At 47.6% G+C, this 71,652-nt stretch overlaps 2 protein-coding genes across 9 annotated transcripts in view; one reads left to right on the top strand and one right to left on the bottom strand.

Moving 5' to 3' along the window:
• Positions 1–19,816, top strand: part of ATP2B3 (ATPase plasma membrane Ca2+ transporting 3) — a gene marked incomplete at both ends in the record, with an annotated part of 51,895 nt that extends 32,079 nt beyond the window's left edge. For 4 of the 7 annotated variants that reach the window (XM_080718486.1, XM_080718484.1, XM_080718483.1 and 1 more), the window contains 3 exons: positions 135–242; positions 3,638–3,820; positions 19,496–19,816. In XM_080718486.1, coding sequence (XP_080574612.1) covers positions 135–242; positions 3,638–3,820; positions 19,496–19,816 — 612 coding nt within the window. Of the gene's footprint in view, positions 1–134; positions 243–3,637; positions 3,821–8,628; positions 8,743–19,495 lie in introns of all 7 variants that reach the window. The other 3 variants (XM_080718481.1, XM_080718480.1, XM_080718485.1) reach the window with 3 other exon arrangements.
• Positions 19,817–28,462: 8,646 nt separating this feature from the next.
• On the bottom strand, positions 28,463–39,006 carry CCNQ (cyclin Q; the record flags this gene model as incomplete). Of its 2 annotated transcripts, none has more annotated exons than XM_080719628.1 (5): positions 28,463–28,552; positions 32,314–32,541; positions 34,271–34,403; positions 36,217–36,400; positions 38,889–39,006. In XM_080719628.1, 5 exons carry the CDS (start codon positions 39,004–39,006, stop codon positions 28,463–28,465), a joined length of 753 nt encoding a protein of 250 aa, XP_080575754.1. The 2 variants fall into 2 exon arrangements, with proteins under 2 accessions (XP_080575754.1, XP_080575755.1); XM_080719629.1 differs by having other exon boundaries at positions 28,463–28,492.
• Between the last annotated feature and the right edge of the window lie 32,646 nt (positions 39,007–71,652).

Below are 71,652 nucleotides of genomic sequence, written 5' to 3'. Positions count from 1 at the left end.
CAGGGGGCAGCCTGTCTGCCTAGGGAGCCAGCAGCCTCTGACTCCTACCAAGATTACCCAGCTCTCACAAGGGCTAGGCTAGAGCTGGGCCAGTGGTCCACGCTAGACCCATTCTCTCCTGTCCCCTTCTGCAGATCGTCATCGTCCAGTTCGGTGGGAAGCCCTTCAGCTGTTCCCCGCTGTCCACGGAACAGTGGCTCTGGTGCCTGTTTGTTGGTGTTGGGGAACTGGTCTGGGGACAGGTGAGTATCTTCCTGGTCAGCTTTCTTACCCTTCCAGTCAGCTCTGCTGATGGTACCAGTGATGGGCAAGATGCTAGGAGTCCTGGCTAGTCCAGAGCCCTGCTGCACCAGCTCCCTGCTCCAAAGCCTCAGAACCCATGCCTGGGAAGTGTGTGTTCTGTTTAGGTGTGTGACCCTTTACAGAAGGGCTCTGGCCTGTGACATACCATAACCCAGGGCCAGGCCATGAAAAACAGAAGTATCAGAGAGAATGCAAAATACCAGGGCTGGGATATCACAGGGCCCAGGAAACCACCCATTGCTTGCTTTCCATGATAGCAGCCAAAGATCCCCCTCTAAACTTGAATGGCTTGGGGACTGGGGTGTAGCTAGGTGGTAGAATACTTGCCTAGCATGCATGAGGTCCAATGTTCCACCCCCAGCATTGAACAAACAAACAAACAAACAAAGTGGCTTGGAAAATGACCACATATTTGAAATTAAACAACCCCCTACTAAATAATTGGTGGGTCAAAGTGAAGGTCAAGAAGTATGATGATTGATGGCAAGTGAAAGAATCATACATCCAGACATGTAGGTTACAACTGAAATTACAATCTGAGGGAATGTGTAGCACCCAGTGCTTAGATCAGGAAGCAACAGCCTGGGTAGCTGAAAATGTTCAGAACCCAGGCATGCAACCAGCCGCAACGGCCGTGGGCACATAAAAGACCTCAGAAAGCATTTCTCCAGTCAGGTACAGTGGCACACACTTGGAATCCCAGTGCTTGGGAGGCTAAGACAGGAGGATCATAGGCTCAAAGACAGCCTCAGCAACTTAGCGAGACCCTGTTTCAAAGCAAAAATAAAAAGGACTGAGAGTGTAGCCCAGAGGTAGAATGCCCCTGGGTTCCATCCCTAGAAGGAAGGAAGGAAGGAAGGAAGGAAGGAAGGAAGGAAGGAAAGAAGGAAGGAAAAAAGAAAAGAAAGCATGTCTGCAGAGTGTGGGAGCACTGGCATAGAAGCTGAGTCCAGAATCCACTCCTCTCTGTGTCAATCATCTCAGGCTGCCATAGCAAAACACCATGGACTGGCAGAAAAAACTACACATGTTAATTTTCTCATAGCTCTTAGAGCTGGAAGTTCAAAATCAAGTTTCCAGACAGCTCTGTTTCTGGTGAGGATCCCCTTCTTAGCTCATAGCTAGCCACCTTCTCACCGTGTGCTTGTGGGGTCAAGAGATAAAGAGCTGGAAGCCGGGCGTGATGGCGCACGCTTGTAATCCCAGCATTCGGGAGGTTGAGACTGGATGATCGTGGTTCACGGACAGCCTCAGCTACTTAGTGAGGCCCTCTGCAATTCAGTGAGACCCTGTTTCAAAATAAAGAATAAAAATATGGCAGGGAGTGTAGCTCGGAGGTCAAATACCCCTGGGTTCCATCCCCAGAACCGGGGAGAGAGAGAGAGAGAGAGAGAGAGAGAGAGAGAGAGAGAGAGAGAGAGAGAGATGGATGAAGCTTTTGTGTCATAAGGGCACAAATCTAGTGAAATTGGAGCCCCACCCCAATGAGCACATGTAACTTTATCTCCTTCCTCTAAGTGCCCCACACTGGGGGGTTAGGAGTTCAACAAAGGAACTTGGGAGAACACAATTCACCCTATATCACTGTGGATTTTGTTTCTTGACCCACTGTGTCCCCTATGCCAGACACGGACCACTGAGGCTCTGCAGATGTCAGATTCTGTTAGCCCCTGGTGTTAGTCCTTAGGGATACTCAATCTCTTCATCTCATTTCCATAATTCTCCTCTTTCTGTCTGCCACCTTTCCTCCAGTCCCACTTGGGCTTGGTCGTCCTGCAGAGTCTCTACTTTCTGCAGCCTCAAATCCATGCCAGCCCCCTCCTGACCTTAGAGCTCCCTGTCCCTGATACAATGGCCACTAGAAGCCTTACCTGGGTCCAGTGGTACCAGCCTGTAGCTCAGTCCATCAGGGGCTATCAACCAGTCTTTTTTGTTTTTAACCTTTTTCAAGTACAAAATTAAAATATGTTCAAAGTGAAAATTTTTTCAATAGAAGTCTTTGAGCCAGGCACGGTGGTGTGTGCCTATAATCCAAGTACTTGGGAGGCTGAGACAGGAGGGTCTCAGGTTTGAGTCCAGCCTCAGCAACTTAGTGAGATCTGCAATAACTTAGGAAGACCCTGGTTAAAAATCAAAAATAAAAATAAAAGTTGGGTGTGGGAGCACACACTTGTAATCCCAGCATTTGGGAGGCTGAGACAGGAGGATTGCAGTTCGTGGACAGCCTCAGCTACTTAGTGAGGCCCTTTGCAACTCAGTGAGACCCTGTTTCAAAATAAAGAATAAAAAATAAGGCTGGGGGATGTAACTTAGAGGTAGAATGCCCCTGGGTTCCATCCCCAGTATAAATAAATAAATAAATAAATAAATAAATAAATAAATAAATAAAGAGGCTGGGGGTGTAGCTCAGCGATAAAATGTCTCAGGGTTCAATCCTCAGTACAAAGGAGGAAGGAAGGAGGGAAGGGAGGAAGGAAGGAAGGAAGGAAGGAGAAGGAAAGAGAAGGAAGGGAGAAAAGGAAAAGGAAAGGAGAAAGAAAATTATATGAAAAGATACTTAAATCCCCTCCTGGCCACATTCAAAAAAGACAAAGCTCAGACATACGAGAACTGGAAGATACATTGTCCTTACCCAGCCAGTGAGATGCAAAGCCAAACCTTCCCTTCGCTCCTGCCTGGCTCTTTCTTCCTCCTTCTGCCTTCTGAGCTGTCACCTTCCTTGTCACCTCTTCCTCTCTGCCTAGCCCCTGATTTTGGTCCTTTTCCAGATCCATCTTCCCCAGGAGAGGCTTTCTCAGGATTGTTGGCTAGGATGCTCACCCGAGCCCTGTTTAGGATGCTCACCCGAGCCCTGTTGTCCAGAGTTTTCCATTGGGACTGGTTGCATAGGCATACAGTATCCAGGTGTCTAGCCTCAGTCTCCAGCCCCTCTATGGCCCAAGCCCCTCACACACTGATTGCATAGACTCACAGGCAGCCCAAGGCTCCCTCAGGGGACCGCACTCCTCTCAGGTAGAATGTTCCAGGGGCTTCCAGAGCCCTCCCAGGAACTGGGCAAAGGCCAGATGTGTCTTTATTGCACAGCTCTCTACAGAAGCTTCTCCAGTTCTCTAGCAATTTTCCAGGCCCTTTGGCTGGATGGGCCTCGATGAAGGAGTCTGTCCCTAGGGAGGGGCAGTTTAGGAAGTGAGAGTCTGCAGGCCTAAGAGTGACCTCGACACCAGGCCACAGCTTGCAACAGTGGGAGGTGGGACCTTAGGTCTCTTCTTGACCCCATTGGAGCCTGCCCTCACAGCCACATATGCTTGTTGTCCCTTGACTGTGGCTCCTACAGGTCATTGCCACCATCCCCACCAGCCAGCTCAAGTGCCTGAAAGAAGCAGGGCATGGGCCTGGGAAAGACGAGATGACGGATGAGGAGCTGGCCGAGGGGGAGGAGGAGATAGATCATGCCGAGCGGGAGCTCCGCAGGGGCCAGATCCTCTGGTTCCGGGGCCTCAACCGGATTCAGACGCAGGTAAGCCGCCGTTTCTCTTAGCTCCTCTGAGGCTTCTGAGAGGGTAGAGAACAGACAAGCGAAGCCCAAGAACAACAAGGAAGCCCCCTGGCCTCGCTGTGAAGCAGAGGCACTTTGCCATCCTGGGCATGCCCACCACTGTCTGAGGCACCAAGACCACCTCTCCCTGACCCACCCTCAGTGTCCAGGTGGCTCCCCATAGTGGGCCAGCTAAAGGTGTGTGCTGGTCACTCCTGGATGTCTCTCAGGGGCACTGTCTGCTTATTCAGCATTCTCGGGAAGAAACACCCATTCAAAGGGCCTTTGGTGAGCCCGCCGTGTGACAGAGCATCACAGTTACTGTCCGAAGGCTTCATTTGGGAAATGGATTCTGCCATGGAATAGGTCTAAATCTCCATAAATCAGGGGTTGGCCAAGGCCATCAGCTCCAGACCTTCTGAAGTCAGATGGCCACAACTCCACCCAGAAGTAGGCACTCACGAAGCCTTCACAAGAGCCCATGTGCTGCTGCTGCCCTCCCCTCCGCCTCCATCCCTTCCTGGCCCACCTTCCTGCCAGAACATTACATACTCTGCCCACTGTCCCCTTGCCCCTCACAGTCCCACTGCCCAACACACCACTACATCGTTGCTGCTTCACAGTCACCCTCTGGAAGTGATGTGGACCCTGCTTGCCCCAGGGTGTCTTGCTGTCCTTTCTGTCCCTCTCTGTCCATTCCTTGTCCTCACCTGCCTGCCAACCCCACCTCCCGTTCAGCTCTTGCTCTGTCCTGCTGAAAGCCCTCAGGCCCAGTAGGGAGAAGAGCCTTTGGGGGACTCTGCCTGAGCCCCAACCCCTCCATCCCACCAGGTCACCCAGCGCCTATCACACTGCAGCCTCCAGATGGCCCTGACACTCTCACTCACCATCTCACCCTTATGTACGGCCCTGGCCACCTTCTATCATGTGACAGTCCCACTGCTCCTAACATAGGTTCAATCATTTTTCTCTGGAGTCCCACCAGCTAAAGTGGGGCCACCCAGCTGGGTCCCCTTAGGAATCTCTCTGGGCAACTCCCTGGGTCAGGGCCTAAGGCTATGCCCATCCCCCTTGATGTTTACCTCTGGCCTGTCACTCATGGCCAAGGGCTCATCCCCAATCTGTCTTTGGTGCACCTGGTCCTATGTTTCTTCCCAGTGTGTGTGGCTACTATACAACCTCCACTGGTCTGATGATGGGGCCCAGCCTGGAGACATCTCTGTCCTCCTTGCTGGGTCCCGTCTTAGCTCAGGTCACAAACTCCAAGCCTCCCACCTGCTCTACCTGCCTTACTCAGCTCAGCCCTTCTAACACTCCCCTCTGTTCCTGGCTTCTCTCCATTTTCCTGAACATGACCTGGCCATGGCCTTCAAGCCTTTGCCTCTTGGTGTGCTACTGCTCCTTCCCATCGCCCCCCTGTGACTCCAGTTGCCTCCCCAGATATGTGCCATGCCGCTGTGTTGCTCTGCTTGCTGATGAGTCTCTTCCGAGCCTCCTCTTCATTCTGCAAAAGCCTGCTCAAAACCCCCCAAGCCTCATGAAGCCTTCTCACATTCTACTCCCTCCTGCCACCATGGGCCATCTGTGCACCCAGACAAGGGCACTGAGACCAGGCATGTCAGAATGCCTTGAGGAAATTCCTAGAGCTGCAGAGTCCCCAACTTCACCTCAGACACTGGGATTTTGCAGGGATCGTTGAGGTGGCACCAAGGAAGTCCCTGTTGAAGGAACTCCCCAGAGGCCTGAGGGGCTTCTCTAGTTGAGAGCAGGGAGGCTAGGCTGGCATCCTGAACACCTACTCCAGCGTGACCAGGGAAGGATGTCTTAGGTTCACATTGGGCAATGTCACCTTAGCCCTGGCCAGGCTAGGACACAAAGGGAGCCTAGAGGAAGAAGGGGAACAGGCACTAGCACTATGACCTGAGTCTCCCCTCTCAAATGGGGATCCCAGGCCTCGAGCACAGTGCCTGGGATAAGCCAGGGGTGCAGCACAGGTAGTAATTTCTTGTTCCCTACAATAAATATTTATATGCCAAATTTGAAACAGGTCAAACTTTAGAAAGTAGCCCTCACATCTTCCCCAAGGCTTGCATGGCCACTTAACTGAGCTAAGAGACTAGCTCCTATCCCCCCAGTCTGGCCTAGGCAAACTCTTGCCTGTTAGACTTCAATTCTACAGCAGAGCTCAGAGCTGGCCTGAGCCCAGGAGGGGGTGCCGCAAGACCTTGCCCTCATCGGCCCATTTCACTCTGTCAATGCAGTGCCAGGCAGTGTTAGCTTTTTGACCAGCTGAGAAGGCTGCCCTACCCCATCCAAGCTGTCAGTGGTAGCCTAGCCACCTAGCCACCTGTGCATGTCGTGTCTGTGTGCTTGTGGCCTTCTGGACCTCACAATGCCACCTGGCTTGCGGCAGTGTGTCCCATCATCTGGAGTCTTGGTGTTCTGTACTGGTCTGACTGCATGTCTGTTGGTACCCATATAGATGTTTTACAGTGAGGGAATGGGGCCCTAAGAGAAGAGCCTGGCCCAGTGTCACCCACTGAGAACCAGGGCTGGTCAGGCTCCAAGCCTCTTGCACGTGGTCCTTGAACACACTCTGTCCCCCTCAGTAAAGCCCCTCTTATTTCTCCATGCTTCTTGCCCCTGTGGCTTTTCAGTTTGCCTTTCTTGTGTGGAATTCACCATACCTCTCAAGAACACTGGACCAAGAAGTTATTTTAGTGTAATTTTTAAAGACTGTCTGCTCCCTTTGATTCAAAATACCTGCATAAGAAAATAGAAATAAAGCCTGGGAGGGCCCGTTGGGTTGTACATATGCCCCAAGCCAAGAGAAATGTTTTCTAGGCAGCCGGCCCCAGGTGTCTGGATTTTGTGAACCATAAAATTGCTCCCCAGATTAGAGGCCCACACAAATTTTTCTGTTGCTAAGTAACCCACTACCTGCTTCTCACCATTGTTGCATACTAACATACCAACCCAACAGGGTGGCATTCCAGAATAAAAGCAAATCCTTCAAATCCAGGACAAGTAGTTTTTGAATGTTCATGATGTGGTCTGTCATTTTTCCATTCCATTATAAACCAATAATAAGCACCATCAACAAGTGGGCCTTGTTGCTGGCCTGGTGCTTGGCTTCAAGTGGTGGGGTGGTGATGATGGCAGGAGTTTCACCGATAAGGTTATCCCATGGGGACACCACTCAGAACCAAGTGAGGCCAATGCATATTTGAGACAAGAAAGGCACATTTTCTGTCCCTCCTCACTCTTGCTGCAGTAGCACAGTCTTCTTCTGAGGGATAACTAGCTCTGTAGCCTTGAAACATTTCAGTGTAGAGAAGAACCTCCCCACAGGATGGCATAACACCATCGCATCAGTCATCTTCCTTCCATGTGTGCAGGCACACACCCCAGGGAGTGAACAGGCTGAGCAAACAGGTGGAAGGGGCACTGGGCAGGTTGAGTAGAAGGATGAGTCTTTTCACGGTGTGTCCAAGACTGAAATGGCACCCATGTGTATTTTGGTTGGGGGTTTGTGAACACTAAAGTTGCCGTCTTCTGAGAGGCCCTGGCCTGTGCCAGATACTCTGCTGCAGGGCTTGGGGTGGGGTAGGGCCCCTTTCATTGACCTGAGGCAGGTTGTGAGTGTGCTTTGGGCTGCAGAAATGCATGCCAGCTTTGCTGTTCATGTCACCTAGTGAACTACATGGTACTTTCCAGAGATCAGATCCATCCTCCAAGGCAAAGATTCTTCCCACCGAGGTCATTCCCACAGAGGGAGCCTTGAGCACACCATGCTGCTGGCCTCCCAGAGTCTAAGTATGTGTTCTCCTGATGAGGGGGACACTTGATGTAGACATTTGACTTAAGTTCCTTGCAACCCCACTGTGTGCCTGATCCATCCGAAGCCCCAATTCCATAACTAAAAGTCCCCCTGCCAGTCAGTCAAAGGTAGGGTCAGGATATCCAAAGACCTGGGATTACAGAGCCTCCAGTAGGATTGACCCACAGGCTCTCGAGTCCCACAGACCCACTGGCCTTTAAATCTCTAAGAAGCAGAAGTTGTCTTTGCTCCCCAGTCCTCCTGTCCTCTATGCCTGTGGGTCTGTGGGAAGCACTTCTGATGAGACCAAGCATGCACTTTGGGAAGCCTTCCTCCTCTGCTGAAATCCACTCATCTGCAGAGGGTCCAGGTTAGCTAGCTCTGATGAGTTACAGAAGCTAGGCTGATGGCCCCTCCAGCAGATCAGGGCAGGCCAGCACAGAGAGAAGACATAGATACTCCTTCTTGGAGGAATGCGAACAAGGACAGTGACACTTGAGGGGTGCAGGGAAGGCCCCCTGACCCCCCTCCCCGCCACTGAGAAGTGGTGCCACTGGGAGCCTCTTTCTAATGGGAGCATGTCATATCCCTCAGGTGTGTTGGGGCGGAAAAAAAGGTTGAGAACTACCGAAGTAGGATAAGAAAGTATTACCAGACACAGGTACTTCCTGACGAGTGGCTTGCCACGAGCATATCATGATTGCAAATGACTGCTTCTGAAATGTGTGCAGTGTGGCCCACCTGTAACTCCCTCCCAACCTCACAACCACTAATCATTTGCCCAGCAAACCCTCTGTGGGTCGCAGCCTGTCTAGAGCCTCGCAAACTCCCGGTAAGCGTGGCCGACCTTGCCGAGGCTTTGCTGTCACGATATGTCCCCAGTGTGGCCCCTGTCCTCACCCAGCCCCACCCCCTGCAGTAGCCTGGAGCGCAGTGCAAGCCAACCTTTATCTCATTTTCTCTCCCACAGATGGAGGTAGTGAGTACCTTCAAGAGAAGCGGGTCATTTCAGGGTGCTGTGCGCCGGCGGTCTTCGGTCCTCAGCCAGCTCCATGACGTAACCAATCTTTCTACCCCTACTCACGTAACTCTCTCTGCCGCCAAGCCCACCAGCGCTGCTGGCAGTGAGTCTTGACTTCCCTTTTCTCTCATAAATGGCATCTCCGGGGAAGATAAAGCCTCCCCCACTCTGCCTTCTCTTTTTTCCAGTCTTGCACTTCCGCTCACCGTGGCTTTTCCGTTCCTTCTTTACTGCCCTGTCCAGTCCTTGCCGCCAGATGGTGTGTCTCCAAAGCCACTTCTCTTATGAAATGTACCGAACCACGGCACTACCAGGCCTTCCGTCCTTTGCTGTGTTTGGTTTTTTGGTTTGTGTTGAGTGCTCTTTCTGCCATTGGTTTTCTTTTCTCAAAATTGTCCATATGTGCCGATGGTTCTTCATGACCTTGGGCCTCTTCCAGTGGTGTCTGATGTCAGGCTGGGCTTTGCCCAGTGTTCTGTGGTGAGTGACAGGGGCCATCGTTTGCAGCAGAAGAATCCAGCCCACCTCCCTGGGGACCAGAATGGCAGCTTCCAGAATTCTCCTGGAGGTGGCTTCCAAAAGGATGCCACTGTCACCTGTCTCCAGGCAGACTCAGTGGTGGTGAAGTATCCCTGCGCAGGTGGCACCTGCCCTGTAGGCCCTGGCCCAAGTGACCAGATGTTAGAGGGGTCCTGAGAACTAGAGCTCAGAGGCCAAGCAAGCATGGAGGGAGTCACATTTCCATTTGTTCTCCAAGCGCCTTCGCTCTTTCCAAACAGGCCTCAAGAGAGGAGGGTATTAACTCCATCTGGTCCATCCTTGCTCCTCCTTCCTCCAAGAAGCCGGGAGAAAGCAATTCCTTTTGGTACATTTCAATGAAAAGTTCCCACCATGTTGGTCACCTTTAAAAGAGAACCCGGGTGCTGTCCTATGTAGGTAGAAACTTTCATAATTGCTCACTTTTTTTAATAAAGACAAAGGAAAGGCCACTAGACTGCTGAACCTACCACCCTATGGTTCCCCCAACAGGAGAGAATGCGGGGAATCCTGTGGGGTCCCTATTCCCACACTTACAACCTGATTTGGGGAACAAACTCAAGAGATTTCAAAAAGCAAACAGTAAACCTTCGAGTATGAGCCCAGACCCCTGCCGGGACCGTTCGATGCTACCTCTTTCCTTTCCTTCCAGTGAGTCCCCGTCGTCCCCGCAGACCAGAGTCATTAACTACGGATTTTTCTCATCACAGACTCTTCGAGTTTCTTTTGGCTTGATTTCTTTCTTTTTTTTTCCTTTTTTTTAGGAACTGGTGAGAGGTCCCCAGTGGGGGGCACCCCTCCTCTTACTTAGGGCCACTCTGCCCTTTAAGGAAAGGACAAGGGCCACCCGGGGGAATAGTACATGCGCGTGTGCACACACACTCCCCTCCTCCAAACCACAGGTTACACATATCTCCAGCTTATTCCTACACCCACCGGACCACCCACCTGGGCCACAAGTATTGGCTAATACCCATCATTGAGTCAGAAAGCAGCCAACGTGCCTGGCACACACCTCTGGGTCCCCACTGCCACTCTACCCGCAGAGGCCAACTGGAGTGTCAGCCAAGTCAGTTAAGGACAAGAAAGGTGCGGTGCCTCCTGCACCCCAAGAAATCACCCTGGCACGCATTGGCCAGGGCCCAGGAGGACAGCATCACTTTCCTTCCAGAGAAGTGAGGGTGAGGGGCGAGTGAGTGACCCTGATGAGCACAGGGGGACCTACCTCACCCTTTGTACCCACTGACTTCCTCTGTGTTTTTCTGCATCATCTCTCTCAGCACTTCTTGTCTGTCTGTCTGTCTGTTCATCTGCCAACCTGCTGACTTGGGGGACAGGCAACTGACAGGGCCCAACTCCGCACACTCCTCATGCCTTCTCCATAGCTCTGGACTGTCCCACCCCAGGGCGTCCAGGCCTCGGTGCCCTTCCTCACACCCCCACTCGGTGTGAGGCTTGTTCTTTTTTCACTCCTTCTGGATTCCTCCACTTCCCCCCTGAGGGCAGCCTCTCTTTCCTTCCTTGGCTCCCAGCACCTTCCTTCCTTCCCTCCCTCCTTCCTTCCTTCCTTCCTTCCTTCCATGGCCATCTGTCCCCCTCCTCCCCATCTCCGGAGCCCAGCAGCGCCTGGTAAGTACAGTGGGAGAGACGCCACCCCTCCTGCTGTTCATGAGTCATTGCAGGGGGGACCTGAGCAGCAGTGTGGAGCAGGTGGCCTTCTGAGGAGGGCACTGGTGTGAAGCCACAGGGGGCTCAATGTCCCAATGTCCTGACTGACAAAGGCGGGCCTAAAAAGCTCTTCCCACTGAGCAGCACTGTGGAGGAAGATGCTGGTTGGGACACCTGGCAGCTCCAGGGGGGACATGCCTGTTTCTGGAAGCCACTGACCAAAACTGCTTCCTGCCATCCTCACCGTACACTGGTTTAGACCTCAGAGCTTGATCCCCACTCTGATTTTCGAGGACCCTAAGAAATCACCAAGCCTGGGATCCCCATAGGTATCCAGGCCTGGCAGAGCAGAGACTAGACCTGGCCTTTCCTCTTGCCTTGGAACATCCTGGCAAACCAGAGCTGTTCTGAAGGAAAGCAGGGTAAAGGCTGTGACAGCTCTCCTAGACAAGAGGCAACACTGTATGACATATTATGGTCACAGACTGCCCCAACTAGGCCCTAAGGTTCCATAAGCCACAAGGTTTCCTAAGGGAAACCCACAGTCCCATACTGAGGATTTTCTATCCTCTTCATCAGATCCAACCACTCTGCCTTTCAGCCCCCCAGAACTCAGGGAACTGTGCCTACATCTCTCAGGGCACTGCAGGAGCTTCATGTTCAAATTCATTGCCACTAAGGGCCTCTTAGGGTCTAAGGAACTCTAAGAGCCAGACCTCTGGCTCTTCTGAGAGAAGGGCTGCTCACACTAGGCCCTCAGAGCCAATGAGAGAAATTAACAGAGGATGTCCTCCAATTCAGAGGGAGAAGAGACCCACATGGCATGTGTGTATATGCCTCTGCTGCTTCTGGACTCAGGAGTTCCCACACAGTGCTCGCCCCTCCTCTGCCCACAGACAGCACTGTCAGGCTGCACCAGCTATGACTCCAGACTCCCAGTACCAGGATGGCCTTGGTGGCCTCCTCCCTGTTGACAGCCATTGCTCTTCCCATCACAGCCATTTCATTCATGATCCCCCAGCCTAGGGTGGAGTACCCATCCCTCCACTATAGCTACCTCATTTCACTTGACTTGGGCCATGCCCTTGTGGCCAGCCTATCTGGGTAGCTCAGGAAAGCAGGGGGCCAAGGATATACTATCTGATATCCTTGTTGGGATATCAGTCCTCCCCATCCCATCCCAACCATACACTCACAAGTTGACACTGCAGGAAGCTCAGCATTTCTCTCCGGGTTTCTGTCAATATCCTCAAAGTGTGGCCAGAGGTGGGATGCTACAGCCACTGGGGTTCACTGACAAGGAGTGAGCCCAAGAGGGCGAATGACCTTTGGAAAAGCAAACCTAGATCCTGGAACCTCCAAAGCCTCTCTGTGGGATCCAGTGGCCAAGACTTCATTTGTGTCTGTTTTCCATGGGAACATACAGCCAAACCCCAGCCCCTCCCCAGCCACACACCTAAAGTCTATTCCTCAGCACTGCACTGCACCAAGATGGTTCTCCCTTCCCAACTGGCAGCCAAGCCTAGCCTGCCATTCTTGCAGCAATGCTGGGCCTTTATACTCGAACGTTTACTGAGGTGATAGTTCAGGAGATAGCTGATGTTCCAGACCAGCAAAGGGGTGGGGCCGGCCGGTGGGTTTGGTTTTATGTGGCCAGAGGGCTTCCTCTGGGCATTTAGTTCTGATCAATCAAGTGGAAACAGATAGCAGTAGTTGCTTCATGTTAATTGGCTTTTGCAACATGAAAATATTTTATCCAATGGGCTGCTTTGCTTGGACACAGGTTCCCCAGAGCCCAGTGGGAAAGTATTTGTTCCACATTCACAGAACCATGGTGGAAGTAAGAGGCACTTGGATTCTGGAGTTTGCTCCATTGTCCAAAAGTTAATTGATGTTGAACCAAATCTCCCCACTTGGCTTTCTGGGACTAGTGTATTAGCATTTTTCTTAGGTATTTGACAGTGTGACCACTGTCTCTGCAGTGGGAAATACATTATTCCCCCAATGGCGGTCCTGCCCTGCCCCAAGTCTTCCTGGAACCACGGGTCCAGTTGCAGGAAACAATTTCCAGGACATCTCTAAAGCACATACCAGAATGGAGCCTAAGGAAAGACCCTTGGATCCCTAGTCCAGGCTCTTCCAGGCAGCACCTTGAGTACTGATTCACAGGCTGGGAGCCAGGGCCTGAGAGCTCATGAGATTTATTGGAGGTTTTGCAGCTGGGCTCAGCTATTAAGAGAAGCAGAGGCTCAGGAGGCACTTCTTTCTATGTCCTCTATAGTCTAACCACCTGAAAAGCCTGAGCTCAGCGCTGACATCAGGAACACAAGTCTGGGTTAGCATGGTCCTGGGCACAGTATGCATGTGGAGGATGGGAGGCAATTTTTCCCAACCAGAAGCTAGTAGTTTGGGGTTGCCAATGTACATACAGCCGTGCCTTTAGTTTCTGGCACGATCCCTTGGTGAAGTGGCCAACTCTGGACTTCCCAAGTTCATTTTTCTATTGAAGCCCCCAATGTCCCCATGGGGAGGAAAGAAGTCTTACTCTTGCTGCTCCCCCAACACGGAGAAATGAGGCCTAAGCTGGCTTTTCCCAAATTTCCAGGCTTTCTGACTTTGGCTCCTCATTGCCTAGATGCCAAGGCAGCTAACAGATTCCTGCTCCCAAAGAAGGCTCTGGACTAGTGGTTGGTGCAGAACAGTAGAAAGGTAGGGAAGGTGTCAGACAAGAAGGCCCCAAGCTCCATGAGCCTTGGTGGCTAAGACCAAGAAGCACTCCAGCAAACGAGAAGGTGTCAGGCAGTTTCTGCTGTTTCTGTCATCATTGTGGTTCAGGAACTTTTACTTTTCTTTTTCTTTTCCATTCCTTCTAATGGGGTGGTCAGTCCCTCAGTCCCTCGCTTGTCTCTGCTTCTGCATCCCCACCCCCACCCCGCAACCTCCGCATCGCAAACCCCAGCACTGAAAGCCTAAGCAAGGGCATGGCACCCTCCTCACAAGAACAGATGGGGCACTTCCACCCTGGGCACCCATCAGTGGCATCCCACGCTTCCCTTCTGCTTTGGCTCAGGGGGCCAGGGTGGGCCTTGGTCTGCAGCATCACCAGCTGGGTAAGGCTCACATCACCCATCCAGGTCAGCTGCCCGTTGAGCCCCATGTGCCCTGCCATCTGAGGCAGCAAATGACAAGCAGAGAAGGGAGCTAAGTGCAGATGGTCACAAGCCCCAGAGGGAAAGAAGGCAAAGGCATGGAAACATTAGAGAGTGCTGCTCCGGGTCCAGTCTCTCCAAGACTGTATATTTGAGCTGAGCTCTGTGTGAGGAAAAAGGGCAGCCATGGGTCTGTCTTGAGGAAGAACAGTCTAGGACAGGGGTCATGGCCCAGTGGGGCTCAGAGGCTCCTGCTTGGGGTGTTCCTGGACAGCTTCAGCTAGCTGGTTATGGAAAAGTAGGTGGATATCCTCAGGGAGAAGTGGAGCCATCTCAGGAGACAGGTATCCACCTGGGTGGGCCCTAGACATTCTGCACCTGTTCACTGAACCTACTGGGTGCACATTGCTAGACACTGAGATCATCGGTGAAGGCCATGGTCAGATCCCTGTCCCCAGGGCACTTAAGTTGAAGCAGGAGGAGGAATGGGAGAGAATAATGGGGTAGGGGGCACATTTGAAGGGGAGTGGTGCCAGGGAGCAAAATGAAGCCAAACAGGGTACTGGGGTACTAGGAGAGACAGGGAAGGTTTCCTTAGGAAATGATGAGGGAAAACCCTGAGGCTTACTAAGGAAGTGCCTTCTAGGCAGAGGGAACAGCCAGTGCAAAGACCCTGAGACCGAGATATGCCAGAGGCTGGAGAGAATCAAGGAAGACAGAGTGAGCAGGTCCAAAGCAGGCCCCAGGCAGGACTTCTGGTCTTCCTCTGCTGGAGACACAGCTTTTGGAGGATTTGCATTGGCAGAGGCTCTGACACACTCTGGCTTTCACTGGAAAGGATTGCTCAAGCTGCCATGCCAAAAATAGACAGTAGGGATCGAGGGTGGCAGTAGAGAGATGATTGTCACACCAGGCTGTGACAATCAGCCTGGGCTTGACATGGTGGTGGTGGCAGGGGCAGGGGCAGTGGAGGGGTATGAACTGGCAGATCCTGGAGGTCATTTGAAAGGAGGAGGAACAAGGTTGGTGGGGGCTGGGGCCCTGGGTTTGGATCTGATTAAGTTCAAGAGCAGCTTAGATATCCAGGTCTGGAACAGGAGATTGGCAAACAGGTAGAATGGAAGGCCCCTGGCAGATGAGAGTACCTAGGCCAGGCAAAGAGGAAAGGCTAGCAAAGCGGCTGGAAAGGACTGAGGGGACATGTGGGAGGACTGAGTACCCTGCTGTGTCAGGAACAACTGGAGCACAGGAAGAAATAAAGAACCAACCTTCTCTGGAACCCTGGCCATGATAGGGCACAGAAATGTGGGGCAGCAGCTAGAAGAGGCTGCAGGACTGAAAGGGGGTAAGATAGACAAGTGAGTGATCTAGACAAGGGCAGGGGAGATGACAGGAGTGACATCCTAGAGTGTGTGTTAGGACAGTGAGTCCCATCACCTCACGCCAGTAAAGCGAAGCTAGGGAAGAGCTGCCCACCCAGCCTGACCCCCTTCATCTTCCCAGGCCTCAGTCAGAACCCCAGGACTCATCTTTCCTAGAAGCTGCTTTTATTTTTTCCTTTAAAAATTATCTGCCAGGCACAATAGCGCACATCTGTAATCCCAGTGCTTGGGAGGCTAAGACAGGAGGGTTAAAGGTTTGATGCCAGCCTCGGCAACTTAGTGAGACTCTCAGCAACCTAATGAGAGTCTGTTTCAAAATAAAAAATAAAAAGGGCTGGGGGTGTAGATCAGATGTAGAGCCAGGTGTGGTGACTCACACTTGTAATACCCGTACTTGGGAGGCTGAGACAGAAGGATCATGAGTTTTATTCAAAACAAAAGAATAAAATAGGGCTGGGGGTATATCTCAGAGATATAATGTCCCTGGGTTCCATCCCTAGTACCACAAAAGAAGTAGAATGCCCCTGGCTTCAATATGCAGTACACAGAGACACACACATACACACACACACACACACATGTGCATGCACACATGTATGTATATACTATACATATTATATATCATAGTATATATCCTACAAGTATATATCCTACAAGAAAGTGGGCTATGGAAAGCACAGTTCAGTGAACACACAGAACCTAGGCCAGTTCCGTCACCTACTGGAATGTTTGGAGTTAGGCAGTGGAGCAACAGGGCCTGACTCAATAAGCAGAAAGAGCTTGGAAATGTCAGCTGGAAAAGAAAGAGTGCAGGCTACAGCAGGGACATAAGACCTTAGGAGGTGTGCACCAGGCTCCAAAGAAGGATTGATGCCCCAGACAGACAAGGTCCCCAGGACCCTTGAGGAGCCATGGCAATAGTGAAGGAGGGGAAGAGCTCTAACGTGGAGGATGTTTTGGAATTAAGGCCCATAAGACATGCTGTTGCAATTATACATCACAGGGTAGGGAATCAAGGTACCTTTAGGTTTGGTGTCCAGATGGACTGATGAGCCATATATACCACTGCAGTCTTGAAGGCTGCGAGGACCCCTTGGGAAAAGTAGAAAGGGAGAGGCATCTTAGGAGCCTAAGGAGGGGAGGCCAACACCAGCCAAGGTGCTGGGGCAGGGCATGGGTTCTGCTCGGTCTGGCTGTGCCTTTGCTGGGAACACTGAACTCCAGGCCCAGTGGAAGGAAGATTGGGTCCATGAGCATCCAGTATGAACCCAATCTTCCAGGATGGGTCTCTTTTAGAAATGTTTGTTGGTTTTCACTGAACCAGTTTCCCATGAATTGCCTACACTCTTAGGGAAGGCTAAAAACGTCCCATCAAGAGACCAATACCAGACTATTTTTTTCATAGCCCCAGATTTGAATGCAGGGAAAATAGAAGCTGGAGAGAAAAAAGCTGACTCACCATCATCTGTAAAAGACTCATGCTGACTTAAGCCCAGTTTTGAACCCAGAACATTGGAGCAAGGTGGCTCTCTCATCCTGGGGCACCTGTGCTTACCAGACATTCTGTGCTTGGGCTCTGGTGGTAGGCAGCAAATAAGGCAGAACACCTTATTAACAAGGTGGAGCATCTGGGAGAAGCCTGCAGGGCCAGAGAGCAGCAGCTGCAGAAGCAGGGAACAGAAGATGAGGACTGCCCTGTGGTTTTGGTCACCCTTTGCAGAGAATTCAGCCAAATACAAGGAGATATTTGGATAGGTTTGAGCAGGGGCCTGGCCTGATCATGTGATCCAGGTCCAAATGAGGCCACTTGCTCAGCAAGGAGAAGGCCATGGCCAAGATCCTGGGTGCAGGGCCAGCAAACTTACCAAACGCACTCCTAGGGTCAGCTTTTTCTCTTTTCTGTGACTCAATGGGTATGACAGCTGGAGTAGGTGATGTCCTGGACATCGACCCTCCAGTCCTGTGCCAGAAACCTACCTAATTAGGTAACATCTGAGTTGGCTATGAAAAGTAATTCTATTCTTTTCATTAAAGATACCAAATGATTCTCAATTTCCTCATTCCCCCTATTTCTGAAACCAGTCTGAGATAAAGGCCTGAGAGAGAATAGCTGACCATTTGTAATCTGGTAGATGTGGCTCCAGTGAGTCCAGAGAAAAATCCTAACTGGATTTTAAATACGGCACAAGAAAACTCCAATTTTATGAAGCTTTTTGGCTTGCTTTTTTGCACTCCAAAGGCTATGAGGTTTGCTTCATTTAAAGTGATTTAGGAGCACTGTGCTTGCCCAGGCTGAGTTGTTAGCACTGAGGTCCAGACTCTGGGGGCTGAAAGGGACTCATTGTAGTCAGGGTGATTCATTGTCTAAACTAGGGGCTGGCCAACTGTTCCTACAAAGGGCCAGAGAGTAAATATATTTCACTTTTGGGGCCAGGTCTCTCTTGCAACGACACAACCCAGCTCTTGTAGCTTGACAGCAGCTATGGGCAATGCATAGATGAATGGACATGGCTACGTGCCAATAAAACTTTATTTACAAAACTGGCAGGGATCCAGAGTTAGCCCTCTGGCCATAGTTTGGCAATACATTATCTGAAATAAGAAAACCGAATCCTTGGACCTGGAAATGACATTAGAATTCATAAATATCCACCTCCTCACATAGGCTAGAAGCAGGGACTGTTCTAGAAGCAGGGGCCAACTAGGGCCGGGCAGGCCAGCACACTTTCCACTGCCCCACAGAAGGGCAGTTGGACCATCTTTGCCTTGGCAGTAGGGCCAACTGGCATTGGTGGCTGTACTGATGCTGGAATGTGCAAGGCCCAACAGAGACGTAGCCATCAACTCCTGGTTCTAGAAGCATGAGGGAGCCTAAACTGTGGACCCAGAGAGGTGGCAAAGAGAAGCAGCAGCCTTGTGGGTTGTAAAACCAATGAGACTTGAGTTTGTGTGAGTGAAGGTGAAGGAACCAGAAGAGGGAGGGGCTAATTGTTGGAGCAGGGTCCCACATCAGGATTCAAAGGTGTATGAGCTTGGCAGGGGTAGAAGGACCCAGTGGTAGGGGAGTTTAGCGAATGGTGGGAAGCTCTTCCCTGTGTGGCGCTGTGCTAATGTGAGGACTGGAGACACACAAAGAGATGGCCAGGACATATGTAGAGTATGAACAAGTCCAGAGATGTCTGAGTGGAAGAGTATGGAGGAGGGGGAGGATACAGGTGAGAGATGTTGGAGGCGCAGGTAGCAGCAGATTGGAAAGGGTTGCTGGTGGCCTCAAGCACACAATCAGACCCAATCACATGGTACACCAGAGCAGCCTGGACAGGGGCAGGCTTAGTGGATACAAATCAATAGTGTGGCCACTTTTAGTCTTGGTCTGCAAGTAGGGGACTGGCAGGCTGCTGAGCCTGGACTTATGAGGAGTGGCCTGGGCCACAGTCCCTGCTTCTAGCCAGATAGGCTCCAAAACCGTGGCCAGAAGGAGGAGAGACAAGCCAGAACTCCAGGGCACCCCAGGACAGAGTAGGAAGCAGTAGAGGAGGTAGGGCCAGAGTAGCTAGTAAGGCAGAGGAGGACCAGCAGGAGCAATGTCAGGGAGCATTGAGAAGTCTTCAGAAATTACTTAAAACCGTTAGGCAAGGCACAGTGGAGACCTCACTCTCTAGCATCCTCCCTTTTCAAATCATCTTTCTTTTCTACCAAATTGGAAATTAGACTGGGCATAAACCCCAGGGGCCACCTAAGCCAGTCGTGATCCCAGGCAAGAGCCTAGTGTTCCAGAATATCTGCCCAGGCCAGCCATGTTTCTTGCATGCACATCAGTTGACAAGACCGAGGCCCAGACCTGCAAACCCTTACCACAGTCCAGCAGAGCAGCCCCATTTTCTATTGGCCCCCAGTGGATGAACATTTACCATGCTATGATCCCCAGCCATTGAGGTGGGCAGAACTCACTGGCACCAGCCAGCCACTGATTTATCTACTCTCCTTTCCTTTCCTTTCCCTTCCCTTCCCTTTCTTTCCTTTTCTTTCCTTTCAACCCTTCCTGCCTCGGGCCCCTTTCCCTCCATCCCCCCACTCCAGATCCGGGTGGTGAAAGCATTCCGTAGCTCACTCTATGAAGGCCTGGAGAAACCGGAATCCAAGAGCTCCATCCATAACTTCATGGCAACGCCCGAGTTTCTGATCAATGACTACACCCACAACATCCCGCTCATCGATGACACAGACGTGGATGAGAACGAGGAGCGCCTGCGAGCCCCCCCACCCCCATCGCCCAACCAAAACAACAATGCCATAGACAGTGGCATCTACCTGACCACGCATGTCACCAAGTCAGCTACCTCTTCAGCATTCTCTTCCAGGCCTGGGAGCCCGCTCCACAGCGTGGAGACATCCCTCTAACCAGAACTTCTCTTGGCACACGCACACTTGGACTCACACGCAGTCACACGCGCACGCGCGCACGTACACACACACAGAGGGGGAACCCACACACCCGCCAAAGAGGGAAACAACTAAGGCGGCTGGAGACTTTTCTTGCATGGCATTTGCAAGAAGCCAAATCTATCCAGTAAGGGTGCAGCCAGTCAGGCTTCTCATCCAGGATGGAGAAGGAGAAGAAAGAGGAGGAGGAGGAGGAGGAGGAGGAGGAGGAGGAGGAGGAGGAGGAGGAGGAGGAGGAGGAGGAGGAGGAGGAGGAGAGAAGGGGAGGCTCTTCACCCAAAAGAGGGAGAAGCAGAGAGAGTGAGAAAAGCTGTGCTCCTCGCCTTTTTTCTACCAATGCTTCTTTTTTAAAGAACACTACAATTCCACCGCCTGTTCCCCATTTGGGCTGTAAGGTGGGGGAAGGGCTTGTTTGGGTTTACTGGGGGCTTTTGTTGCACCCACCAGGGAGCAATCAGATCCGCTCACAAGTACCAAAAAAGGCGGCAAGCGCTCTGCAGGGCCAGGAAGGGTGCCACTGCCCAGAGAGGCCACCGGAGGGAGCTGCCTGCAAATGCAATTACAACTGCAAAGCAACTACGTTAGGGCCTTGTGCAGTGCGCATGTGTGTGTGTGTGCGTATGCGTATATATGTATGTGTGTGTGTCTATATGCATATACATATATATAACAAGATGCATATTTAAAGAATAAGGAACTATATATTGGCATGATATTTCCATTCCTCTTATTAGGCATTTTCCTTTTGAAATTTTATTACTGAATGTAGCAAGGTTGTTTTATTCCCCCCCCTCAGATAACTAGACTGCAAAACATCTTCTCAGTTAATATATTTTCTCTCCTAATCCCTCACCCCTCAGGACTTCACCCTCAACCCTGTCATTCTCCCTGCCCAGCCCTGCCAAGATTCCCAAGGAGGAAGTCTGGGGAGGGACACTTGAGGCCTGAGGCCTTACAATCAGAACACTTGCACTTTGAGACCCCTTCCTATAGAGGATGAAAACCTTTCAATAGAATTTTTATTTCAAAGGAAAATACCAAAGTATTGATGAGAGTGGTCCCCCTTCAGCAGGTAGAAGGGTAAGTTTGGGGGCTTCCTTCAGTTTCAATTCCAATTCCAAGTCCTGCATTTTGGCTGGTGGCTTTCTTTGTCTACACTCCAACTTTGAGAGCATAAAGCACTGTGTTCGAGGTGTGGGTTCTGCTGCCGTCCCCTGCCTCAGCTAACCTGGTAGGTGGACCCACAATCTTTGGAGCAGCCCAGCCCCCAGCATCAGGCCTGAATCCAATAGAAGCTACATGAAGTAGAGGGATCAGCAAAACCCAAGAAACTGACTTGGGAGAACTGTCCACACCTTATCACCCTTGGCACCTGTGACTGTACTCCCATTTGGTGTTTTGGCAAATGCCAGCAAGTGCTCACTGGACCGCCTCCATGCCCACTGCGGCATGGGCAGCACCATCTACCAAACATGCTTCTAACCCTGATCTCCACTTCCACAGGACAAATAAAGGCCACAAAGGCATGGATTTGTGTCTGCTGCCACTTTTTGGCAACATCAAAGACACAAAGCCCCTCCTTTGAGCAATGGCACTTTGTCACTGCCACCGCCATCACTCTGTCATGCTGGTGGCTCAATTGGGCCCATGTGGCTGAGCACGGGGCAGGCAGGGCTCCAGCCTATCCAGGCAGGACAGGAAAGCCATGCCTGGGGCTCCCAAGACTGTTCCCCTGGACGCCTTTCCTAGTAGCATGAAAGCCTCCTTTTCCCCTAGTGAGAGACACCCTGAGAAGAAATGCAGGGAGTGCAGAGGAGACAGAGGGTCCCAATGTTTGCTGCCCACGGGACGCCCAGACAGGTGGTCCTTTTCCCAATGGAAAGCCAGCCCTCCCCTCAGCCTCCGGGTTCCGAGTGTGGATACCCACAGCGACACCTGTGAAATGAGCAGCACTTTATGATGAGGTTCCTTTACCTTCTGAACTCACGATATCCCACTTCACATGGAGGTGACTAAGGTCTCACCCCAGCTCCCATATCTGCCTTTCGCTTGGGCCTGGGGCTTTGCCACCAGCTAAGGGATGTAGAATGAGAATGGAGCTCCCTGAGGAGCTGGGCCTGTCACTCCCAGCCCACACCCACACCCTGCACTAGAAGCCCAGCAGCGGGCTCGCCTCACCTTCCTACCATCCACGCAAAGCCAAATGGAAACATGCTACACCCCGACGTTAACATTGCCCTGTCACCCCTGAGCAGGAGTAGTCAAATCTCGGGCAAAAGGATTTGGGTTAGAAGAGAAAAATCCCACTCTAAAAATGCCAGCTACAGATAACTTAAAGCCATCCCTTTTTTCTAAAGGGCACATTGAGAATGTTACCCATTTGTAAATTGTTCCCCCATGTCCTTGTTTAAACCATCGCAACAAAAAGGGCAACTCAATTTGTTGAGGGTCTTGGTGTTCTTGAATAAGAAATAAAATTCAAAGTGTTTCAGTTGAAGAAGGTCAGCTGCAGATGGCTACGCTCATGGGCTTCTGTTCATCCTCTATCGGAGACACATTGATAGAGCAAACAGCCACTGTAGGTTTAAAAAGCAAACCGTTGCTGCTGCCATGGAAAGTTGCCTGATGTAAATGTCGACTGTGTAGTCCCTTGGTTGCCTTTGTGCTGGGCTGTGGGGTTACGAAAAGGGGCGCTGTGAACTTGCATCTTTTGCTCTGGTTCTTGTACAGTCTTCAGGCCGAGGGTCCTGTCTCATCGGGAAGCCCCTCTTTCTAAGCATTATATTATACGGAATGGCTTGGTCAACTGTGTTCAGTTAATAAATATGTTTTACATTTTTATCTGCCTGTTATAAAGATGAACAAAAAATATCTTAATGAGGAAGACCACAGATGCATAATAATTTAAAGTCTGTAGTTAAAATTTTCTGAATTTAAAGAATAGACGAAAATTTCTGTGTATAAAAAATGAAAGGCTCCTACAATCCTGGTCTGGGTAACATGCGTGATTTATTATTTGGTGCATTCTCATATGGAACCAGAGGAACCTTCATACCACTGGGTAAGAGCAGGAGGAGCTGTGGGCATGCAGCTGCCCTGCTGGGCTCTTATCTCAAGAAAAGGGGCTGACCTAAATGTGGTGGTGCATGCCTGAAATCCCAGTACTTGGGAGGCTGAGACAAGAGGATTGCTGGTTCAAGGCCAGCCTCAGCAACTTAAGAAGACTCTCAGCAACCTAGGAAAACCCTATTTCTAAACAAAAAATAAGGGCTAGGCTATAGCTTGGAGGTAGAATGTCCCTGATTTTAATCCTCAGTACCACGAGTAAAAAAAAAAAAAAAAAAAAAAAAAAAAAAAAAAAAAGGAAAGAAGGGGCTGGTCCACCTATGAAAGCTTCCAACTGGCTTGACTGTGAATGCCCAGGCCAGCATCCTCAGGTGCTGGCCAGGATGTGGTGGTAGTGGCAGTGGGATGTTGACAACTGTGGCAGTTCAGTGCCAGCTCACTAAACCTAGCACCAGAAACCAGCACACTTTGCAGACTCTTTTTATTGTGATAAAATATGCATAACATAAAATTGACCACCTCAACATTTTGTGTGTGTATGTGTGGTGCTGGGGATGGAACCTGGGGACTCATGCATGTTCAGCAATTGCTCTACCACTGAGCTCTACCCCAGCCCCTCAGCTATTTTTAAGTGCGTAGCCTAGTGGCCTTATGCACAAAGTGTTATGTAATCATCACCACCATCCATCTCCAGAACTTGTCATCTTCCCACACTGAAACTCTGTATACAAGACACAATTTCTAATTCTTTTTCCCGGGTCTCAGGCACCCACCATTCTATTGTCTAAGAATTTGGAAATAGCATTCTCAAATAAGGTCCCTCCTAGAAGTGAAATTATATAGTATTTGCCCTTTGGCGATCAGTTTGTTTCACTGAGCATAACATACTCCAGGGCCTACCCATGTTGTAGCACATTTCAGAGTTCCCTGCCTTTTTAAGGTTAGATAATATTCTATCATATGGGTAGACTACATTTTGTTTATCTATTCATGGATGGACACGGCTTGCTTCCACCTTTGGCCATTATAAGTAATGCTGCTGTGAACCTAGGTGTAGACCCAGCTTTCAACTCTATGTTTAGCTTTTTGGGGAACTGCTGAACTGCTTTCCCAGCAGCTGCGCCATTTAATATTCCCATCAGTGCTGTGCAAGGGTTCTGATCACAGACTTCCTCTTGGCCCCAAAGCCATGGAGGGGGAGGGGAACCAATCATTTCTCTCACCTACTCCATGTGCCTCATTTCTGTGCTCTCCAGCTTCCTCTGAAAACCTGTGCATGTGGACATCCATGCTCCAGTGCTCCCTTTGAGCCAGAAAAAGCCAAGCAGACAGTTCTGCAGCTCAGACTTGCAAATGCCCCCCCATAGCAACAGTTCTAAGATTCCCCCTTGCCTTGTTCATGGCATTTCTATTTCTCTGCTCCACACATCACCCTTCTAGACTTGGCAGCACCAGAGGACACATTTTCCAGGGCAACAGCCAAGAGGGGAGAAAAATGGCTTCAAAGCTGCCTCCAAGCACCAGGATCCATGCTTCTACATAACAAGCAAAAAAAGAAAAAGCCAAGCACCCTTGTTTTATCACCATGCAAATACATCTTGAACCATAAGTCTAAGGAAGTGTAGATTGGCCAAACTCTATATCAAGACAGCTGGCACTGCATGCAGATAAGTGCCACCCTCTCTCCCGCCAAAGAATCAGGAATTGTGTCTGCGACTTCTCTTTCCCACATGTTTCCACGGGGAAAAACCAGTACTTGGCCAAATGGCTTAGGGCAAGAAAGCACTAGCGCAAAGGAGCCCTGGGAGTCTGGACAAGGTCCATTTAAGTATCCTGGGGCTGCCGTAAAGACTTCCACAAACTAGGGAGCATCAAACATCAGAAACTTACCCTCTCACAGTTCTGGACGCCCCAAATCCAAAGTCAGGGTGTTGGTAGAGCTGAGCTCCTCCCGAGAGCTCTCAAGAAGACCCTGTTCCAGATCTTTCTCTTGGCTTCTGGTATTATCAGCAATGCTTGGTATTCCTTGGATCAGGTCCCACCTTAATGACCTCATTTTATCTTGATAGTATGTATGAATACCCTACTTCCAAATAAAGTCACATCTGTAGGTTTCAGGGCCTAGGATGTGAAGGGTTTTTTTTCGGGGGGGGGTACAATTCAGTACATGATATCCAGAAAAGAAGTGACAGGCCAAATCCTTCCAAGAACTTGATTGCCCTCCACCTTCCTCATCCTTGGTTTATAGGACAAGTAAGGCTCAGCCATTTGTCAATTTACAGTACTTAAGCTCTAATAGCCAGGTGCAGTGGCACATGTCTGAAATCCCAGTACTTGGGAGGATGAGACAGGAAGATCGCAGGTTCAAGGCTGGCCTTAGCAATTTAGCAAAACCCTGTTTCAAAATAAAATATAAAAAGGGTTAAAGAAAAAAATTAAAAACATTAAAAATACAAAAATTAAAAAAATATATAAAAAGGGTTAAGAATGTAGAATGCCCCCAAATTTCATCCCTAGTACAAAAAAAAAAAAAAATAAGCATAGGCAGATAGGCTCTGTACTGAATGCTCCTAGAAGTTTCAGGTTCTAGAATATCCTATCTTGATCTCTCATTACTGACCTTTTTAAACCTAAAATAAAGGAGCTAGAAAGCTATAGATCTTTAGTCTCCTGTGACAATTACTAATTTTACCATGCAGAGAACAAGGCCTCATCCATACTGTCCCACCAGTCCTGACAGACATGGGCTGAATGTCATATCAGGACAAACACGGCCAGGCAGAGTGACAAGCACTGAGCTGACAGGACCAGAGGCCAGCACACAAATAACCCTCAGCAAGAAAACAAAAGTCCATGGAGCAGTGTGATGGACACAGAAGTGAGGGATTTTAACAGTAATTCCGGATTATTTGGTGCAACCGGCTCGATTTATGAAGTGGAAACTGAGTTCCACAGAGAGAGAAACTTGCCTGATACTTGATAATCATGAAAGAAAACAGTGTGTTTTCCAAGGCCATGCACTCCTGGTGCTAAGCACCACTATCAGCCAGGAAAAGGAAAGCTCACTCCAATCCCTAGGGAGTTTTATTCAACTATTCCCTTCTCACTGCCAGGCACTGAAGAGGGGAATCTGAAAAGAGTATTTTAACAGAAGCAGAGAGAATTCAGACACAGCCCACCATCCAGCCCTTCTGGTCCAAAGGGAAGGGTTACACCTTCTGAAGGCTGAGACTTATCACCCTATGTGGCCCAAAAGGGCTCATACCACACATACAGGCTCAGGCTGACTTGACGGAAGCTGAAGCCCAAAGGGACCCCAATGAACTGTCATGGCAGATGAGACAGGGAGGCAGGAAAGGAAACATTTGTCTCTGAGGTCCACTCAAGTTGGCAGCAAGAGACCAAGGGCAGAGCAAGGTTGGTGCCCAACAGCAGGACAAGCATGACACTTTGCAGATAGCAGAAAGGACAGGCTGGAGCTCTGAGGCCTGCTGCCTGTGCCCTCCCCTCCCTGCTCTGTGCTCAGAGCTAGGACATCAACCCTGTCCTCCAGGGACTCCAGGCATGCTAGGTAGACAGTTGCAGAAATTACTCAATGGAAAGGGGGTGCTCTGAGAGCAACGGGACCCAGAGGAGGCCCCATCATCCCAGTCTGGGCAACCTCTCATCCAAATCTAGACACGAAAAAGGAACAGGAAAAAGAAACATGAGGATAGATGCAATGGGAATGGGACAGGGTGCTGCGTGGCCAACAGAGCAGAGGGCTTTGGGGCTGCACTCCTCTCACCTTTTCTGGATCTGGAAGAGCTGCCTATGCCTCCCAAATAGGTGGATTAGTATACCTCCAAATTGGTGGCAAACGTGGCTGCCTTTGTGTTTGTGGAAGAATCCAGAAAGCTTGACTGAAGAATCTGTGTGGTGAGCAACCACACTGGGCTCCAAGCCACTCAGGAAAGTTGCTGAGGAAGGCTGTCACTGCATATACCCTGGAGGGGGAAGGGTCTCACAGCGCCATGCCCTTGTCAGCACAAGACAGAGTCCCATGCGCAGAAGTCTATCAGTTCTGAGACTCAGATTCCTGTGGCCAGGGCCCACTGCCGCACAAGGGACTCTGTTGACCATACTTTCACTGAGCCTGTATGGGCTGGCCAAAGAACTTCAGGCCATCTTCTTTCTCCTCGCTACACTATAGGCTTCCCTCCTCTAAGAGGGGCAAGTTTTGTCTGCTTGCTTAACTGAACCAGCCCACAGCAGCTGTTCAATAAATGTTGCTGCATGACTATCTGGTCTCAAAAAATCTCACAACTAGTCAAAACCCAAGCCCATGTTAAGAAATTGATCAAAAACCCACAGGAGAGTTCTATGAACTAGGCCAGGCCGGCTGGAGAGGCCTGTCCACTGGGCATTGGCTTAACTTCTTCACCCTGGACAGTCAACATAGTTCCTCTGTTTAGTCAAGCAAGTTCCTTGGCTGACCTGTCACCACCCTGTGACCACTTCCTCTGCCTCCCACCAAGGATGACAAGTGCAGGGCAGATGACGGATGCTCTCACCTGATGCCCGTGGTCAACTCCAGGTATCACCTTGGCCTGCATGTCTGTGGGTGCCAGATCTTACTCTCCCATGTAACTACCTCCCAAATGTGGGGAAGCAGCCACCACAAGCTGAACGTGCTGAGATCCACTGAGTGTGTGCTACTGTTGCTCACACACTCAAGCCAGTCATTCTGAAGAAAGGACTTGAGTGGGCAGTCGGAAGGGTATCACGTCTTGGCATCTCTCCAGTATTCCCTTCTAGACTGGCTGTCTTGACATACAAACCCAATCTTAGGACTTCCCACTAAGATGGTATCACATCTAGCTTTCCTGAATACCAGGGACACTCTAAAGCCCAACACATCCCATGGCTATGCTCCGCTCCTAGCAAGCCAGCTCCCCAGCCCCGGTGCTCAGCCAGACACATAGACCTGGGAGTAAGGATCACCCCAGACAAGGGATGCCTTCTTCCTAGAAAGCATTTCAAAGGAAATCAAGTTTCTGCTGGCTCCATGAGACTCTGAGGGCCACATGGGCTACAGAGCAAAAACAGGGGTCTCTGCTGATTTCCGTCAACTTTTATTACACAAAATATAATTCCATCTATTTTGCAACATTCATATTTCCTATAAATCTGGCTTTTAAAACAAAATTCCTAAGGGCGCAGTCCCATCTGTTCTTCAACTTCCTTTCAGTGATGTCACGCCTCAATTGCAGTGGAGTCCTCTCAAAGGACAAAAGCGTATGCAGTGCCCCAGGGCAGCGGCACAATGTGCACTCCCAGCCTGCCCACTGAAGGCGGGGCTCCCAGCATCGTGTGGACCGCGGCTGCTAGGGACAGTCAAAGCGGCAGCATGTCATCGCCTTCACCAACCCATCTCCAGCAGCACAACAGTCCTCCCAGCTGGTCCTCTGGGGACTGGCCGTCACAGCAACATGGTGGCACCGTCCCCAGGCAGCCGACCATCCTGGGCTTCTCTTTGGGCAGGCCTGGGCCAGGGCCTTAGGGGATCTCTGTGTCCATGGTATAAATCTGAATGAGATCAGACACAATATTATCAATGATTGGCTGGGTAAGGTCGTCACTAAACACCTAGAAAGGAGAAGGAAAACAGGTTCTGATTAGACTCCTTCAGTATTAAATGAGGCACCGCCCACTAGCACAGAATGGCATTTCCTGGGCAGGGCAGGGGGCACAGGGACCTAGCTATCCAGATGACAGTGGCTTTCCTGCCAAGCCAGTTACATTCCAGCCTACTGAGGCTGATCAAGGACTTCAAAATGGAGAACATTTCAGAGAGAAGAGGCCCTGGTGAGAGTCCAGTCAAGCCAGGACAAAAGACTTGGCCATGGTCTCAAAAGGAATTGGTGACAGAGCTGGGCCCAGTACACAGGCTCCTGCCTCTCACCTGGGGCTCTTTGAAGTCCAGAGTCTCTAGGGTTGTTTGCAAGAGGAGAGAGTCCCATTTCCAGAAGAAGACAGGCTAGGTAACCTCAATGCCACCACAGCCTAAGGTGGCCCCTGAGGAACAACTAGAGCAGACATCCAGACCAAATGTATATGGCATAGAACCCACTTACGGGCCTTGCAGTGGCCAAACCTTGAACCTTCAAAAGATAGGTCTGGGCTGTGCCAGGCTCCTGGAGGCTAGCTTCTAAGTCCCAGGAATATCTCACGACAGGAGAGTGCCCTGGCTTACCAGGGACCTAGGGCCCTGCCAGGCAATCAGTGCTGACACCATGCTGCAGGTGGGAGCCTTGGGCCGCATGGCACCACCTAGAACTCTGGGTGGCCAGGCCCAAGCAACCCAGGTCAGCAACTTGGGTCCTCCATCCTACAAACCTGACAGTAAAAACCCTGGAGCCCAGGGACCAAGTGAGCTTCCTGGCTGACAACAGTCCACACACACTGTCACACTGTCCCCACATCATTGATGGGAGAGGCAAGTATGCAGCGTGTCCCTGGAAAGGCATCTGGAAGTTCACACCTGGCCTCTCCTGGCCCCTGCTAGCTAGCCTTTTGTGCTAATTAACTGTAAGAGTATAACAGTTTCCCACAGTTCCGTGAGTCCTCCCAGCCTTAAGGGTGCTCTGAGGTACCCCCAACAAGGGAAGGAGAAAGCAAAGCAGCAAGCCCTTGATTGGATGCCACAGCAGCCCTGCATGGGGTGGGGGATGGGTCAATGCCTGAAAATCAAGGTTCCAACAAGGTCAAGCCTTAGGCTGAATCAAGGCAAAATCTGAACCAAAGTCTACCCTTTCCAATCCCCCTAAGAAAGGTAGGTCCCCCTATTGCCTACAACCCCAGGTGGGAGCCAGTAACCTGGAAACTCTCTGTACCCCGGCTCAGGAAGCATGGCTTCTCACCCTGGGCTTGCCCATCAGGCTCTACTACCTGTGTACTCCTAAGGACTCCATGTTGAGAGACCATTAAAAAGTGTCTAGGGCTAAAAGGTAGAAGCTATCTGAGTGACCATAAGTGAATGAATAGGTAAATATGATGTAGTCCACCCAAGCAATGGAATAGTATGCAGCTTTAAACAGGAAGGGAATTCTGACACAAACTACAACACAGATGATCCTTGAGGACATAATGAACAGTTAAGTGAACCAGTCATAAAAGGACAAACACTATCATTCCACTGCGAGAAGTCCCTAGAGTAGTCAAATTCAGAGAGACAGATAGTAGAATGGTGGGTGCCAGGGGCTGGGGAGAGGAATGGAGACTTAGTATATAATAGGAACAGGGTTTCAGTTTTGCGTGAAAGAGCTGTGGAGATGGATAGTGGTGATGGTTGCATAGCTATGTTGATGTGCTTAATGCCACTGACTGTCCACTTCAAAATGGTGAAGATGGTACATTTTATTTCATGTGACAAATGCAATATAAGAAAATAGTCCAGGGCACCTAAGAACCCTGGAACACCTGGCAGCTGGCCTCTGGGACCAAGAGCACCTTGTGGCTTTACACCATCTCTCTTCCTAGACATTGATAGCACATCTGTTGAAGACAAAGAAGAGCGGTGGCTAGCAGAAAGCAAGCCTCTCTGCTTTTAGGGAAAAGGCCATAGAAAACATGGCCTACAACTCTGGATACAGAAGTTCCAGCACATCGTGTGATGACCTGCACCATTTCTGACGCCACTGCAGTCCCCGCTCATCTTGCAAATCAGTTGTGCCTCAAGTGACCCGAGGCTGGCACGCAGCCTCAGCACGCAGTCAGCACTGGAAGGCTTCTTGCAGGTAAGTGCATCAGGCTCTAGTGCCCAGCCTATGGCCGACAAGTGACAACAGAAGCAGTCGCAGAAAATAGCAGTAGCTGAGAGCAGAGGAGGAAGAAAAGTGTTTCAAGTCAAGACACAATCTTCCCAGCAGCCGAGGCCTCACCAGGAACTGCTCCGAGGCAACTGGCCTTGCACCTCACCAGCTCAAAGGGACACCCAGATTCTGGAAGCTCACAGTGCACATGGCCCTAAGCATCCAAAACAGGTGAAGACAAGTGTGCCACTCTTTAAAAAGAACTGAGTGAGTATGCATCTGTCACTCCAAAAAAGGCAACTTCTTCCCAGGCTAAGCAATTATTGGGTGAGCCTACACTGCCTGGAGAACAGCCTCATGGCAGGGCTCCGTCCCAACTGTGTGGGCCATGGCAGCCGGTGCTCCTCTTAGAAGGGCAGAGCGTGCAACATAGAGGCAGTGCTGGTGCATCAGGTGAGGCTCGTTAGCTTGCAAAGAGTAGAAAGGAAGCAAAATGGAAAATGGCCAACACAAACAATGGGAAACAGGTGACGACACTGCAGAACTAAGTGGCTAACGGACAGGGCCACCATATCCACCAGATGTCCTCAGAGAGCAAGGCCAGGAAGTACTTGGCAGCCCCTTCTGCCACTATGCCATTCCAGCCAACCAAGGCCACTGTGGCCCTGTTATCTGAAAGTCCCTGAGCAGACCAAGCACGGATCACTACTTTCTGTCCACCCGGGTGTCCTCTCACCCCCACATGACTATAAGGTTGTGTCTGGCCTGAGACTTCCAATATGGTTCTGTTTATTCAAAGACTGAATACCATCTACATGCCAGATCCAGGCAGGGTGAGAAAGATAAGAAACAAGAATAGTTAGGTGTTCCATAGAGGACAGAATGTGTCTGGAAAGCATGATGTTTCTGCAGAGCAGGGCCTGACACCCTTACAGTTCCTCCAGCAGAGATTTCAACAGGCTGTAGGAAAGTCTAAGTAAGGCAGAGAATTTACCAGTCATCCATCTATCCATCTATCCACCTACCTACCATCAACCTCACCCATCCACCTATCTCTTCATCCATTCATCATCTATCTCACCTATCTATATACCTATTATCTATCATCTATTTACTTATCAATATCTATTAGTCATCTATCTACCTATCAGTACCTACCAACCTCTCTAGCTGATCTACTATCTCCTCTTTCCCTATCATCCACCCAAACATTTTTGCCAAGAAACACCCCACATGCTTCTGAGGGGAAGCCGGGTTTATTAACCTTCAGATCTGTGTCAAGTTCCTATTCAATTCTGTAAGTGTTTGAAGCTCAGTGGTTCTCAACTGGGAATTTCCCACCCCAAGACCTCTGGCAGTGTCCTGGGAGAAGCCAGGGATGCTGCTTAACATCTGACAGCCCCCACCACAAAGAATCTAGCCCCAAATGGCACCAGTACTGAGAGGGAGAGCCCCTATCTCAGACAACTGTAAGGGTATTTTCAGCTTCAATACTCCCAAGTGGTCCACGGCTTTCTTCATGGATAATTAATAGAAAATGGTGAGCACCCAATTAGGACATTTGAAAAGAAAGGGGGCACTCAGCAGCTACCTCACCTGCCACCACGGCTTCTCAGCCTCAGTCTCGGCGGGTACCTCGACTCCATACACCTGCAGGGCCATGTAGAGCACCGCCACAGCAAGGTGCTGAGCTTGGAACCGGAGGCACAGCCCCCCATGGTAGCTGTCACGTAGCAGGGCCCAGGCCGTGATGGAGATAGGAGTCCGCTGCCAACTGTAACGATTCAGCCAGTTCTTGAGGGAGATCAGGTAGTGGAGCAGGTACTGCAAAGACACGCACATCAGCTAGTCTGTCCCTTCACTGCTGCACTCTGACCCCTCCCATCTCTAGCCATGCTCCACTAGCTGTCACAACCATGTCACTTCCCTGTTCAAACATCCAACAGTATCTATGCCACTTAGGAGAAACCCCCCAAAGCCTTCTGCTAGCCTCATTTCCCAGCGTCTTTGCCCCACTCTCCCCTGCTTCTATCATGTTTAAATGCTCTGGGCGCATTCCACCTCAGGGCCTTTGTACTCACAACTCCCTCTGCCTAAAACCACCCGTCCCAGTCCCTACATATCTGTCTACTCTCATTCTTCAGGAGCAGCGCCTGGGGCAGCTACTCAGGCCATTCTTAATATTCATCCCCACCATAACCTCCTTGATCCCAGGGTCCTGCTCAGATCACCATGAGAAATAATTCAGGGCCTAGTGCTCCAGAGAATAGTGCCTTTATCCTAGACTTGAGGGTACCGGACCCCATGTGCCCAGCCTGCCAGAAGGACACTGCCTTCAAGAGGACTAGAGACTGGAAACGACCATTTTTCCAATTTGTGCCAAGGACCTAAAGTAGAGTCAGCCTTTGCTCCACTATCACCATATCTTCCCAGGTAGGAGGGTCCTCTCCTGCTCTCAGAAGAACAATGGTCAGCCTGAACCTCCCACAGTGCTGAAAGACACTGGTGAGCACCTGGAAAGTCTCAAACACACATGTGCGTGTGACCAGGCACACTGTGGAGGGGTGAGTCATGTTACTAAACCTCTCCTTGGCCTCAAAGAAGGGGAGAGGCATAAACCATAGCGTTCTTTTCTTCCTAAGCTCACCTTGACAAGCCCACCTGAGGCTACTAGTACAGTTCCCACATTCCCCTGGGATTACTGTGTAGAAACCCAAGACCAGAGGGTTTGGGGGCTAGGGAGGAGAATGGAAGGTGGGGGCACATTTGAAGAAAAGGGCATCAGAAGGATCCATATGCTGATGGAGTTGTTTTGCACTTGGACTGTAGTGGTAGACATGTGATAAAATCATACTGAACTAAATACTCATAAAACCAGTGGACTGTATCAGTGTCAACATCCTGGCCATAACACTATATTATAGTATGGCAAATGGTTCCCACAGGGGGCATCTGGGCAAAGGGCATATGCGATCATTCAGGGTTATTCCTTATAACGACACAGGAACCTACATCTACCTCAATAATTATTCCATTTAAAAAGAACAGAAGTTCAAGCCCAGAATCCCAAGCTCCAGCACCCCCTCTCTCTACAGACAATCCTTCCAGGTGGCTGCATGGGGGCCTGAGGCTTCATAGTGGCACATTAAAATGTTCCTAAGAATTTGCAATGGTCTTCTGTTGAGACTTCTGTGCTCCTAGAAGTTAAAAGGGTGCCACTTAACTCAGCAACTCAGCTCTTCTTAGATTTCTGAGTATAGCAAGCTAGATACATCAGCAACTTACAAGGAAAGGGACTCTTGCAGGTGACAAACCCAGCCTTGCTTCCTCTCTGCAAGCACTCTCTCTGGATATATTGCTACAATGGCTTCAGAGAACCACACAGGTCTCAGCCTGTGACCACAGAGAAGTAGGCAGAAAGGCAGAGGTTGAAATGAAAGCTAACTGAGAATACCCCTGAAGTGGGGCAGGATACACTTCCAGGCTATGTATGAAACAGTGCTCCTAGTTCAAGCCTCTAGAAATGACTGCCAATTCCCCAGCATGCGCATACCTTGTGTGGATGCTGGAAGGAGACCTGGAAGCGCAGAACTCTCAGCACCAGGAGTTCACACTGCACGATGCTATCTCGGAGCTCCCAGAAGCGGGAGTCCAGCTCCAAGGGGTCACTGCCTGGGTTAAAGTACCTGCACAGAAGAACTGCAATGTTTACAAAGCCAAGGCAAGTGTCTCCCTAGCAGTGCACAGCTCCAATAGGCCAAGCCTTTAAGGCACATGATGTGCAGATTAAATGGGCAAGATGTCTTGCGCCAAATTAATTAATATGGGGTCACTTTATTTACATTCTTATAAAATAATTCCATATCTACATGTCTAGTGTACACATGGAAACTATAAACAACAGATGAAAGAAGACGGTACCTAGTTTTAGTCTGATAAGCCACCCACTATCATTCAGCAAGATGTCAAACACAAAGAGCTAGTCTTTGTGCCATAACCCTAGATGGACTGGAAGTTTTGATGTAACCAATCGGTTGTACTCCCTGTCACAGGCACTATAGCATAGAGTCTTCATCACATGAAGACTCACATGAAGTAAGACCCAAGGCTCTTATTCTGGACCCAAGCAATATATATATAAACAAAGCCTAGAAATGTATATGTCAAGAGGCAAACATTTTTCAGTTTTAAATTTCTTGGATTAGCTGGGCAAGGTGGCACACTCTTATAATCTCAGTACTTGGAAGGCTGAGACAGCAGGATCCCAGCTGCCAGACTCAGCTACTTAGTGAGGCCCTCCTCAACTTAGTGACACCTTGTTTCAAAATTTAAAAAACTAAAAAAAAACAAATAGGGCTGTGCTGGGGGTAGAGCTCAGAGGTAGAACGCCCCTGGGTTCAATCCCAGTACCAAAAATCGAAGCAAAACAAAATTTTCTTTCCTTCCAGATCATTCTGTCCTTATTTACACCCGTTATGTCCATGACACTTCCACCTACGCCAGATCCCCAAGTTGTGCGTGAACAGAGTTCACACTTAAGCACTCAGAACTCTCTGCTGGTGACTCATCCTTCCTAGTTGCTCACTCATTTTCCAGGTTCCCCGCAGAACCCCTGGCCCCCTGTGCCCACATCTAATTAGGACTCCACACAATTTCCCCTTCTGCTGCTCTTCCCTGCTGGGGGCCACGCAATTAAGGGTGGACTCTAGCCGCCCTCCCATGGCTCCTCGCCTGTTTTTATCTTGGTCTCTCCCTGTACAGTGTGAACCTGTCAAGCTTAGGGGGTGGGAGTGCTTTTTCTGTTACCTATTCATTAAAAAAAGAAACAGAACAAAATAGTTTTCTCCCTAATTAATTAGAGTTCCTGGAAAGGTCCATGACGGGTAGCTAGTCAGTAACTTTCCATAAATCTTGTGGCCGTCTCCTGGCCCCCAGGGGCCTGAGCACAGCCTGCCTAAGTAGCTAGGCCCCTCTGTCCTATCCCAGCAAGAACGCAACTGTGTGTTCTAGCTGTGCCTCCCACTGCTCACAGCAGGGCAAGATGGTTCCTGGTCAACTGGAACTTGGTTTCCTGTACCACCCAAATGTGACAAAAACCCATCAGGGCATATACCCTCCCCCTTCAAGCCACTCAGGAGAGGTCCTATACCATGTTTTTCTGCCTCTGGCCATCTCCCACTGTCCTGTTAAGAAGTCTAGATAATTCTCTGACATACCTTTTCAAGCCCCCTCTGCGCCAGGTAGCATCTGAGGCTTGCCTTAACATGGCCAAGCTTCACTTTCACAGAGGCCCTGTGACTCCTGACCCCAGGGCCCTTCCCGCCTTCAAAGCTAGTGCTTCTGGCCAAGAAGATGGCCTGCATCAAGCCATCCAGCTGCTTCCTTACAAGCCAGACTGCTAATGCCTGAAGCATAGGGCCCAAGAGAGCCCTCTCTGGCTTCCCTGCCACAGTGCACAGCAGGAGGCCTTCCCAGACACCTCAGCCAAGACACTGATACCTGTTGGACACATTGATGATGTCCCGAGTACGCAGGTGTTGCTCTTCCACTTTGCCAGCCAAGTAAATGGACGACATGGCAACCAGGTATGGGTCGTAGGCATCCAGGTTGATCTCACAGAAGAACTTATGGTAAATGGTGCAAGCAGTGGCAATGGGAATGGACTGCATTCCTAGCTTGACACCTACAGAGAGAAAGTAGGCAAGAGAGTTCTTTAGCTCATTCACCCAATGCTCAATGGGCCCTAAGAGTTCATACCCTGCACCGAGAAGACCAAAACCTTTTAGCCTTGCCACTCCTCACTGCTGGTCTCTCACTGGGTTTTCAGGCTTCTCAGATACCAGTGGACTAACAAAGATGCTATGGATGGAATTAAATGCCAGCCCCTTCAGGAAGCCAGGGGCTCTAAGACTGTGTATTTCTGGTGAGACTCCGGATCCTATCCATGCTATAAACTGCAAACTACCCCACAAGCAAGGGTTCAGACTATTGCTCAGTTACCAACTGAAAAATAAGCTTCTACACAAAGTTTAGCAAGGACCATACATGATTGTGTGTCTGTTTTCACCCAAGCAAGAATTTAACTAGAGGTCACCCACCCTACAGCTCACCTAACCAAAATCCTGTAAAGATAACTGGAGAAAAAAGGCATGTGAGCCATCAGACACCAGAAGTCCTGATGTTACAGTAAAAGACTCTAGCACTGGTTTTCCTAATTTTTGGAACCTGTGAACATCTTATATTGCAAAACGGATTTTGCAGATGTGATTAGAGAACTTAAGTAATCTGAGAGTAATGAAGTGGGCCAAGTATTGTCACTGCATTTGTTCATACAAGAAGGGGCCAGGGAAGTCACAGAAGAGAAGTGACACAAAAAAGTGAGAAAAGCATGCAAGGTAAATGCTTAGAGAAACAACAGGCAAAGCAGAGCAAAGGCAATGTTTATGGCCAGGCACCAGAGAAGGAGACCAACACACTAAGAACTGTGCAGAACTCAAAAACCAGCAAACAGTAGACTGGATTCATTTAGGGTTGAGAGCTCAGTCCCACCCCACTCTACCCCTAGACAATGCATAAGGAAATCACTGCACTGGGTCACAAAACCAAAACCAATTCACAATAGCCAGGGTTGACAAGGCTTAATGACATTCAAGAGACTGACAGAAGATAGAGAGCAACCGACAAATCATCATTCAGACTGTGTTCACCTAAGAAGTGGATTAATCCCCTATGGCTGCTGTAAAAAATCCCCACAAATTCAGTAGCTGAAAAACACACCTTTATATACTATCCTTGAGGTCAGAAGTCCAAAATGAGCCTTAGGAGGCTAAATCAAGGTATCATCAGGGCTGGTTCCTTCTAGAGGCTCCAACAGAGGATCCATTTCTTTGCCTTCTCTACCTTCTAGAGACCACCCACATTTACTCAGCTCCTGGCCCTGTCCTCTAGCTTCAAAGGCCACTGCATAGCATCTAACACTGCTACTGGCCTTCTCTTCTGTGACTCCCCTGGCCCCTTCTTGTATGAACAAATGCAGTGACAATACTTGGCCCACTTCATTACTCTCAGATTACTTAAGTTCTCTAATCACATCTGCAAAATCCGTTTTTCAATATAAGATGTTCACAGGTTCCAAAGATTTGGACAGGAACATCATCAGGGGACCAGTAATGTAGCCTCTTACAAAAGACAAGGATGTGTGCAATGTTCTTATAAAGAAGTCCTTTGAAAGTGATACCTAAAGAGTTTAGCATATCAAAAAAGTAAAGAAAAAAGTTGAGCAAGTCAAGGTCTAAATATCAGTTACATAGACAATTCCTACATGGGACCCCTTATTCCACAAGATGCCAGATAAGGGAATGATGTTGGCATGTCCCTTTAAGCAGATGGAGGGTAAAGGATGCAGAGGACACTGCCATCCCTCTTTAATGCACTTTGCAACTCTTGTAAATTAAGATAAATTTATGAATTGCGAGGACTGGCTGTGCTGCACCATTTCCTTAAAGCTCTCTCCCCACCTGGACTTGTCCAAGCCAATGCCCCAAGGATGCACACAAAGTGATAAATAACCGTCTGCTAGCTGACAAAAGAGTGTTACTACAAAAATCCCCGTGGCTTCGTTGCCTTGCTCTAAAAATTGGGCTTCTAACACTACTGTAGTCGTTTTGGCAAAACTCAGAACTCTAGCTGCACCCACGGTGCTGATGTAATGGGACCTCCCAACAGCGTGCTGCAAAAGGATCGGTGTGACCAAGCGCCAGTCTCCCAGTATTGCAGGAGGCGTGGCAGGAGGCGTGGGGGACTCAACAGAGCTGTGGACACTCTGACCCAGGCCCCACGAGCTGCAGTCCAGTCCCTGACCACAGCCTTCTCTTTGAGGCTGCGCACCCTTCTATGCAATGCGGTTATCCACGTCCGCCTTGCGTCTCAATGCCCGGCACACCGGGCAGGCGGGAAAGGCAAAGGCCCTCAGTCCTACGGGCGGGCCTCCAAGTTTCCACTAAGGCGGGTAACGCCCGGAAGGTTTGGCTTTTTTCCCCAGTCCAGCTGTGCGTGCTCCCGGCACCGGGGGTCCCGGCCCGCCGGTTTGACGCTGTGATTGTGCAGCTCCATGGCCCCCTTCCTCCAAGTCCCGACCGCGCGGGACCCGCCCTCTCCCTGACGGCGGTTACCGGCCTCCATGATGAACCTCGTCACTCGGAAGTGCACCCTCGCCTCCGGTGCCGGCCGTCCCTCGGCCCCGGGCGCCCCGACCCCTCCTCCGCAACTCTCGGGGCTAACAGTCTCCATGAGCCCCGCCCTGCGGCCCCACGACCCCCAGCAGAAAGCTAAGCGCCCCCGGCGCGCCGAGGCCGGCTCCGGGGGGGTCCTCGCGGCGGGCGCGGCCGCCCCGCCCGGCAGGCCCCACCCCGGGCGGCCCGCCCCTTCTCAGGTAAGCGCGACTGCGCGACGGACGGCAACCGGTTGAGTGCGCAGGCGCGGGCGCAGGCGCAGAGGCTGACGCCGCCTGGAGGCTTCCGGGTGCCGCTCACCTCCGGAGCCACACACCCAGTCCCGGGAGGCTCACGCCCCGCCCACTAAGGACATCACCCCACCCCCAGACACCACGGGCCCGCCCCCGGGAGACGACGCCCCGCCCCTGGGAGACTAACTGTCCCGGGACGCGGGAATGGGTTTGAAGGTGCTCGGTGAGGATGAGGCTAGGTTAGGCGCTGAGGGCTGAGGGCTGGGGCACAAGGGCACACCCTTACTGAGGACGGGGAGAACTGGCAGTGTCTGCCAAACCCTGGGTGAGGCCCGTTGAGGTATCTGTGAGTGAGAGGGTAATCTCCACTAATGGGAGACTTTAGTGTCCATAAAACCCGGATCCAGATTTCAAAGAGTATTGGAATTTGCAGATAAGACCGGAGGGAAATGCCAGGCAAAGTATGTAGAGGGAAGCTGGGCTAGTTGGCGCACACTTATAATCCTAGTACTTGGGAGGCTGTGACATAGGATTCACAGGTTCAAGGACAGCCTTAGCGAGTAGTGAGACTCTCATCAACCTAGTGAGACCCTGTTTCAAAATAAAAATAAAATAGGGCTAGGGGTGTAGCTCAGCGGCAGAACGCCCCTGGATTCAACCCCCAGTACCACTGCACACACACACACACACACACACACACACACACACACACACAGTGAAGTAGGCCTCTTCTATTGGAGCAATGAATGGTGTTTGCGTCTAAATTTAACAGCCACCCCGCACCTAGTGGGAATGTAGGTTTTCACCTTTCAAGCCCAGCGCACATTAGGAGCATAACATTTGTTGAATGAATGTTGAATATCAAACACATATTTGCCATCCCGCATTTCAACCTTCCACAAGGAAATTGTGCATCTGGTGTTAAGGACATAGAGCACCAAAGGAACCCCCAAGCTAGTAGACAGTCACTCACATTCAGATAATTGCTATGATTTGAATCACTGAGAATGTGGAGAAGAAAAAGCCCTTCTGTCTGGATGACTTGATCTCATGATAAGGTGGGAATCTCCACCCTTCTGCTCCCCCAACCAATCCAGCCTCACCCTTCTTCCTCAGCACCTCCTGCCTCTGATAAGCACCCTAAGTCCTCTCTCTATATCAGCTGGGTTAGTGTCCTGGGGCTGCTGAAACAAATGACCACAAATGGTGTGGCTAAAAACAGCAGATATGTATCCTTTCACAATTCTGGTGGCCAGAGGTCAAGGTCAGAGGGGCTTGGCTTCCTCTTGAGGTTCTCAAAGATAATTCTTCCTGTTTTTCTAGCTTCTTGTAGCCTGAGTTGTTCCTGGGCTTGTGGCAACACCACTCCCACCCCCACCTTCATCTTCATCTGGCCTTTTCCCCTGTGTGTGACTGTCTTCTTTTGTAAGGATGACTGACATTGGATTGAGGACCCACCCAGGTAATCCGAGATGACCTCATCTCAACATCCCCATCTTCACTGCATCTGCAAAGACCCTTTTGCCAAATAAGGTCACATTCATGAGGGCTGGGGATTAGGACATGGGCACATTTTGGAAGGCTTTCATTCAGCTCATGATACCAGCTGCCAGAGTGAGCTTCTTGAAATTTGAGGCTAAAAGGGCCCTGCCTTGTCTGACACCCCCTAGAGCCCCTTCACTTCAGGGAAAACCCCGAGGCCTGACATGCCGATCCTTGTAGAGTCACTCACCTTGTCATCTGACCAACTTCAAGTCTCACTGCTTTGTCTCTCATGGCAGGGGCCTCAGGCAGCTCCCCCGAAGGTGATTTTTCTCTCACCTCAGAGTGTCTTTCCCCAATGAAGGAATTCCTGCTCTACATCTGTCTCCACATCTGTTTCCATGGCTTGCTCTTATCTGTATGTGTCTAGGTATGCATTGTGGAGGGGCCTCAGGCCCCTGTGCTGCTGACACTGGTCCTGCCTTGAGCACTGTCACAACTGTCTTCCCAGGCCATGAGTAGCCCCATCCTCTCCCCAGTCTGAAACCCAAAATCAGGCAGCACTCAGAGCACCCGCTTCCCTTTTCAACTTGGTTGGCCAGGGCCAGGTGCTGTGTTCCACCAGAGGGTATTCTGTGCTAAGCCAAGTGCTTCTAAGAGCTGGCAGATTCAGGTTCTTGCTCCCAAAGGGAGCTGTATACCTTAAGTGATCAGGCTACTGCCTCTCAGTTTTTCACCCCCACCTCCACTGTACATCCATGCACACTACGCACATACACCCTGCACAGAGACATGCGTACTGTGTGTTCCCTCCCCCACACATACATGCACACATGTGTGTGCATATAAACACACTCTAAATTATATGGCACTTCCTTCTGGCCTCAGGCCCACCCATAACTCCTATACATTCTACATTTTCTGGTTAAACAGCACCCTGCAAACTTCTCTTTCTCCCCTGAGTCATTTGTGGTGTGAAGAGTCTAGGCTCAGCAAGTAATAGGTGCCCGTGAATGTGAGTCAAGGGAATGACTCAATGAACACATTAATTTTTAAAGCCCTGGGTCACAGGGCACTCTCCTGGCAGGCAGCCTCTGTGCAGTGGTTGATAAATGAATAATTCAGGAGCCACCAATTGGAGCCAGCAAACCTCTAGTCAGCACCTCCTCTCCCATTGTAGGGGCCTCAGTTTCCTGCCACCTGTCACCACTGTCCCAAATGTGGCATCTCCCTTCTAGTCTTCCTGGTCCCCTCATCCCTGGCTCAGACAGGGAGCAACTTGAGGGCCAATGCCTGGGTCTCATCTTCAGGTCCACAAAGGTGGAGTGGGCATTCCCAATCAGAAGAGTGATTATATCATATTTGCTAGCACTTCTTCCTTGTCTAACCATAACCACACACCTGCTGCATTGATTAAGTCATGGCCATCTCCTCACAATGGTGCTCTTATTGAAGGAGTGAGTAACTTGTTTCAAGGAATCCGATTCAGGCTGAGGCGCAAAGGACGAGGCAGAGAGAGGACAGGACATCTGCATGCAGAGGGAGGCTGTGCATAGGCAGGGCTTCAGAAATCCGGGTGTTCCTCTCCTCCTTCCCAACAGCCTTTCTTCCAGGAGCCTCATCACAGTCCAGTTCCACCACTCATCCTTGGAACCTTCTCTGTACCCAACAGCCTCGCTTTACGGCCTCACTCCTTCTTTCCCACCAATTCCCTATGGCTTCCTGTCCATTCTGTCCCCTACCTGCCACTGCATGACAGAGTGCCCTCCCCACCACGGGGACCTGCAGGTCCCCACTGCCTCCTCCCAGCAGCCCTCATTGCAGTTGACGCTCAGTAGTAAAGAGTCTGACTTTTTTTTTTTTTTTTTTTTTTTTGGTCGTACTGGGGATGGAACCCAGGGGCCTTCTACCTCCGGGCTACACTCCCAGACCTATTTTATATTTTATTTGAAAACAGGGTCTCTTAAGCCAGCTGAGGCTGGCTTCGAACCTGCACGATCCTCCTGTCTCAGCCTCCCAAGCGCGGAGATTACAGGCGTGCGCCACCACGCCTGGCAAGAGTCTGACTTTATAGTTTCATGTCTAACTGCTGACAACTTTTAAGCCTCACCCTCCTCTCCCCCTTCTGCCCCACATCTGGGCAAGCTTGCTCTGATCACCCCAGAGAGCCTCATTTGTGAGTGGTGACATTTTCCATATCCTCTTGGAGGGGTGTGGGGGGGGATCATCTATCCATCTTTATAGCCAAACTGCATTTCAGACAGGGCCTGCTGTGTCCTGCAGAGTGACCACAACATACTCCCTCCTGCCCCTAACACTTCCTCTTCATTGACTCCAGGACCCTGTTCTCCCAGCTCCCATTCTACCCTGCTGGCCACTGCTTCTCAGGCTGGACCTCCCCCTGCCCAGCCTTTGCCCTCTGGAGAGTACATTTCTCCCCTCACGTGCTAAATGACTGCAAAGCCCATGTGTGGACAGGAGTCCTACACTTCCGCAGCCCACAGGCCAGGCCTGACACCTGCGCCCCAGACCCATACATCCCCATCTCCATTCCCATTCATCCCACTGCACTGAGTGAGTGCCTCTCAGCCCAGCTTGGGGCCTGGTGCTGAGAACACAGCCCTAACCACAAGCAGACAGGGTCTCCCTTCAGCAGCCTCGCCCTCCTCCCCCACCCCCATGCTCCAGACAGAGCGACCTTTGTGAAAACCACAGTCAGATCATGGCCCTTCCTGCTCTGAGCCTGCAGCAGCCACACCAGCTGCTACAATGATACAGCTCTATTCACCTGGGTTTGGTTTTATTGGAGAAGGTGCAGGTTTTCTTACAAGTGGGGGCACTGGTGGGATTGTAATTTCTTGGTGAATCTACTGCAGGTATGAATTGTTGTTGTTGTTGTTGTTGTTGTTGTTGTTGTTGTTATTGTTGTTATTAGTGTTGAGTCAAAGGAGCTTCATAGAGAAAATACTAGTGCAACCTCTGAGCACACATGAGATTGTGTGTGTGAACAAGAGGGACATAAAAAGTGCTGAGGGCCCAGGCACAGGGGTCCACTTTAAATGTGTAAAAACAGCCATGGTGGACCTACAGAGTCGGGAAAGACACACAGTTGGCAGGGACTGGGTAGGGGAACAGGAGATGACTGCTAATGTACACAGGACTTCTTTTGGGAGTGATGAGAGTGTTCTGAAGCTGGAATGTGGTGACAGACACACAACTCTGAATATATTTGTAAACTATTGAGGTGTATGGTTTGAATGGGTGAATTTTATGTGTTTTATACCTAAATAAAGCTGTTCTTTTTTTTAGACTATTCTGTGTAATAGTGTGATCAAGGACAGAACCTTCCCATGAGGAAGAGCTGAGAACTGGCCAGCCAAGAAAGTCAGAGGACAGAGGAAGGGATGGACAGGCAAGCAGGGGACCCAGTTTAAGGTCTTGGAAGGCCCAGTGCTCTATGCAAACACATAAGTTCAAACCCAAGAAGCCACAGGGCACCAGCAGAAGGACAGCTGCAGTGAAGTGACAACACTGTGTTGCAGAAAGACCCAGGGATGCTTGATGGCAAGGAGGTGGTAGGAGGGGACCAGTGTCAGGGTGTGCCCTTGAAGTCCTGAAAGGAGGCACATAATATCAACTCTGAAAGGTGTTTCTAGTCAGCTTTTTCCTTACTGTTATCAAAACACCTGGCAAGCACAACTTAGAGGAGAGAACCTTTATTTGAGCTCGCTGTCTTAGTGGCTCTGTTTTTGGTTGTCTGGATCCAAGGCAGAAAGCACAGTGGCAGGATGTGTGGTGGAGAAAAGATGCTCTCATCTCATGGTAGCTGGAAGCAAAGAGCAAGAGGAGGGGTCCAGGGACATCTGTAGTCCCCAAAACTATGCCCCCAGTGATCCACTCCCTCCAGCTATGCCCTGCCTCTGAACATTCCTGCTTTCAAACAAGAGCTTTGGGGGGACATTCTAAGCCCAAACCATAGCATAAGGCACTGTGTGTGCAAAGCCCCTTGGGAAGGAAACCAGGGTGGATGATGGAAGATGGGGGATCCCAGACATGAGAGGTGATGGTGGACTCTACACACCCAGACCCCACCAGTGTGGGAACTGATGGGCACATCTTGGCCTAAGTCTGTTTCATGGGTGGCCTCCTGAGCCCACTCTGTGATAACAATGAGTGCATTGTTCTAATGGATCTGCTTAGCAGTTGGCAGGATGTTCATGGTGGGTGGCACTTTGGCTCAGGGACATCCATGTAGTGGGGCTGCTCTGAGGGTACAGTGAGTCAGCCTACTGTTTCAGGTGTTGCACTTCATGCACTACCCTTTGAATGCACCTAGAAAGGGACTCGAGGGAAAGATGGGTAAGGTGAGTTAAATATCTTGTCTTTGGTGTAAGGAAGTCAAAGGCCTCAGTTCTCTTGGCAGGTAGTTAAGGCAGAAGGTCTAAATTGAGAGCTGGAGAAGTAGATGTGGGAGCCTGTGGTCTAACAATATGAAGGCAATTATCAGAAGTTATATTAGGGTGAAGGTGAGCAAGAGAAATAATAACAAAATGCATCTAGATTAGAAAGAGAAAAATAAAACTACCTTTATTTGCAAATGGCACACTCATGTATACAGAAAATCCTCACAAGTACACAAAAGAACTGGGAGTACTGGTGCACATTTGTAATCCTAGTACTTGGGAGGCTGAGGCAGTAAAATTGCAGGTTCACAGCCAGCCTCAGCAACTTTGTGAGGCCCTCTGCAACTTAGTGAGACCTTGTTTCAAGATTTAAAAAAAAACTGAGACAGGAGAATCATGGTTTGCAGACAGCCTCAAGCTACTTAATGAAGCCCTTTTCAACTCAATGAGACCCTGTTTCAAATTAAAGAATTAAAAAATAGGGCTGGGAGTGTGGCTCGGAGGTAGAATACCCCTGAGTTCTATCCCCAGTACCACAAAATAAATACATACATACACACACAAACAAACAAATTACTAGGGCTCAGGGTATAGCTCAAAGGTAGACTGCCCCTGGATTCAATCCCCAGTAACACACACACACACACACACACACACACGCACACACACACCACAAAAAAACAAGTACACAATAAAGACCTATTCAAGATAATTAGTTCAATTTAGGCATGGTGGCACACACCTGTAATCCTAGAACTTGGGAGGATAAGAAAGAAAGATTGCAAGTTCAAGAGCAGCCTCAGCAACTTAGACTCTCAGCCACCTAGCAAAAACTTGTTTCAAAATTTTAAAAAACCGGGCGTGGTGACACACTCATGTAATCCCAGCATTTGGGAGGCTGAGACAGGAGGATCAGCGTTTGCAAACAGCCTCAGCTACTTAGTGAGGCCCTTTACAACTCAGTGAGACCCTGTGTGTGTGTGTGTGTGTGTGTGTGTGTGTGTGTGTGTGTGTATATATATATATATATATATATATATATATATATATATATATGGCTGGGGGTGTGGCTTGGAGGTAGAATGCCCCTGAGTTCTGTCCCCAGTACCATAAAAAGAAAAAAAAGAAAAATAAGCCAGGTATGATCCCATATGCCTGTAATCTCAATATTTGAGAGGGCTGAGACAGGAAGGTAGCAGGTTTGAGGCCAGCCTCAGCAATTTAGTAAGACCCTGTTTCAAAACAAGGTTAGAGCTGAATGTAATCCCAGTACTTGGGAGGCTGAGACAGAAGAATCACAGGTTCTAAGACAGCCTCAGCAAGTAGTGAAACTCTCATCAACGTATTGAGACCCTGTTTCAAAAAAATGAAATAAAATAAAATAGGGACAGAGATGTAGCTCAGAGGTAGAATGCCCCTCAGTTCAGTTCCCAGTTCCACAAAATAAAAAATAAAAATAATAAATAATAAATAATAAAAAGGGCTGAGAGTGTAGCTTGGAGATAGAATGCCCCTAGGTTCAATCCCCACCACCAAAAACAAATAAATAAGTAAAACAGGACTGGGGTGTACCTCAAAGGTAGAATATTCCAGGTTCAATCCTTGGTACCACAAATAATAATGATGATAATAATAACAACAACAAATAAGGAGTCCAGCCAAGTTGTAGGTTAAAAGATGACTACATAAAAAACAATTCTTGCCAAGTGTGGTGGCGCACACTTGTAATCTCAGTACTTGGGAGGCTGAAACAAGATTGCAGATTTGTAGCCAGCCTCAGAAACTTGTGAGACCCTCCACAATTTAGTGAGACCTTGTTTCAAAATAAAGAATAAAATAGAGCTGGGGGTGTAGCTCAAAGGTAGAATGCTCCTGAGTTAAATCCCCAGTACAACAATAGCAAAAATAAATTCTATTTATATACACTACAAATGAACAGCCCAAAATGAAATTAAGAAAATAATTCTGTTTATAATAGCCTCAAAAAGAATAAAATACTTAGGAATAAAATTTTAAGAAGCCGGGCATGGTGGCACATGCTTGTAATCCCAGCATTTGGGAGACTGAGACAGGAGGATCACAGTTTGAAGACAGCCTCAGCTACTACTTAGTGAGGCCCTTTGCAACTCACTGAGACCCTATTTCAAAATAAAGAATAAAAAATTGGGCTGGGGGTGTAGCTTGAAGGTAGAATGCCCCTGGGTTCCACCCCCAGTATGGCAAAAAAAAATAAGAAGAGCAAGAATCATGCAATAATATATTGTTGAAAGACAAAGAAGATTAAAAAACAGAAACACATCCCATGTTCATGGATTAAAGGAGTTAATACTGAGGTGGACAGCTCGATAGCCCACGCCTATAATCCCAGTAATTGGGAGGCTGAAACAGGAGGATCTCAGGTTCGAGGCCAGTCAGCCTTTTGGGACTACACTGCTTTGGACTGTAAGCTGATTTGATAAATCCCCTTTTACCATATATGTGTCCTATAAATTCAGTTATTCTAGTGAATCCAGACTAATAGAGCAACTTAGTAATACTCTCAGAAACCTAGCAAGACTCTGTTTTAAAATAAAAAATTAAAAGGGCTGGGAGTATAGCTTGAAGGCAAAATTCCCCCAAGCAATCTTCAGCACCAAATAACAACAACAATAACAACAACAATGATTTAATACTGTTAGGATGGCAATATTCATTAAGTTAATCTACAAATTCAAATGCAATCCCTATAAAAAATTTAGCTGACATATTTGCAGAAATTGATAAATTCATCTTACAATTCACATATAAATGCTAGAAACTCAGAATAGCCAAAATAATCTTGTAAAGGAACAGTTGGAGGATTCACACTTCCTAATTTCAAAACTTAATCACAAAGCTACAGGAGTCAAGACTATGTGATATTGGTACAAAGATAGACATATAGATCAATGGAATAGAATTGAGAGTCCAAAAATAAGCCCACACATCTATGGTCAATTGATTTTGACAAAGGTGTCAACACCATTCAATGAGAGGAAGAAATATCTCTTTAATAAACAATGCTAGGACAACTGGATATCCACATCCAAAAGAATAAAATGGGACCTTTGCCTTATCTCTTACTATATCCAAAAATTTACTTAAAATGGATTACAGAACTAAATTTTATATCTAAAATTATAAAACTCTTAGAATAAAACAGGTATAAAGCTTGATGACAATTTTTAGATATGATACCAAAAGCACAAATGACAAGAGAAAAAAATAGACAAATTGGACTTCATCAAAATCAAGCCATTCTGTGTCTGAAAGGACAAGATCAAGAAGGTGAAGTGATGACAGCCTATAGAATGGGATACCCTATTTGCAAATAATATTGCAGATAATTAACTTGTATCCATAATATGTAAAGGACCATTACAACTCAATAACTAAAAGATAATACCCTTATTTAAAATGAGTAAAAGAAGCCAGGCATGGTGGCACACATTTGTAATCCCAGTACTTGGGAGGCTGGGACAGGAGGATTGGGGTTCGCACCCAGCCTCAGCTACTTAGTGAAGCCCTTCAAAACTTAGTGAGACCCTGTTTCAAAAAGTAATACAGGCCGGGCATGGTGGCGCACGCTTGTAATCCCCGCGCTTGGGAGGCAGAGACAGGAGAATCGCACAGGTTCGAAGCCAGCCTCGCGCGCTGGCTTAGGAGACCCTGTTTACAAATAAAAATGTAAAAATAGGTCTGGGAGTGTAGCCCGGAGATAGAAGGGCTTCCAGGAACCCCAGTACCACCAAAAAAAAAAAGTAATACAGAATAAAAAATAGGGCTGAGGGCCAGACGTGGTGGCGCACACTTGTAATCCCCGCGCTTGGGAAGCTGAGACAGGAGGATCGTGCAGGTTTGAAGTCAGCCTCAGCTGGCTTAAGAGACCCCGTTTCCAAATAAAATATAAAATAGGTCTGGGAGTGTAGCCCGGAAGTAGAAGGCCCCTGGGTTCCATCCCCAGTACCACAAAAAATAAATAAATAAATAGGGCTGAGGGTGAAGCTTGGAAGTAGAATGCCCCTGGGTTCAATCTGCAGTACTGCAAATAAATAAATAAATAAATAAATAAATAAATAAATAAATAAATAAATAAATAAATAAATAAAAAATGGGCAAAAGATCTGAAAAGGTATTTCTCAAAAGACTATATGTGATATGCCATGAGCACATGAAATAGTGTTCGACATCACTAGCTAATAAAAGCCACAGTGAGATACCACTTCACACCCAGCACTTCTACTCCTAGATCTATATACCTAAGAGACTTTTTATGTGTGGTACCAGGATTGAACCCAGGGGTATTCTACCTTTTAACTATGCCCCCCAGCCCTATTTTATTTTTTATTTGGAAATAGGGTCTCACTAATTTGAGGAGGGCCTCACTAAGATGCTGAAGCCGGTTGAGAACCTGTGATCCTCCTGTCTCAGCCTCCCAAGTACTGGGATTACAGGCATGTGCCACATGCCCTGCATACTCAAGAGAACTTAAAGTATATGTCCACACCAAAATTTTTTTTTCTGTAGTGCTGGGGATAGAACACAGGGCATCATGCATGGGAGGCAAGCACTCTGAGATGCACCCAGCCCACACAAAATACTGTACATGAATGCTCACAGCAGATGTATTCAATAATAGCCAAAAAGCAGAAACAACTCAAATCTTGATTGATAAATGGATAGACAACCAAAATGTAGTCTATCCATTCAATGGACTATCACTGAGCCATGAAAATTAATGAAAGATGGATGGATGCTATAACATGAATGAACTTCAAAAACAGTATGCTAGCGAGGCATGGTGGCGCACGCTATGTAATCCCTGCACTTGGGAGGCTGAGACAGGAGGCTTGCGCAGGTTCAAAGCCAGCCTCAGCTACTTAGTGAGGCTCTCAGCAACTTATCAAGACCCTGTTTCCAAAATAAAAACCTAAAATAGGTCTGGGAGTGTAGCCCGGAGGTAGAAGGCCACTGGGTTCCATCCCCATTACCACCAAAAAAAAAAAAAAGTATGCTAAGTGAAAGAAGCTAGGCACAAAGGCCATATAACATATTCTTCCATTTATATGAAAGATCAGAATAATTAAATCCATAGAGACAGAAAGTATATTATGGTTCCCAGGGCTTAGGGAAGAGGGGAATGAGAAGTGAGTGCTTAGAGGGCATAGGGTTTCTTTTGGGGGTGATTAAAATATTCTGGAATAAGATAGTAGTGATGTTTGCACACCCTGCAAATGTTCCAGAAACTATTTGTGTACACTTCAAGTGGGTGCCTTGTATGGTATGTAAATTATATATCAATGAAACTATTTTCAAGTGACAGCCTGATTGGAACTTCTAAATTGTTAAAACTTTGTGGCAAAGCCAGGCGTGGTGGTGCACACTTGTAATCCCTGCACTTGGGAGGCTGAGACAGGAGAATCGCACAGGTTCGAAGCCAGCCTTGGCTACTTAGTGAGACCCTGTTTCCAAATAAAATATAAAATAGGTCTGGGAGTATAGTCCGGAGGTAGAAAGCCTCTGGGTTCCACCCCTAGTACCACCAAAAATAAATAAATAAATAAATAAATAAATAAATAAATAAATAAAACTTTGTGGCAACTCTCGCCTGGAAGGTAAAGGAGGTCACCCTGAGAAAAGGCCACAACACAGGTCTGTGGCACTGTGTGAAGACACAGGATGATAATCTTGGGGCCCTGCTTTTGATATTGCACTATGCTTCTCTGAAATGTCATCACTAGAAGAAACTGAGTGAAGAGTACACGGGAACTCCCTGTGCTATCTTTAGAACTTCCCATGAATCTATAATAATTTAAAAATAAAAACAAAACAGCTGAGCATGGTGGCGCATGCTTGTAATCCCAGCACTTGGGAGGCTGAGACAGGAGGATCATGCAGGTTGGAAGCCAGCCTCAGCTCCTTAGTGAGGCTCTCAGCAACTTAGTGAGACCCTGTTTCCAAATAAAATAGAAAATAGGTCTGGGAGTGTATACTGGAGGCAGAACGCCCCTGGATTCCATCCCCAGTACCACAAAAAAATTAAAAAAAAAAAAAACAAGCTGAGCGTGGTGGTTCATGCCTGTAATCCCAGTACGTGGAAGGCTGAGACAGGACCTGCTTGAGGAACACAAGTTTGAGGCCAGCACACAGTAATTTAGCAAGACCCTGATTCAAAATAAAAAGTAAAATAGAACTGAGGGTGAAGCTTAGATGTAGAATGCCCCTGGGTTTGACCCCCAGTACCATAATAAATTAAATAAATAAATGAATAAACAATTTTTTGCGGTACTGGGGATGGAACCCAGGGGCATTCTACCTCTGAGTTACACCCCCAGCCCTATTTTTTCATTCTTTTGTTTTGAAACAAGGTCTCACTAAGTTGCAGAGGAACTCACTAAGTAGCTGAGGCTGTTCACGAACTTGTGATCCTCCTGTCTCAGCCTCCCAAGTACTGGGATTATAAATTTGCACCACCACACCTAGCTAATAAAAAAATTTTAAAGATGTCCTACGGGTTGGGCTACATCTGGAGGACCAAAGAGCTCATGCAGGTGTTGACAGACTTCTACTCCTTCAAGCTATAGTTACCAGGATTTCCACTTACTTGCATGTAGCCTTCCTTTTAGCTTCCTGTTAGTGGTAGCAGTGAAACTCTTAACCATCATCATGGCGTCTTTCTGACTTCCCTTTCTGGCCTCAACTGGGAAAGCTTTTCTTGTACAGGATCAGCTCCCTATGTTGAGATCAACTGATAAGTAGACTTAATAATCAGATCCACCAAGTCCCCTTGGCCATGTAATGTAACATATTCATGGGCATGACATAGGGAAATGAAAGGTCATGGAGGCTAAAATTCAAAGCCATTTGAGGTGTAAAACCCCCATGGTTGGTGAGGCATTGGATTTTCCAGAGGAAGAGAGGAGTGGCATTTACTTCTCTCACATTGTGGGAAACTGGGTAGGTTAAGGAACCAGTTTCTTAGACAAGGAGCACCTGCAGGAAGGGGAAGGGGAGTTTATTGTTGACATGTGCAGTCAACATTGGGAGGAGCCAACGTCTCATCTGGGGTTGTCCCTATGGGAATAGGTCTGGCAGCCATGTCAGGGGCTGAGGTCACTCAAGTAGAGGGTGGTGGGTGAAAAGAATAGCTGCTTAGATAGCAGGCAGCTTCAAGCCCCTCCTGGGATCTTCCACCCTGAGCTCAGCCTGCAGCTCTCTCCTTACACCCAGCATCAAGAGGACTCCATTCTCCTATTCCATCTCCCTTGTCTCCAAAGACCCCCTGGAAGGAATCCCAATGAGTGGCTGGGACAGCCTGCCCCTACCCCCAACCCCGTGTGCTGGACGAAGCCTGCCACTAGGGGGCAGAGTCGTCTACACCAAAGCTATCCAGCTCTAGTGTGTGTGTGTGTGTGTGTGTGTGTGTGTGTGTGTGCAGGTGAGTGTATGCACGCACGTACAGTGGAGATGTGCTCCTTGCTAGGTTGGAGAAGTGTGCTGACTCATGGGTACTGTGAGTACAGTGGCTTGGCTTTCTGCGCGCGCGCACACACACACACACACACACACACACACAGAGCCAGGAACCCCAAGCAGACCCCTAACTTGGCAGCTCCAAGTCTCTACTAGAGACAGTGAAGCAGGGCCCTCAGAATGGGAAGAGGCAAGGCAGTGAGGGGGAATCCCCAGTGGGTTCTGGCTCCTCCTACCCCAGTCACCCCCAAAGTACCCACCCTCCTCTGTTCTAGCCAAAGAGGAGATCAGATTGGGATCTAGGGATCTGTGCAGCAGATGGCCTTCGATATTGGGGCCACCAGTTGAATCTTCTTCAGAGAAAGAAGGGAAAGCAGGTCACTTATCCACCTGCCCCCACCTTCAGGCCCAGCACCCTCAACACCATCTCTCTAAAATTGAAATTTACAGCAAAATACACAACTAGTGAATAACTGGGCTCAGGTCCCAGAAATAGGCTGCCCTTTCTGAGGGGTGACGGGAATATCCTCCCTGCTTCCTGTTGCCATGGTTTCCACTCAGCTACCAGGCAGCCTGTTGCGCGGAAGCCATTTTCTGTGATGGGATGCTGGTGCGGGCTGGAAGTGCAGCTGATAACTGCCAAGAGAGAGAGAGAGAGAGAGAGAGAGAGAGAGAGAGAGAGAGAGAGAGAAGAGGAGAGGAGAGGAGAGGAGAGGAGAGGAGAGGAGAGGAGAGGAGAGGAGAGGAGAGGAGAGGAGAGGAGAGAGAGTATGAAACAGCCTGGTCCCAGAGATCCAAGGTTCCAGGGAAGAACTAAGGGGGGCCTCACCTATTCTCAAGCTTGTATGAGGAGAGATGATGTAGACAAAATTGACATGCGTTAAAACCAACACATGCCAAAGTAGAGCACACTGTCAAGTTTCATTGCTAGGGTTTCTAGAACCAGAAGTTCATCTTCTCTTTTGGCCAGAAACACCAAGCAGAGGGGGTATCTTCTTGGGAGGTCCTGAGCCAGTAAAGCATGATAGATACCAAGGAGCCTAGAAAATCACTACTAGCCTATGGTCCCAGGGCCTCATCCCTGGTAGCCTGCCACCTGCCCAGGAAAGTGGGGGCAAGGATCTAAGCCCCTCTGGCTCCCAAACCTGCAGGCTGCCCTGTGCCAACCAAGGAATCAGTGCAAAATATCTCCTAGGATCAGAGGGCTACAAGTCTACCCAGCTTTCTCTCTCTCTCTCTCTCTCTCTCTCTCTCTCTCTCTCTCTCTCTCTCTCTCTCTCTCTCCCTACGAGCTACACCTCTAGCCTATTTTTTATCCTTTATTTTTTATTTTATTTTTATTTTTTACTTATATTTATTTATTGTGCCACTAGGGATGGAACCCAGGGGGTATTCTACCTCTGAGCTACACCCCCAGCCCTATTTTGTATTCTTTAATTGGAAACAGGGTCTCGCTAAGTTGCAAAGGGCCTCACTAAGTAGCTGAGGCTGTCCTCGAACCGCCATCCTCCTGTCTCAGCCTCCTAAATGCTGAGATTACAAGCATGCACCATCCTCCCACCCCCACCCCTCTTTCAGAAGGAAAGGGACTGCTGCATTTGGTTTGTCGGCTGCTCCCGGCTTGGCCCAGTCTGGAGAGGAAAGAGTGAGGAGGCCACCCCACCCTGGAAGGCAGGCCAGGTGGGGTACCAGGAGCCTGGGAATGGGGATCACCTGGGCCTGCAGCCCCTCCAGCACTTCCTGGGACTTTGATGGCCATTCCAGACCTTTCCTGTTGGTGTAACTCATGACAGGGGTTGTTTATGCAGGTCACTGTGTATTCTGTCACCTCCCCCCATTCCTGCCCATTAACTTTCTTGGTCCTGTTCAGTGATTAAAATTCAGCCCAGACCCACATCCTCTTGGACGCTTCCCCTCCCCTTCCTCGGGGCTGGAATGGACTGGAATGGAGAGGGAATGCTTTGACCTCTCTACCCTGGCCTCCCAATCCTCTCCTAAGCCTGAGGCAGCCAGGGCTTTTTTGCACTGAGGTGGGGGATGGAGTGAGGGATGCCTCACCTTTGCCTGGGTTTGATAATGATGGCTGTCAGGGTTACCCCTTTTTCAAGGTGGGTTCAGCCCCTTCCTTGCTAAGGACCCTTGGGGGCTGGGCAGCCTGTCTTCTTGGGCCCTGCCAGTGCTTATAGCTCCAGGTAGAGCTCTTGACCCCTTGGCCCACTCATGCTTCTGGCCCCATGCTTTGTCTGCTGGGGTAGAAGGGAGTAGGGAAAAGGGCATCCCCCCTTTTCTTCCCAGTACACACCCTCAGTCCCTCCCAGACAGCCTCCTGCCTTTAGAAACCAAAGCCATCTGCTGCAGGTATCCACCAGGAGTCGAGCAGCCACCTCCATTCCCAGCAAGACACACTAGCTCTTCCCATAAAGTGCTTCTTACCTGCCTAGGGAGAACAAGAGGCATTCTCAAGTGACACTTTGAACTACCCCCTCATGGCCTGGGGGTTCAACCAGTAACTGAACTTCTCTGTTAGGGACTATAGGAACAGAATAAGGAGACAGACTTCACCCCCAAGGTGGCAGAGCCTTAGAGAAGGCGGCGTGGCAATTCTTGGGTCTTGTTCCTAAGGGTAAGACAAGATTGGAGAGGGAGTTGGATTGGGTTGCATCTCCCTCTATGTGGGGACCTGTTTCCTTCCAACTTTTTGTCATTTTATGGATTACAGAACAAAGCAATCCTCAAAGGCCAACCCTCTTTCATCTTTGCATCTGCACTAGGGACTAAAGTGCGACTCCCTGCAGCTGGCCCCCACACACTGCCCCACCTCCCCGAGGGGGCGGGATGCCTTGCTAAAGGGATGGTGGAGCCACTGGGTCCAGAGGCCAAGGCAAGCGGGGCCGGGGGTGGACACTTAACACATTTGCAATATCTTCCCCTTGTCCTTTACTATTTTCTCTGTTCTGGAATGTTTCAGGATGTCTCACTTTTGATATAAAGACCTCGTCCTAGGATTCTTTTGTCCTAGGAATAAGTACACTTTCAAGTATTTTGTACTTCTGTTGTGTGTACTAACACAGCTTAATATTGTGACCTAGATATAGTGTGGTGCCCTGCTGCCTCACTCCCCTCGTCACCTGACAGAACTAGCCATGGTGATGTCTGTCCAGGGTGGCCCCCCAGCCAGAGCTGGCAACACTAAGCCTGGGAGTAAATGGGCAGCTATTACTACATCAGATGCTGTGGTGTAAGTCATGTTTACCACTAGACATATCTACTTTTGAAGAAGGAAGAGGAGCCCGCAGAAGAGGAAACAGGCCCTAACCCAACTGAGACACAATCCTTGGAAATACAACACGGAAGCAGAAGGGCCTTCAGTGAATAGGTTTCAAAATGCTTAATTTTTTAAATCAGGCAAATTGATCATTAGAGAACTGATTAAGCTAGAGCAGCTGTTAAAATAAAAGGTGAAAATAAACTCCTTCATTTGAATTCCAAATTTGGGCTTGGAGGTGACCCTAGTAATGAGGCGAACGGGTCATTAGGCAAACTGGCTGTGGGTGGTCAAGGCAGTGCATGGAGCCAGGGGGTCGATGTAACCTTGAGTCTTCTCTCCTCTGAGAGTGTGGGTGCTGGGCCTCGGCACAGAGCAGGGACCCCAAGGAGGCAGACCTGTAAGGGACTAGAGCAGATTCTCTAAGTACCATTACTATGCCCAGCAGGAGCCATGAGTTCAGGAAGAGCAGTTTGAGGGGGGAGCCCCAAGAAGAGGTAGGAGTGATCAGCAGGTGAAAACATTTGAGGTTTGAAAACAGCTATAGTTTACCAATAGGTGCTAATGTCCTTCAATATTTCTACTACAGGTCTGGCCCTATGACTGGCTACTATACCCAGACACTGAAGGTGGGAGGAGCCAAATCTCAGGACCACAGTTTCTCCCCTCCCTGAAGATCAATGACGACTTTTGAGGTTCCTCAACCACAGTAGGATCATGGTGGCTCTCATATGTAATTCAATAGGACTCTTTGGTGTGTGGGAGGGGGATTGAACCCAGGGGCATTCTACCTCTGAGGTATACCCCCAGCCCTATTTTTTACTTTTATTTTGAAATGGGGTCGCACTAAGTTGATGAGTCTCACTACTTGCTGAGGCTGGTCTCAAACCTGTGATCCTCCTGTCTCAATCTCCCAAGTACTGGGATTAGAGGCATGTATCACCACACCTTGCTCGGAACTCTTAAAAGTTGTTTTTATGCTGGACATCGTGGTGCATGCCTGTAATTCCAGTACTTGTAATGCTGAGACAAGAGAGTCATAGTTCGGAGGCCAGCCTCAGCAACTTAGCAAGACCCTATTTCAAAATAAAATGAGTTGGACATGGTGGTGCACACTTGTAAACTCAGTACTTGGGAGGCTGAGACAGGAGAATCGTAGATTTGCAGCTAGCCTCAGCTATTTAGTGAGGCCCTCTCTAACTTAATGAGACCCTGCTTCAAAATAAAATAATAACATAGGACTGGGGGTATAGGTCAGAGGTAAAAATTCCCCTGGGTTCAGTCCCCAGTACGACATGCAAAAAATAAATGAATTTTTAAAAGTGCTATATGCATAGCTCAGAAGTAAAACACCCCCAGGTTCAATCCCCAATGCCAAAAATAAATTTTTGTTTTATTAGACATCAACTAGACACAAAAGAATGCTTAAAATATTTATAAATATAAATAACAATACAAATAACCTTGTTATAGTTATGTTTTTATAGTTATACCACCTTTGCATGCATCCCCAAACTTGGTACATATTTGAACTTTGTAGAAACATAATTATTTTATCTGTATTCTTCTGCAAGCAGATTTTTCACTAAATATGGTGCTTCCAAGCCTCTGTAGTAGCTGTAACCCATTCATCCTCCAAGTGTTCTTTTCTGTTGTAGAACTCAACTAAAACTCGATTATGTGTTGTCTACTTGATGGATGGATGGCTTGTTCTCAATTTTGATGCTATTTAGAAGCATCCTAATGCCCAGCACAAGTTTCTGTAATGGACATATCCAGAGAAGAAACCCCTGGGCCACAGGTAATGTGCACCTTCCACTTTACTGAGAAATGACAAATTGTTCTTCTAAGAGGTTATACCAATTCACATGTCCTTTTGTAGTACTAAGCTTTCTAGTGGTTCTATGGCCTTGCCAACACTTAATGTTCTCAGACTTTCTTTTCTTTTAAATTTTTTTATTTGTGCATTATATTCATACAACATATTGGGGTAAAAAACTTGTGTGTACAAACATGTACTCATCGCTAATTTAACCCCTACCCAGTTCCCACCCCATTCCCTCCCTGTCCCTCCCTCCCTTGCTTGGCTTAGTGATTGACTTCGATATGTTTAAGTACATTGTGTGTTTTAGAGACTTTATTTTCTGTAAGAATAACCAGTTATCCCAGAATTATTTATTGATAAAAACAATTCCCTCTACTTCCTCCTTTATATTTGATTGGTTTGTTTGTGGTGCTAGAGATGAAGCCCAGAGGCATTCTACCTCCCAGTACACCCCAGCCCAATTTTATTCTTCTTTTTATTTTGAAAGAGGGTCTCACTAAGTTGCTGAGGCTGGCTGTGAACCTGCAATCCTCCTGTCTCAGCCTAAGTACTGGGATTACAGGCCTGCTCCACCACACCCAGATCCTCCTTTATTTTTAATGGCATTGGTGATTGAGACTAGGGGGATTCTACCTCTGAACTACAATCCCAGCCCTTTGTATTTATTTTAGAAAGGGTTTCACTAAGTTGCCCAGGCCAGCCTCAAGCCAGTGATTCTCCCATCTCAGCCTCCCATGTACTGAGATTACAGACCTTTGCTTCTGTGCCTAACCCATCTACTCCTTTACAAGTGTCTTAGCAATGACCATTCATTCTTCAATATAAATTTAAGAGCCACAAACTCCATTTTTTCTATTTTATTATTTTAACTTTTTATTGGTGCATTGTAGTCATACATCTTAATGAAGTATAAGATGGTGGAGGCATACTTGCACACATCACCCAATTAGCCCTTACCCAATTCTCACTCCATTCCCTCCCTCTCCCTCCTTCTCATGTGTGGCTTAGTGATTGACTTTGATATGTTTGTGATTGTACATCATGAACACTAGAGAATTTCCCTCTTCATAAACTCCATTTTTTTCTTATGGAACTGGGGGTGGAACTCAGGGGCTTTTCTACCTCCAGGCTATACTCGCAGACCTATTTTATATTTTTTTATTTGGAAACAGGATCTCGCTCAGTTGCTGAGAGCTTCACTAAGTAGCTGAGGTTGGCTTCAAACCTGTGCGATCCTCCTGTCTCAGCCTCCTAAGCACTGGGATTACAAGCATGCATCACCACGCCAGGCCACAAACTCCATTTTTAAAATGGCATTTCAATTATAAATGGATTCATTCAAATCGGAAAGAATTTATATGTTCAAAACAGCGAAAATTTTTAGAGAATTCTGGATAGTCAAGATAAATGCAGCTACATAAGTCTGAAACTCTCAACATGGCTTTCAAAAATTCAATTTAAAAAGCAAGAAATAAAAACACACAAACTGGGTGTGGTAGCACATGCCTGTAATTTCAGTACTTGGGAGACTGAGATAGAGGATCGCAGGTTTGAGGCCAGCTTTCAATATAGCAAGACCCTCAGCAACTTGGTGAGATTCTGTTTCAAAAGAAAAAGAGCTAAGGGGTGTAGCTCAGAGGTACAGTGCCCCCTGGGTTCAATCTCTAACACAGAAGATGGAGGAGGAGGAGGAGGAGGAGGAGGAGGAGGAGGAGGAGGAGGAGGAGGAGGAGGAGGAGGAGGAGGAGAAGACCAACACGAAACCTGTGTCTTCAACATAACTAGAAGAGACCATCTGAGCTCAAAAATGCCCAAAACAGATAGTCCCAAAGGGGGGAGGAGAGCAGATTCTCACATGAAATACAAACGGAAACAATGACCCAAGCTATGTAACAAACCATAATACAACCCCCTGAAGCTACCCGCCCCCAGACTAAAAATAGAAAGAGCTAGAAACAAATCTTGAACTCCTGAGAGTAGTTCTCTTCTTCATGGAGACATTGAGTTGACAATTCCGAAATTATTTTCCAAGTATTCTGGGACGGAGCAAATATATAAATGTATTGTGGTTAATGGAAGCCAACTTTCTCAATGAGAAAGAAGTTACAAATACACAAGTGGGAACAAGGCTAGAATGAACCTGCTGCTGTTGGATTGGAATTAGAATTATTAGTATTAGTCATGGTCATAAACGATGGCCAGAAGAATGGATAGATGATAGATAAGTGTGGGAGTGTATATACATATATGTATGTGTTAGTTGGTTTTCCATTACTGTAACCAATACCTGAGACAATTAACTTAAAGAGCGGAAAGGTTTATTTTGGCTCATGGCTCCAGAGATTTTAGGTCATGCTCTCCTGGCCCTGTTGCTATAGACCTTTTACAAGCACAGTATATTTTGGCGGGAGTTCATGGTGGAGGATATCTGTTCACCTCATGGGATCCAGAAAGCAAAGACAGAGACAGCAAGAGGCGAGGATTCCAATATCCCCTTCAAGGGCATGTCCCCAGTGACCTAATTTCCTCCCCCTAGGCCCCTTCTCCTAAAAGCTCTATCACCTCCCCATAGTGCCACAGGCTGGTGAACAAGCCTTTAACACATGGACCCATGGGGTACACTTATCCAAGACATAGCAATATATACATATATCTACACATATGCATGTTCTCTCTCTATTTGTGTGTGCATGCCACATATATGTGCCTATGTGTGTCTGTAATTTCTCAGTACATTTATAAGTGCCATTATTTTCAAAATGAACTGTGGAATCCTAAAAGAAATGGCTGATTCAAGGAATACAAGACAGGAAAAGTCCAGATGAACCCATAATATTTTGCTCTTCCAGAAAGTAAGGAATCCACAAGTGAGGGATAAGAGACGCTCTCCCTTGCAGTAATAAATGTAGAAGTAGAAAATTGCCATTTGCCAACCATCAGAGCAATGACTGATTAAAACAAAATAATAGATGAGAAAAATAGTGGGTCAAAGTTTGTTGAGGAACAGAATGCCTCCTCACAAATTAAAAGAATAGCTTGAGAATGCAGACACCTGGAAGACTTTACTTAACCAAGTGGTCACAGTGACCATTACCAGTGATGGGATGCATGGACTGACATTTCAGGTCTCCTCATATGATACACTGAAAAGAGGCAGGTCATGTGATATTTCGCCCAACAATATAAAACCAAAATCAAGTCATGAGGAAATGTCAGACAGCCCCCAACAGAGGAACATGCTAGAAAATAACTTGCCTATACTCTTTAAAAATGTCAGTGTCATGCAAAGACCAAAGAAGGGCTCTGGATTGAAAGAGACCAAAGAGGCCAATAATCAGAAATGCTCTTTTTCTAGAAAATACATTATTGGGACAAATGTAAAACTCCAGCTGAGGCAGGAGGATGGCCATTTGCGGACAGCCTCAGCTACTTAGTGAGGCCCTCTGCAACTCAGTGAGACCCTGTCTCAAAATAAAGAATAAAAAATAAGATTGGGATGTAGCTTGGAGGCAGAATGCCCCTGGGTTCAATCCCCAGGACCACAAAAAGAAAACTCCAAATGAAATCTGTAGATTATAGTTTTGTGTCAATACTAATTTACTGATTTTAAAAACTGGACTGTGGTTATATAAGAGAACTATCCTTGCTTGTAGGAAATACACACTGAAGTACTTACAGATGAAGGAGCATAATGTCTCAATGGACTCAAAATTTTCAGGAAGGTGTGTGTGTGTGTGTGTGTGTGTGTGTGTGTGTGTGTGTGTGTAGAAATAAGGATAAAGCAACATTTATAAATATAAAATGTCAACATTTAGGAAATCTGGAAGGAGTATAGAGAAGGAGCCTATCTTTGATCTTTTATAGCTATATTGAGATGCAATTCACATGCCATACAATTTACTGAATTTTTCCAAAGTGGAGATACCACATCACATTCCCACCAACAATGAATGTATGAGATTTTCAATTTCTCTATCTCCTCACCAACATCTGTTATTGTCCATTTTTTATTATAGAAGTATCTCATGGTTTTTTTTTTTTTTTTGCGGTATTGGGGATTGAACCCAGGGGCATTCTATCTCCGAGCTACACTCTCAGCTCCATTTTATTCTTTATTTTGAAACAGTGTCTAAGTTGTAGAGGGCCTCACAAGTTGCTGAGGCTGGCTGAGAACCTGCGATCCTCCTGTCTCAGCCTCCCAAGTACTGAGATTTACAAGCATGTGCCACCACACCTGGCCTCATAGTGGTTTTGATTTCCCTTCCCATAATGATTAGTGATGTTGAGCACTTTTTCCATGTGTTCATTGACCATTTGCACATCTTATTTAAAGAAATGCCTCTTCAAATCCTTTGCCCATTTAAAAAAATGTATTATCTCTCTTTTGTTATAGGATTGTGAGGGTTCATCATATATTCTAGACACAAGTCCCTTATGCAACTTGCGAGTCTTTTATCTTTTTCTAAAGGTTGTTTTCACTTTCTTGATAGTAATATTTGCAGCACAGCACTATTCAAATTTGATCAAGTCTAACTTCTATATTTTATCTTTGGTTACCTGTGATTTTAGTGTTATGTCTAAGAAACTATTGCCTGATCCAAGAATCCAAGGCATGAACATTTATGCCTCTACTTTCTTCTAAGAGTTTTGTAGGAGTGTGTGTGTGTGTGTGTGTGTGTGTGTGTGTGTGTGTGTGTGTGTGTTTTACTGGGGATTGAACCCAAGGATATTCTACTTCCAAAACACCCAGCTATGAGTTTTTTTAGTTTTAGTGCTTGAGTCTCTGGTCCACTTTAAATTCATTTTTATGAGCCGGGCGTGGTGGCGCACGCTTGTAATCCCCGCGCTTGGGAGGCAGAGACAGGAGGGTCGCGCAGGTTCGAAGCCAGCCGTGTGCACTGGCTTAGGAGACCCTGTTTCCAAATAAAAATATAAAATAGGTCTGGGAGTATAGCCCAGAGATAGAAGGGCTTCCAGGAACCCCAGTACCACCAAAAAAAAATCGTTTTTATGCATGATATGTGGTATGAGCACAACCTCATTCTTTGGGATGTGGATATCTAATTGTCCCAGCACTGTTTACTAAAGAAATACTTCTTTCTCCCACTGAATGGTCTTGGCATCCTTGTTAAAATCAATTGACCAACATATACGGGCTTATTTCTGGACCCTCAGTTCTATTCCAACTGACTTATAAATCCATCTTTACACCAGTACAAAACAGTCTTGATTCCTGTAGCTTTGTGGTAAGTTTTGAAATTAGGAGATGTGTGTCTTCAAACTTTGGGGTTGTTTTTTTTTTTTGAAGATTGTTTTGGCTATTTTGGGTTTCTTGCATTTCCATATAAATTTTGGGATAACTATTAAATTTCTGCAAAGATGTCAGCTGCAATTTTGATATGGATTAAACTGACTCTGTAGATAAATTTGAAGAGTACTGTCATCTTAGCCCAAGTTTTGATTGTTCTCAGCCATTATGTTTTTAAATATTGCTTGTGCCCCATTCTTTCTCTCCTCTTTTTCTATTACATATACATTAGACCTCGGTGTAAGATACCTCTGTCTCTTCTTCTCTTTCTTTTAAAAGTTTCCACCTGTTCATCTTCCATGCTTTATGCTGAATAGTTTCTTTTGACTTTTCTTCCAGTTCATGGATACTCTCTTCATCTGTATATATTTTACTACTACACCCATTCATTAATTTCTGTGGTGGTAAATTACTAGAGTTTGCACCCAGGGAATTCTACCTCTGAGCTACATCCCCAATCCTTTTATCTATCTATCTATCTATCTATCTATCTATCATCTATTTATTTACTCATTTGTTTGCTTATTATGTTTTGTGTGTATGGTACTGGGAGTCAAACCCAGAGGCATTCTACCTCTGAGCTACACCCCCAGCTCCTTTTTTATTTTTTTTTTGAAACAGGGATTCATTAGGTTGCTGAGAATCTCACTAGGTTGCTGAGGGTGTCCTTAAGCCTGTGATTCTCCTGTCTCAGCCTCCCAAGTACTGGGATAACAGGCGTTTACCATCATTCCCAGTTAGACCATTTAATTCCTTAATTCAATCACTGTCATCTTTGGTTCTAGAATTTTCAAGTGATTCTTTTTCATAGTTTCATTACTACTGTACTTATTAATATGGTCATTTATACTCTGCACATGGTATGCATAGGTATTTTAAAGTTTGTATTAAATAATTCTAATGTCAGGGCCACTGGTGATTTCTTCTTTTAAAAGTCTGCTATGTCTACTGCTTTTCATTAAACTTGCCCTCCCTATTATGTCTAATTCTTTTTATTGTTTGATGAACATCATAAACACAGATTTGGGGGTAGCAATAATTTATACCCTAATTATAGTTTTGAGTTTTGAGAAAATAAAAGCTAGCTAGGTATTAGATGATTCTTTACTCCCAGGAAGTAGCCTTGTAGGGTACCAACCAAAATGAGACAGTCACCAGGATAATCCATTGGCAGGGCCTGGATTCCAGTGTCTGTTCTTCTAGGTCCATGTAGCTGTCCAAATTCTATATAGTATGTGACCCATCCATTCTAGAATGTACAATACCCCCAAAGATGTCCCAATACTGCTTCACCTCCTGAAGTCTCTGCCTTTTCTGGATCCTAGTCTGGAAATTCATTCTCTTTTTTTTCTAGGATGCCTTCAGTCAGACGAGTTTGTATTTTTCCAGCTTTTCTAATTATCCTTATTAGGAGGTAAGCATGAATTAACCAATTTCTCATTATTCTTCATGGATGTCCTCCATTGAAATTTTAAAATCAATTGCCTTACTTTTTACTTTTAGAAGTATTTGGTTCATTTTCACATATACTTGCTTGATTTTATAGAATGATATTTTCAATCCTCTCTTTGATTTCCCTTAGCATATAAAGCATACTGATTTTATGCTTGAATCTGATCAACCCAACATTTGCAGTCTGTGGGAGTTTGATTCTGCTGGCACTCGCTCATCGGGCTGTTTCCTTTTTTACTTACATGTTTAGATTTTTTCACTGGATATTTTTCCTTCTCAGAACTTCACAGTGAGAATGCTTGAACCTGGTTGCAGGTGGGTCCTTACAGACACGATTTGCATTGCCTTATCTTTGGGGGGAGCACTCCACCCCAGAACCACTTCAAACTAAATTTTCTCTATGGACTATCTGGGGTTTGTAAATCTCAGCTGCAGACCCACGTGGTACTAGCTCAGGGGTCCAAATACTCAGAGTAGATTTTTTTTCTCTTCCATGACTCATGCCAGGCTTAGAAATTAGCAATTCTCCTTGAGGTCTGAGATTTCCCCTTCCTCCTGACAATGATGTCACCTCTTACAGTCCCACCTTCATGCAGAGCATGGGGTGGGGGGGCATCCTTACAGACCTCTAATTTTGAAATTACTGGGCTCTGTTATCTTTCCCTGAAATCCATGAGGGCATGAAAACTGAAGCTCAAGGTCACCAGGATCTACAAATGCCCCCAGGGTGAATGTTGGCCTCAGTGTTCTGGTTACCTTTCTGGGCTCCTGCTTTGATTTATTTTTTTATAAATTTTTTGTAATTTATTTTTATTGGTACATTGTAATCATATATCACATTGGAGTATAAGACTTGAGAGGATATACAAGCACACATCATCCAATTAGCCCTCATCCAGTCCCCATCCCATTCCCTCCCCCTCCCTCCATCCCATGCTTGTTTGGTGATGAACTTTGATACATTTGTTTATGTACCTCCTGCGTTTTAAAGAGGCTCCATCCTCCCCTATTCCATACCCTCTGATTGGTCACCTTAATTGCTTCACAATAGGGTCCTATCTATAGCTCGACCTCTTCCTGTTGCCCCTTTCCTCCTAGTTATTGCTGATTAGGGGAAGCATCTGGTTTTTATTTTCTGCGATATTTCTCTGTGCATGCCGCGTTGCAAGTACCGATCCCACTCTTGATGGCCCCAGTAGTGGCCTGGATACCCGGTGGACTGATCCAGACCTCGCTGGCTCAAGCAGCAGCCTTGCCTCATGGGAGGCCCTGATTCTGGTTTCGCTGGTCCCGACACTGGTCTAACCCCTCTGCTGGCTCCAATCCTGGCCTCGGTGGCCCCAGCACCGGCCTAGACTCAAGGCAGGCTCCGATCCCAGCCTTGGAGGCCTCAGTAGCTCCTGCTTTTATGTAATTTTTGGACTCAGAATTTCTTACTATTTTGCCATCTCATTAGTGCATTTAAAATTTTTTAAGATTTTATTTGGCATTTTACGTACAGGCATAGTAACATAAAAACAGCTTCTTTCTTGGCTTTCTGATTACAAAAATGTGAATATATTCACCCAAGAGAAAGTTCTCTTTCTCATTCTTGGTGTTTGTTTATTTGTTCAGAGGATGGCCTTGCGCTTTTCTTTCATAGATATATTTACAATAGTAATTATACATGTAGCTGGGCATAGTGGTATACTCCTCTAATCCCATTTGTTGGGAGGCTGAGGGAGGAGGATTGCAGGTTTGAGGCTAGCCTCAGCCACTTAGCAAGACTCTCAGCAACCTAGGGAGAACCTGTTTCAAAACAAAATATAAGCCAGGCGTGGTAGTGCATGTTTGTAATCCCAGCATTCGGAAGGCGGAGACCGGAGGATCGTGGGTCAATGGCCAGCCTCAGCTACTTGGTGAGGCCCTTTGCAACTCAGTGAGACCCTGTTTCAAAAAATAAACAGACTAGAAAATAGAACTAGGGGTGTAGCTCGAAGGTGCAATGCCCCTGGGCTCCATCCCGAGTACTGCTCACACATACTACATATGTATTGTATATATTTATGTATATTATATTTTTATTAAATGTCATTAAATGGCTGACCTCCCTACTAGATAATAATAAGAACCATAACCATTTTGTCTTCTCCTCTATAATTCAGAACTAAGTTCAGGTAAATAGATGACAAAAATAAAGAATGGTGACACACGCCTGTAATCTCAGTGCTTGGGAGGCTAGATGGAGGATTGCAGATACGAAGCCAGCCGCTGCAATTTACATAGACTCTCAGTAACTTAGTGAGAACTTGTGTCTAAATTAAAAATAAATTAGGGCTAGGATATAGCCCAGAAGTAGAAGGCTCCTGAGTTCCATCCCCAGTATCACAAAAGAAAGAAAAAAAGAAAGATATAGGAAGGTGGTATAAGCCAGACACCTATAATCCCATTACTTGCGAGGCTGAGACAGGAGGATTGCAGATTTGAGGTTAGCCTCAGCAACTTACCAAGACTTTGCTTCAAAATAAAAAATAAAAAGGGCTAAGGTTGTAGCTTGAAAGTTGAACACTCCTGAGTTCAATCCCCAGCACCACAAAACAAAAAGCAGTACTTACTTGTAATAGCCACCAACCAGAAATGAGGTCGCAGCTCACTGAATAATCTGTGCTTGATGTGCGAAAGGGGGTACATATGATATAGCTGGATGAAGGGGCGAGAGGCACTCTGCGTACTCTCTGGGATGCCTCCAGCACATGGTAATGCATCCAAAGCCATGCACAGAGCAATATGCTATTTTATGTATAAAAATAGGGAGATATAAATATACATATATTGTGTCGTGAAAAATGTTTTCCATAATGTAAAAAATCAAAAAGACCAAAGCAACACCTAAGAATCCAAAAGAAACCGAAAGAAATGAACCATACTGTACAAAAGTTGGTGGCATGCCATATGAAGAAGTTATTTCTTTCTTTTTTTTTTTTTGTACTGAATATTGAATCCAAGGGCATTATTCTACCTCTGAGCTATACCCAGGGGCATTTTTACCTTGTAGCTACATCCCCAGCCCTATTTTCTATTCTTTATTTCTTTCTTTTTTTCTTTATTTATTTTGCGGTACTGGGGATGGATCCCAGGGGTATTTTACCTCCGAGCTACACTCCCAGCCCTCTTTTTTTATTCTTTATTTTAAAACAGGGTCTCACTGAGCTGCAAAGGGCCTCACTAAATAACTGAGGCTATCCATGAACCGCATCCTCCTGTCTCAGCCTCCCAAATGATGGGATTGCAAGTGTGCGCCACCACGCCCGGCTTATTCTTTATTTTGAAACAGGGTCTCACTGCATTGTAGAGGACCTCACTAAGTAGCTGAGGCTGTCCTCGAACCACAATCCTCCTGTCTCAGCCTCCCAAGTGCTATGATTACAAATGTGTGCCACCAAGTCCAGCTACTTTTTTTTATTTTAACACAGAGTCCACTAAGTTTCTGAGGCTGCCTCAAACCTGCAGTTCTCCTGTCTCAGCCTCCCAAGTTCTGGGATTACAGGCATGCACCACCACATCTGGTAAAGAAATATTTCAATTGTCTTGAAAGCACCGTATTTTTTTTATTGGTGCACTATAGGCTCATATCATAATGTAGATCATGTTGAAAATGGCATATATTCACACAGTACTTGGTACCTTCCCCCCTCCCACTTCCCCATTTCCCTCCCTCCCGATACTGAGTGTCCAGGTTAACAATGTGATATTCACATGTATACACATAGTCACATGTAGCTTTTCCGTTAGTGAACCTCAGCCTTCTTCCTCCCCTATCCTTCCTTCCTGGCTTCACTGAGGTTTCTCCTCCATTGTCTGGAGTTCCTCTGGTATCCCAAATACTCCCTAGCTTGAGAATATTAGAGAAAACACATGTCCCTTCTCTTTCTGGAAAGCACTTTATTTAAATTGTACATACCTAATGGGATAAATGTTAAAGACAAAAACAAATCCAAATGAAAGCTGAAATCGTATTGGGCAATGCCAGATGAGATCCCCCTGAGTATATTTCCCACTGGAAGGAATGAGGGCTCCCTGGAGCAATATGGATATCTGGATCTGGAGCAGGGAGTGAAGAAGTTGAGGCAGGGACATCCTGCCAGGACTACAGCAGCGGGTGTGGGAGCTGCCTTAAAGGCGCCCCTGCTGGCCAATGAGAGAACTGACTGAGTGCCAAGGGGAACCCTCTGACAATGGAATGAAACCTGTTACATCAGCCAAAGTCCGTGCATTTCTAATGACTTGCCACTTTCGGTGACCGCTTGGGCACCAACTCATCACTCTGAATGGTAGAGTAAAAGAAGGTGTGTGCATGGATTTGGCTTTTCTCATTTCACCTGTATTTCATGGTGACCAAAGAGTTGGACGAAGGGAAGTTCTTCCATTCTAGCATTCCAACCAGGAAATGTGAGAATTATAGAACTGGGCAACCCTCTTTCTGCAACCCTAAATAATGGTTCTAGATGCTAAATGTGCTTGGTGAAAGGTTGCTGGGAAGTCCTAGAAAGATGGGGTCTGGATGATACCACCTGAATCTCCTAATCATAATTGACATCGCTGAGAATGATGCCCAGACATGCTCAGCCCACCCAGGCACCTTCTCACTGAGAACATTCAACTTAACCAGTTTCTAGTGAATGAAGGAGACAGCAGAGGATGGTAGATGATAGCACAGCGATGCCATCACACACATCACAACTGTGAGAAATGCTACAGGAGAAATACCTTGGCCTTTTCAACAAGTAAAAGGCACAGAAAAGGGGGAAGGCACCTGCTCTGGAATATTTTCTTTTATTGCAGTATGGAGCCCAGAGCCTTGTGCAGCTCAGCACACACTATACCTCAGAGCTGCACCCCTAGCCTGCTCTAGATTTTAAGAGCTACAAGGGATATAACCAGATGCTACCTGACTGTGTCTGCCTCCATGTTTGAATAAATCAGATACAAAAAAAGTATCGTTGAGCCATCAGGGAATGTGTGTATAAGGTGACATTAAGTCATTGTTTTGAACATGGCTAGGTATGATAATCATGTTTTTCCAAGTCCTTAGCTGTTGTTAGAAAGCCATACTGAAGTATTCATGTAGGAAATGACATGATGTCTAGCACGCACTTTTAAATACTCCAGACAAAAAGTGCAATGGGATCCTGGAACAGAAAAAGGGCATAAGCAGCAGTGGGGAGACGGGAAAAGAGTCTGGAATCAAGTTCCTAATATTGTACTAACGTTCAGTTCTCAGTTGTGACAAATGAATGTGCCAATGTCAGGGGTTGACAATAGGGGATTTTGCCTGGGAGCCCCTGAGAGCATTCTGTGCTATCTTTGCAACTTTTCTATCAAGCCAAAATTATTCCACCATCAAAAGTTCATTTTTAAAATATTCCAGGAGAAAGGGGGAATGTAAACAAAAAGAGTAGGCAAAAATGCAACAGTTAAAGAGGCCAACAATCCCCCATAGGAAATGGACCAAAGACATTGCCACCAAAGAGGCTATTCTGGTGGTAAATAGGTGCATGATAAGACACTCAGCAGCATTAGCCATTAGGGAAATGCAAATCAAAACAGCTATGCAGCAATCATTATAAGCCTACCAGAATAGCTAAAATAAAAAAGAATGAAGGTGGCAAATGCCAGAAGAGATGTGGAGGACTGGATCTTTCATCCATTGCTGCTGGGCGTGTACAATGGAATGACCATTCTGGAAAACAGTTTAGTGGTTTCTTATAAAAGATACACATCTGTAGACTGGGGTATGGTGTAGCTCATGGCAGAGCACTTGACTAGCAAGGACAAGGTCCTGGGTTCCATCTCCAGCTCTCCTACAAACACAAAAAAGTAGCACAAAGACCTCTGCTATGATGGAATGGTTTTGTGCTTTGAATGCCATGCTGATTACATGGATCTACTCAAGAGAGGAAATTGCATGGCACGTGCACTAGTGACAGGCAACCCCCAGAGTGGCTCTTGGAGGTTCTGAGGCTACACTGCCCTTGTGCAAGATGGCCATGCTGGGGGAACTGCAAAGAAGGGTCACTGGCCTCTTGCATGCTTCCCTAAGAAAATGGGAACAAGTTTAAACATATAATCCAGGGGGGAAAAGAAGTGTATAAATGAAAAAGATGTGGGCAAATTGTTGAGAATTGTTGACACTGGCCCATCGATCCATGGGACTTCATTAACTATTCTTTACTTTTGTTTATGTGTGACCTTTTCCATGATAAACTGTTTTCTTAAGAGTCACTGCTAAACAAATGTCTGTTGAATGAATAAGTGAAGGATTAATGAATAACCGCAGTCTAAACCTGTCCTTCTATAGATAATGGAAGCGGGATGTAAAGGGGAGGGACTGCTCAAGGTCACACCGAATACTTGAGGCTCCTGATAGCCAGTCTAGCTCTTTTCAAACACATGTTTTGAACTTTACACAAGTGATACATTAAAAAACGGAAAGAAAAATTGACCATTAACCAAGGGCTCCACCACAGGAGGGGGAGAGGCTTCCCCGGGCAAGGGCAGAGGGAGAGCCAGGGGTGGGGGCAAGTGGGCCACCTGGGGCAGGTCAGAAGCTGTACCCAAAGAGGTTTTCACCAGGATGAAATCACTAGAATGTCCGGTGTGTTTGAACGTCTTAAAAAGAACATTTACACACCCGAAGGAGAGTGCAGGGTTGAATTAGTGATAAGTGCGTGGGAAGCTAAGCAAACAGCACCCAAAGGACAATTATTAACTCCTGGGAAAACAAAATGCTGTGCAGGAAAGAGAAGTCACCGGTGGTTTGCACGGCTCACCTGTGAATGGCATTTGCGTGGCTGCATAATTTTCAACGATGGGGACAGGAAGGGGGAGGAAACAGAACCCTTTTATTGCAAAGGAAGCCCTGGAGGAGCTGTGAGGCCACTGGCCTCCCAAGTGGGGCCACAAGAGCAAAGATGGGGGCAGGACCGAGGGGGCCCACAAGGAGGCCCCTGGGATGCGGCCAGGCCACTCACTCTTCACATTCTTCCATCCCTTGACACCCATCTTTCCCTGAGGCCCAGATGTGCCCCCTGCTTCCTCCTGTCCCTCTGGATGGCCTGTCCTTGCTCCTTAACTTTGTTTCCTCCAAGGCCAGTCCCTCAGAAAAGGCCCCTCTCCTGCCTCCAACCCACTCAAGTCAAGGATTTGGTTCTTCCAACATCCAGCACCTCTCAGTCACTGGAAGGGACAGCGCAAACCTCAGACACC

The sequence above is a fragment of the Muscardinus avellanarius genome (genome assembly GCF_963383645.1).
Source record: "Muscardinus avellanarius genome assembly, chromosome: X".
In the NCBI taxonomy this organism is placed as follows: Eukaryota; Metazoa; Chordata; class Mammalia; order Rodentia; family Gliridae; genus Muscardinus; species Muscardinus avellanarius.
This window is presented reverse-complemented; position numbering and strand designations above follow the sequence as displayed.